This window comes from Schistocerca gregaria, chromosome 8 (genome assembly GCF_023897955.1).
Source record: "Schistocerca gregaria isolate iqSchGreg1 chromosome 8, iqSchGreg1.2, whole genome shotgun sequence".
In the NCBI taxonomy this organism is placed as follows: Eukaryota; Metazoa; Arthropoda; class Insecta; order Orthoptera; family Acrididae; genus Schistocerca; species Schistocerca gregaria.
Window position 1 is genome coordinate 115,043,015 of NC_064927.1, and position 56,617 is coordinate 115,099,631.

At 38.3% G+C, this 56,617-nt stretch overlaps 1 protein-coding gene and 1 non-coding gene across 3 annotated transcripts; both read right to left on the bottom strand.

Moving 5' to 3' along the window:
* Window positions 1-5,283: 5,283 nt before the first annotated feature.
* LOC126285298 (transport and Golgi organization 2 homolog) lies at window positions 5,284-55,889 on the bottom strand. Of its 2 annotated transcripts, XM_049984588.1 has the most exons (7): window positions 55,290-55,889; window positions 37,796-38,103; window positions 26,726-26,872; window positions 10,175-10,418; window positions 5,994-6,221; window positions 5,529-5,639; window positions 5,284-5,448 (listed from the first exon to the last, which is right to left on the bottom strand). In XM_049984588.1, exons 2-7 carry the CDS (start codon window positions 37,923-37,925, stop codon window positions 5,316-5,318), a joined length of 993 nt encoding a protein of 330 aa, XP_049840545.1. In that variant the 5' UTR covers window positions 37,926-38,103; window positions 55,290-55,889; the 3' UTR covers window positions 5,284-5,315. The 2 variants fall into 2 exon arrangements, with proteins under 2 accessions (XP_049840545.1, XP_049840546.1); XM_049984589.1 differs by lacking the exon at window positions 37,796-38,103 and having other exon boundaries at window positions 55,290-55,882.
* Window positions 55,064-55,135, bottom strand: Trnap-cgg (transfer RNA proline (anticodon CGG)). Its single transcript has one exon. It is a non-coding gene; the product is annotated as a tRNA-Pro (tRNA).
* Window positions 55,890-56,617: the final 728 nt, after the last annotated feature.

Here is a 56,617-nt window from a genome sequence, read left to right on the forward strand (position 1 = left end):
CTTTTGTTGTTGATGTTGGTGAGTGAGGTTTTGCTGGCGTTGTTTCCTTCGAATATTTGGGGGGCCAATCCAGGATGATTTTTCTTTTGAGTGTTTGATGCCTCTTGGTGATAATTTCTTCAATTTTTCCGACGAGCAGTTTTTCCCCATGTTGTTAACGTGCAATCCATGTAATGTGTGGAATCTGCGCCCAATATTATTAACATTTACGAGTTCTACATTTCTGAAATGTCTGCAAAGTAATGAAATTTGTTGGTTGGCATTGATTATTTCTTTATTTACGCATGACCAAGAAGGTAAGTCATGCCGATGTGGAATGTTCAGCACTAAAACATTTGTGTGTGTCAACTGTCCTAAGCACCTTTTTAGTTCTTGTTTTGCTTTGTGGGTATCGTTTTTATATACGTCATTTGACCCACCAATTAGCACAACAAAGTCTTCAGAGGATAAGTCAGTAACGTCTGTGGATCGCACATGATTGCAAACTTCCGACATAGAAGCACCAGGCTTTATGTAAGCGATTGTTTGTAAACTGGACTGACCGCTCAGAAGGCGAGCAAATCCATGACCATGACTGTCTGCCATCAAAACTACTTTTCTTCGTTTAGGGTTCTCTGCCTGTTTGGTCCACCGTCGTTATGGCCAAACAATTTAGTATCAGTGCTGGACAAATAATTGATATTTGTGTCACGCAAGTGTTCGGGTCTTTCATTTCCTTTCATAACAGTAGTTGAGTTGTTAGGCATTCTTTTGGATGTATCACTCCGTGTATTTGTATTTTCATATTCAGCTCGGAAGTTAGTTTTATCACATGCACAATGATTCTTAGATTTAAATTTAATAGTTGTAGCTTTGTACTTAACTAAGAATGGAGGCAATTCAACAGATGATTTTGTTAACAAGTTAGTGTCTTTATGTGAGACAGTCTGTAAGTATAAGTATAGGATACTAATCTGTGGAGATTTCAATTTGAATTTTCAGTAGTCCACTATCTATAACTCATATGTAAATAATTTATTAAATTATTTTGGTCTTTACATTACAACCACTGAAACAACAAGGCCACATTATAAAGGTACTAGTACCTGTCTTGACAATAAAGTTGTATCAAATGAGTTAATGCATCTCAAGTCAGAGGTAATTAAGACGTGAGTATCTGACCACTGGCCACTACTTCTTAGAACAGATATAACAAGAAATTGTAACACCGACTCAGTGCACATGGCAGGAAAGAAAGTATGTGTGGTCAATTTTGATAATCTAAATATGTTTCAGTTTCATATTGATAAAAGTAATTGGTTGCAGGTTTATCGAGAACATGCAATAGATAGAAAGGTGGAAGAACTCATATCTATTCTTTCTGTATATGCTAAGATGTCCTTTCCCATTAAGTTACTAAATAACAAAAAGGCACTTAGAGTCAATAAGGTCAAGGATGAAAAGGTGTTGAAGATCAAGAGGGAATGTGATCAATATTATGACTGGTATAGAAGCACATGTTCTCAAGTATTTAGACACATGCTCACAGTGAAAAAGAAAAGATTAAGACAGTCCTTAAAGGAAGCTAGGTGTAAAAAAATGGAGATATAATACTAACATCTGAAAATAAGACATGTGCAATGTGTAATATCATTAACAGTCAGTGCAACAGGAAAATGACTTCACAGGCTGAAAGCAGTAATCTGAATGCTGCACAGTTAAACACATTCTTCACTGAGAAGGTGCAAGAAATAATAAAGGTGACTGGCACTTCCAATATAGCCACTGACCATAAATACTACCTGAGAAACACCACAAAGCTTGAAAGTACATTTAGCTTTAAACTGGTCAAGGTACAGGATGTTACTAATATACCGAGAAAAATGAAAAACAGTTTTAGTAATGATGTTTATGGTTTAAGTGCAGCCATGTTAAAGTGTGATTCAGTTCAACTGCCAGAATTGATAACACATGTAGTAAATACATGTATTTTGTAGGCTCAGTTCCCAAAGGCACTAAAGTTTGTTAAAGTCACTCCGATACACAAAAAAGCCAGCCTCTCAAGGTGTGATAATTTTAGGCCCGTTTCAATTGTGCCAATCTTGTCTAAAGTGATAGAAGCTATATTAAATAATCAAATAGTAAAATACTTTGAAGAAAACAAAATCTTACTGATAGTCAATTTGGCTTTAGATCAGGGTTAGGAACTGCTAAATCTGCCTTATCACTTTTAACATAGTGTGTGAAGCAACTAGAAAGCAAGCTAGTGGTTCAGAATAAACTATTTGATTTATCAAAAGCTTTCGACACTGTGTCTCATGAAATCTTACTGAACAAACTGCAATTCTATGGCTTTACAGGAAGTGCTCTGGAATTGATAAAATCTTATCTAAGTAATAGAGTGCAGAAGGTGGTTTTTAATGGTGCAGAATCTGATTACTTACCTGTGGGCATGGGTGGTCTCGCAAGGTTCTGTACTTGGCCCAATTCTATTTATTATTTATATAAATGACTTACCGTGTAACATAGTTGGTCCGTCAACTAGGACTTACTTATTTGCAGTCTGTATAACTGCAGAAACAGCACAGAAGGTGAAATATGAAGCAGACCAGTGCACTGTCAAAGTTGAAAATTGGTGTAAAGCTAATTCGGTTTGTGTCAACCGAAAAAAAATACAAGACCCGTATGTATCGTGGAATAATAACACTGAACTTGAGCAGAGCTCAAATGTTGTTAATTTCCTTGGAATCTCAATTGATTCAAAATTATCCTGGGGTAGCCATATAGAAAAAGTGGGAAGCAGCATTAGCAAAGGAATATTTGCTCTAAGGAAGCTGCGTCTTTGTCTAAACATGCCAGTACTTAAAGTGGTTTATTTTGCTTTAATACACAGTCACATTTCCTATGGTACAATACTGTGAGGACATGAAAGCAAGGCAGCTAATGTCTTCAAACTACAAAAGAAGGCAATAAGACTGATATGTAGCTTGGCACCCAGAGCTCACTGTAGGCCAAGCATTAAAAAATACAGATTATGACCCTGCCATCAATATTTATACTACATGTGTAATGCATATTAAGGAAAACTATCCGAGTAATCAACAGTATGACATGCAACATAATTATAACACAAGAAACAAGCAGGACCTAGTTTCTTTCCGATGTAACTATAAAAAAACACAAAAGAGCTTCTTATACAAGTCCATAAAAAAATTTAATACCATACCCCAACATATCATGTATCTTCCAATTCAACAATTAAAAAAAAAAGTAAAATGATTTCTTCTTGCGCTCAGCTTTTATGAAACTAATGAATTTCTAAGGGAGGCAAATAATATGGTATGACTACACTTTGTGATCAGTTTTTATATGCTTCTATATAAGAGTAAGTCTGTAATTGGCTAAATTTACTATGCAATATCAATTTGTACCAGACGTTTCTCTGTTTTGTTTTTGTGTGAAGGTACCACAATTATTTGTGTAATATTTATATTGTGTAATATTTTTCTTGTTTTTGTAATTATTTGTGTAATATTTATACTATGTAATATTGACTTTTGTAATGCCTCAGATGATCTCTGAAGTCTCTACAACAATAAAAATCAATCAATCAATCAATCATCCTTTCTGAAATGACACTGTCTCAGACAAACAGTGAAACACTGTTGCAAACATTGAATGCTGTGGTTGTTGTCGGTGGGGATAGGTCTCATGATAGAACTTTGCTGCCTGTCACAATTTGCCTTTCTCTAAATAAACACCATGTGCTAAAAATTGAGATAATTAACCATAACATTTGAGTTTTTCCTAAACATGAAGTTAAAAATGTAACAGCTCATTCATTTGTTCATTAACTAAATAAATTCTATAGTTTCATACACCTGTAAATATGGTTTGTATGCTGTGCAAAATTCATCAAAGAATCTCTCTTACTTTTGAAGAAAAGTGTACCTATAGCAACAAATGCAACCAATAGTAAGTGAAAAAATTTTGACATTTCACATATAAAAATATATATATATTGTTACATTTTTGAACTTCCACTGCTATGAGCGTGAATCCTGAATCCTTCCTGGTCGTGTTGGCAAAGTTTTATGAATTTATTTGTAAAAATATAGACAGTGGAAATTAAAATGTCGTGTGGTACCTCTCCTGCTCCAAGTACCTCCTTTAACTGAATTTCATTAGTAGTTAAACTTTTTATAGCTGCTGGCAGATTATGGAAAATGTGTATTCTTGAATAAATGCCACATTTCTGAACCAAAGTAAGTGACTTTACATCTTTGTGGAGATTATTCTTGTTCCTAGTTTAGATTCCATGAACTGACCTGTTGGTTTGAAAACTGCAGGCTGTCCTTGGGTTTACACCACAAATAATTTGTTACACATATCAGAACTTAGAAAACTTTTAGCTCAGAATTATCAGTTAACCTTAAAACTGATCCAAGTGGCATTATGGAATAAAAGTAGACAAAGTATGTTATCTTGTTTATTTTTGTGACATATATTTCTGACAACATCTGCATTGCAAATAAAAGCTTGTTTAGGTGCTTCAGCACTTCAGTAGTACACACCTCCCAATATAATGTATTTTCAAGTTCTAATTTGAAGAATTTAACACTGTCAACCTCTTCTATATGCTTTTCATCATCATATTTTAGACATAAGCTGTACGTGTTGTGCAGGGGAGGGGATTGGGAGGAGGGGAGCAAAACACCGTTACAACATGTGGACTGGATATATTGTGTTCTACAACAAACTCCTGTTGTCACCCTGTTTTCTGCACCCCATTCTCACCCCTTTTCCCCACATAAGCATATGCGCCATCAGTTTATCACTTTCCACTAACAGCCATTTAGTTAGATTTGTAGGTCTGTAGACCATCAACAGCACTTTCCTCAGCAGGTCCCCTCTGCTCTGGCTCGTCTTCCCCTCGTAATTTCACCCCTCATACCCATTATACACAACTAGCTCTTCCCACACAAGGACAACTGTCTCTGGTGTCATATTCTTTGCTTCACACTGCTATCTGTCCCTTTCCGCCTAGTCATTGTATGTATTCTGAAGAATAATACAAGCTTTAAAGCTGAGCAATGTTGTTCAATTTCTTTTTTATGTGACTATCAAGAATGTCTCTGCACTACAGTGAGTAGTTGTGTTTATCCATTCCATTGTTAATTTTATGCCCAAAGTTTCGAATTTTTGTATTAGTTTCTATTATAAAATTAGACTTTTTATTAACACTATTTGTAATTTCTTCCATAAATATGAGACACAGTTATGAGAAATGATTGAGAAGGGCTGTACAATAATAAAAGTATCTATTTATTTCATATTTACTGCAACTGTACTTGACATGTTAGATGATTGTATTCCCAAACAGGATTGGTAGCCTCAATAGGGCATTTCATTGACCACTCGTAAAAGTCAGTATGCCCTTCATCATCCATAAGAATTATACTGTGTGCTCTGAAATATATCAAACACACATTAAAGCCAACAGAAATAATGAAATATTAGAACCATAGTGAATATAATTTATATGTTACCTTGTTCCATATGAACGGTTCATATTCTTTACGAATACTGAGCTTAGTGGCAATAGAAATTCTGGTGTCACTTGAGGGGCACTTTCAGTGAGTACAGGGTCAGGAAAATGACTGAAATAAGTGAGAAACACGTATATACATGATACATTTCTTAAGAAAATATATTATCAGAAATCATTAGTTACACACACTGTCATGTGAATTTGCATGTACAAACAAAGTAAAATCCATTCTTGCACTCTCATTGCCTATAATTATGTTATTTCTTTATATTCAGAGACTGACTGGCACATTGTTGAGTTAATGAATGAACAATGAAGAAGATTAGTTGTATTCTATTCTACTAACAACAGCTTTAGTTAGCTTTTCTGAACGGTAAGCATTTATTCTTGTTTTGTCATGTTGCTTTTGCAACAAACTTTAACAAATTTATTGGAGAAAGGGCTTTGAAGCTTTTTAACATACCTTTCCTTCCACTGTAGAAAAATGTGCAGTTCATTTATTAGGGAATCCTTGTTTGTTATATCACCATAGTTCTGGACAATTTGTTTAAATCTTTCGGTGCCTGCTGTCACTTTGAGGAATGGAGTATTGAACTCACTGTTACTGATTCCAAAGCAGTTTTCAGTTATTTTAATGGGTTCACCTTGACTACCAACATTTGAATACACATACATGTCAGCATCATTTTTCCTGGAAGTAAATATGTCTTAATGAGCAAAAAAGTCAGAAAAACATTATGTAATTTATTTTCCTGTGCACTTAATGATGACACTGTAATGACAGTAATGGAGATAATACATAGGGTAATACAAAATTTACAAATCCTACACTTCACAGTGAAATTGTTATACATGTTCACTCATGCATAGCACTTTATTAATTCAGTAGGTTTATGAAAATTTTGAAACCAAAGACTATTCTGAAACAAATGGGTGGGAAGTGTAAAATCACCATATATAATTGGTTATTGCAAGTATTAATGATATGTCACTGTTAAATATAGCAGAAGAGTTTGCATTGTAACCTGTAAAGACATTTTAGCTAAACTGTCAGCTGTGAAATTGAAATAGGAGGATTTCTAAGCAAACAGTAACCCCACCCCCAAATCTTTAAAGAATCAAACTCCCATGTATGAAACATACAAATATCTCATTACATTATAAATGAGTAAATATGTTAAACAGAAAAGGTTTGAAAATATCTTTACAGTAGTTGGAAGTTGCTAGGTACTTTCATTATCAATCACTGGATGAGTATAGTCTGCACCATCTGTGGTTCATAATAAGGAAAGCTAGTTTTTCGTGTATCTCAATGTTTGACATATCTCATGAACTATAGGTCATATAATTATATAATTTTCCAGTTATATTCCTAAGAGTATGTGGATATTGTCTGTAAAATGTGTATGAGTAGGGTTAGTAGTATAGAAGTAATAAATTAAAACATCATGCCTGATGCTGAAGTTCTACTGGACAGTGAAAATGTAGCAAGTGATATACTTTTTCCCTTTCATTATTTTGTAGAGAGTGTCAGCAAGAAAAGGTTTCAAAAATGTTTGAAACCATCTGGAAAGTTTGTTAGAAATTGTTGACTGCTCTCATTCTCAAATACTGGATGAATATAGTCTGGGTAATTTGCATGCTGTGAGTTATCCTGACTCAAGACTTATATATAGTTTCTAACATAAATACTTGATTTATTGTGCTAAATGTTTAATGTCAGATTATATCACCTAATGACTGGATTATGATTTCATTTTCAATTTTTAAATTCAATCAATAATTACATTAAATAATGAAAATCAAATTTTTGTTGCTCCTGGAAACCGTTAGATCAACAACCTGCAGTTGGGACTCAGTGACTGTTTTAGCTATTTGGTGATATACAGGGTGGTGAGGAGGTATCTAGGCACCATTAAATGGCTGTTAAGTTTTTAATATTGATGTAATAGTATTAGGAATAGCACAAACATACATAACATTAAATAGGATAGTGATTTTTCATGCTGCATAATACTGACAATGGTCACAAGAGGTGGTACACTCAACAACAAAGATGGCCAATTGCCTTACAGTTAGAGAACAAGCAAAGACTACTTCATTCTATGAGATGTGGAATTTGATGATTACTGTGTAGAGATGGTGACATATGGTGAAGGGAAGGAATGCCACAATTCATCTAGAGACAATAAAGAACTCAATTGAAGCTAAAGACCACAGGTTCAGTAAATGATGCAGTAAGAACATGTTGTCCATCCATGTCTCACTGTCCTGAGAATGTGGTGATTGTGCAAAAAAAGGCTCAACTGTAGCCCAGGGAAATCAGCTCACAAGGAAGCTCATGAGAAAAGACTCACTAGGCATACTGTGTATCAGGTGTTGCATAAAGAATTAAACCTATGAGCGTGGAAACCCTGTTATGTGTGGCAGCTGACTGAAGACTGCAATCATAAAGCGGAGTATAGGGAGTTGGTGTTGGGTTGGGATGAAAATTAGCCTTAATTGTTTCACTACATCCTCTAGAGAAATGAGGCCATACTGCACTTGAAAGATTTTGCCAATCAGCACAGTTGCAGTTACTGAATGGCACCGCATTCTGGAGTTGTGGTGGAGAAGATGCATTATTATCCAAAAGTGACATGTGGTGTGGAGTAACGGCTACAAACGTCATTGGCCCATATCTCCAGCATTACTCAATGAACATGGAATGCTATCTTCAGATGCTTCAGGGTTATGTTTGGCTATGGTATAGGAAAATACTGATCACACTGTCTTCGTATAAGATGTCATGCAGAACAGTTGGACAAGAATTTTCCAGGATGTTGGCTGGGGGGGGGGGGGGGGGGGGGGGGTGGATCTCATGAATAGACTGCAAGAAGTACAGACCTGACTGCCTATGACTCTTTTTATAAGGCTGGGCAAAAGAAGTGGTCTACTGGATGAAACCTCACACAATGGACAAGTAGGAAGCTCAAATTCAGGAAGTACTTACCAACTTCTACACAAGTTCCTCCAGCAAGCTGTGGATTGTATTCCAGGCCATTTGAGGAGATTGGTCAACACAGGTGCCTAATGGACTTCTAACACATTCAATCATATTCCATATAACAATGTACATACTGTGTTAATTTCAAATAAATAACTCCACAAAGATATATTTCAATACCTTGCTACTTCCCGCCCACCCTGTAGATTGACATGTACACATCAAAGGAGGATTTAGTGTAATTCATGGCTTTAAGTGATTCCATTTGACATTAGTGGATGCTTTCCCTATTGTGGTAATGATTTTTAATAGGTTAAACAATTCATACAAGGAAAACTAGTGACAATGCACAGTCCTCAAAAAAGCTAAGATGAAGATGACCCTTTGACATGGTCGAAACTTGTAATCTAGGAAATAAAACTTGCTTTCTATGAGTATAGCAATCAAGAGCATCTCTAAATGAGAATAATGTTGCACATCACAATAAAGTTTAATATAAGGTGTTCTGGCGAATACTAAGGCTTATTACATAATATCGCAATAGGCTCATGTGCCGTATTTCATGTTCTGGCAAACAAGGCACATTTCAAATGTACCTCCTGCTGATTATAACACACATCTTAAAGTGCTGTGTAATTAACAAGGCAGACCTGAGCAACCTTCAAGCATGCAAAACGAAGTTTCTGTGACCAGCCTTGCAGAAGACTACTGGTAAATGAAATAAAATTAGGAACGAAGACATCAGAGGGCAGATGCAAGCAGATCTGTTAATGACTGGGAGACGGCACTGCAGGTGCAAGTGGTTTGGACATGTGAAGAGGATGAAGGGTAACCACCCTCCAAAACAATACTTGGATAGAAAACTACTGTTCTGCTAACTTACATTACCCATAGATGAGTAGCATTTCTACTTTCTCTTCGTTGGTGTACATTCTACTCACACAACTCTTCAACTGACGATGGTTGATGAAATGACAGGTGTGCATTCTGCTTCTGTTTCCATTTGTCCTCTATGAACATCAGAATGTGGCTGTGTTCCATTACCCTGAGTACCTGCACTAAGCGCTGGGAGTGTCAACATCCATGTTGTGTTATGTGATTAATAACATTTTGTTTCAGTAAATGGTACACTGTGATACATTTTTGAATAGGTCTTTAGGAGAGGAAATGAATTACCAAATAAAAAATACAGGTTGCTATTAAAAAGTCATACCACCTTTCATATCTTTGTAAAAAATGATGCTACAACAAAGGCAATCATGCTGATTGATGTCCCCCTGATGGCTAAAGATCATTTGCTTGAAACATTTCATAATTTTCATCTGGACAAACAGTGATTTAGGGTGTTCAAGATAAGTGGGACACACTGTATACCTGCACCCCAGCAACCAATATGTAAGACACATATACGTGTGTGTATTTGTGTGTGTGTGTGTGTGTGTGTGTGTGTGTGTGAGAGAGAGAGAGAGAGAGAGAGAGAGAGAGAGAGAGAGAGAGAGATTCAGTACTGTAGGTAATGACAACTTACCTTCTAACTTAACAGAGTACCTCACACTTCTGACTACATCTCACCCTATAATATTATTTCTGTCATAATTAGTACTTCAGCTTGAATTCCCACACTTGTATGAGTTTAAATATGCTAGTTGCACATTTACCTCAAGTGTAATGTGAGAAGATTGAAAGGGCGATAATTTGCACCATTCCCTGCCACTTCTTGCAGATATTTGCTGCAGGAAACATTATTACGCACAAAATTGGCAACAAGACTACCTCTTCCTAATAAATGTGGGGGATGCTCGCCGCCTGGCATCATGATATTGAGTAACGCACCAAGTTTTCCATTCTTTGCTGAAAGAGCAAGCCATGTGCCTCCCTCTTTACCGGGTTCCAAGTCACGACCTATTGGACAAAAGAAGCAATCATCAAATTAATACAACTGATCTGCATGTATGTTGACATTAACCGTCACATATAGGAAACATACTCTTCAAGGAAACAATGTTATGCGAAGGAAATTTACTACTTACTGTATAGTGAAGATGCTGAGTCGTATATAGGCACAACATAAAGACTCTCACAATTATAGCTTTCAGCCATTAAGGCCTTCATCAACAATAGACATACGCGCGCGCACACACACACACACACACACACACACACACACACACACACACACACTCTGTGTTGTTTCAGTTACCTGCAGTTGGGTGTGTGAGTGAGTGAGTGTGTGTGTGTGTGTGTGTGTGTGTGTGTGTGTGTGTGTGTGTGTGTGGGTGCGTGCTATTGTTGATGAAGGCTTTAACAGCTGAAAGCTATAATTCTGAGAGTCTTTTTGTTGTGCCTATCTGCGACTTGGCATCTCCACTATATAGTGAGTAGCAACTTTCCTTCTCATAATATTGCTACATTCCATCCTGGATTTTCCATTGTTTAATCTTGAAGGAAAGGCACTTTGGCTGGATTCATTCTTCTAAAACTGATAACCATAGACAGAGTTTATTACTAGATGTGGCAGCAGCTATTAAAGATATAGCTGACTTTTGAGTCATGTAGCCTTACAGAAAATATTGTTTCTTTACAAACTTTCTGCTAGTTTCAGAAAAGGCTGATAAATGAAATTATTGACATGGAGTAAGATATGATAAGATGAGATCCTATGGGTAAAACATCAATGTTTAGACTGGTTAATATGACTGTGAGATGGATTTAACAAAAACACATAAAACAAATTTGTTCTATCAACTATACTTGATTATTGAAGAAAAATTCTACATTTCCGAAGCTTTGATACTCATCTTCAGTTGAGAATGATACATAGCATCTGTGCAGTATCCTACATGAAACTTCAATTGCAAACTTGTATGAAACTGTCTCAGTGACAAGAACATAAGATCATAGGAAGATTAACACCAGGTAAAATAAATCAACTAGGAGAAAGCTGACCAGCTGACATGTTGTGATAAAGTGATGAGGCCAGTACACACTAAAACAGTTACAAGTAAGGATGTAAAATATTTAGATTTACCCAGGTATCTAAAATCCTGTTTAATAGAACATCGTCTAGTTGTTAATATGGAATGTTCAAAGCCTGACAAATAAACACACCAAAATAGAGAACGAAATTAAGGCTACTGAAGTTGGACATAATTATTCTCTCAGAAACAAAAAAGAAGCGACAAGGGAATGAGAAATTTGGAAATTTCATCCATTATTTATTTTTATTACATATAATAAACTTGCATATTATCATTTCTGACATGAACAATCATTTGAGACCCTAGTTTCCCTGCATAGCTGCATTCGTTACTTTAAAATAATTAAAACTATTTTTGTGGTAATGTATTAAGTTTGAACATGTTTAAAGTAACCCCATTTTATGGTACATCATCTTTTCAAAAAATTTGGGGAACGATGTCAGCAGTGTAACAGGTTGGCTATTATTGACATCTCTCTTATCACCTTTCTGAAAGAAGTCTCTCTGGAAAAATGACTTGAGTTAGTGATGCATTACATATTTCAGATAAGACTGGGCTTATTACATGGGAACAAGTTTTTAGCACTCCATTGGAAAACCGGATAAGCTTTTATTTTTGAGAGTACATCCAATTTTCGTAGTTTCAGAAGAAGTTGGTAATCCATTCGTGTGACTGAACTTTGTTAAAGTTACATTTTTAAGATACTGATTTTGTTCTTGAGCATTTTGTCTCTATGCTTTCCCCTATATTTAAGAAATGATTATTAAATGTATTTGCTATGAGTCATTCATCATTTATAGCCCTTCCATTCAGTTCAGTAGTGATTTTGTCTTGTTTTGTGGCTGATTGTCCTGTCTCATTTCACTGCATTCCATATACCCTTAAGTCTCTTGTTGAAAGTACTGACTTATGACATTAGGTGCATATTCTTTGCATTTTTAATGAACATTCTTGGTGATCTTGAGTGTACAACTCTTATTGGATCCCTATTTGTTGTTGCCAAAAGATACATTTCCCTTTCACAAGATACTTTAATTCCTCTAGAGATCCATGGTTTTTTACATGGCTGTTTAGTGTCCTTTTTGATCAGCCTATGTGGAAAGCTATTTGCAAATGATGATATAATTTTATCATGGAATAGATTAACTTTCATGTTAGCATTTGGTTCATTATAAATTACATCCCATGTCATGTCTATTCTTAAAAATGTTTGTCCTGGAGTCATAAACTATTCTAATATCCAGTGAGGAGTATCCATACTGTGAGGCGCTATGTTATTTATCCTAACTAACTGTGTATCATGATCGGATACAGTATATATTACTGGATAAACAATTAAGTAGGTGAACAAAATGTTTGCAAGGTGTACCAGTGGCTGCTTGACCATGGAATAGTCAGGTGCTTTCTTTGTATGATAAATTTCTGCCACTATCACCTCCCTGAAACTGCAGTTGAACAGACCCCTCTCACCAATGCAACTGCCGGGCTGCAACACCAGAGGTCCATGAGTTATGAAGTGGACACCCAAGGTAGAACAGAGAGTCTGTAGCCTCCAGGTGAGCTTAAGTTAGGCAGTGCTCCTCACTCATCCTGTGCCTCAATGCTCACCTGGTTATAATTGTTTATGAGAGTCAGTTAACAATCAGTGCAGCACTCCACCAGCAGGTAGACCAACACTGGCAAACACTCAAATCTTTCCCTAAATAGTTGCAAACCGCCCATTGGAGTGCACACAATAGAGAGCTGTTGCAATTTATGAGGCAGTCAGATACTTCTGACGGCAAATTGAAGCTCAACCAATGTCTACATTTGCAGACAAGAAACCAATTACTTCCACATTCAAAAACATTAGTGATAACTATTCACCTTGATAGTTCCAGCATACTTAGTTCATAAGCCAGTTCACAACAGTCATTCACCATGTAAAAGGCGCGCTGCCAAGATTACGTAAGTTGGTCGGCGGATTGCGTCAGCCGCCTTTGTGGCGTGACATGCTGTTGCCTCCTTGAGCCCCCCGGTTCTAGATGTACCCATGTCCGATTCTAAGCTACGCTACAGATCAGTTTGCAAAATAAAAATTTATTTATGGAAATATACAGTACAATCACCAACAAATTTTACATATTCACATACACCTTTACCTTTAACCCAAATGAATACAGATTCATTAACAGATATTTTCCTCCTATTACGAGTATACAATGACAAGGAAGAAGGAGAAACATATGCAGATTTACCAAAATCCTTATTAGCCAATTCCGAAATATGGTAAGTGCGAAAGGGAATAATGTCTCTGTCAACAAAACTTTCAAGTCCAGCAACACTTCTGGCTGATTACTTCTCTCATATCTGTGGTGTGATGCAGACTATAGACTACAGAGGGCTGGCTATAAAGCAGGTCTTGGATCCACAGTTATGACAGCTGTTGAATGACCCATCTACAGGACTACACGTACAGTTAAAGCTGTGGTTTGGCATCTCTTGGAACAAACCAGCCCATACATTTTGTAGAAATTCCACAAGACAGCCTACAACAACATCCACAACTTATCTTATGCAGGGACCAGCACTGTGTTTGTTGTAACAGTGACCAGAGCGGTCACAGGGTCGAAGCGACGGAAAACGCGGTGGTACCCGCTGAACTGCCCGCGAACAACAACACAACAGGAGAGGGCGGATACGACCAACAAAGGCCAGAACAAACAACAACAAGATTGAAACAATGGAGTCACAAGAAAACCTAACAACCATGTCCACTCATACACAGAACAAGAAAGTAAATAAGCTGTCTAAGGCAAGGCAATGTGTCCAGAGATGTACGCAAGGTTAGACGGGCTGGCTGAGTGAGAGGCAGGCGCTTAAGTACTGTATCGGCGGTGCTGCTATTGGCCACTGGAACCACGTGTTCCAGTGTGGCATCCTCACACTAAATGCCGACACAGCTTACAGCGCGATGGTGAAGCAGAGACCTCTAGGGGTCTTTTACATCCATGACGTCTGGCAGAGATTCAAATTCCATGGCACATGGTACCAGAGTGTTCAGGTTGCTTATACATCATTGGTGTGGTCTACCATGAAGAAGTATGTGCAGGTGTGAGCACATTTCTGCATTCCATGCCAACACAGGAAAGTGGGTTGTCATGTAGATGCTAATATAAGCAGATTTGAGGGAGTACAACTAGATTAGGCTATTTTGCGTCCATCTCTACCCTCCACCTTTGGATGACTACAGGTGTTTGTTCACAGCCATGGACAGATGTACATAGCAGGGAGAGGCCCCTATTGCTGATATATTGGCTGAAATTAATACAAAAATGTGTATTTGTAAATGGATTGTGCATTTCAGGTGCCCTCTCCACATTACAACTGATAGTGGTTGCTAGTGCGAATTCAACCTGCTCCAAGAACTAACCAAACTGTGCAGCTTTCAACAACACCACACAAATAGCTAGTACCCCACTAGTAATGGTATGGTAGAGCAGTTGCACAGAACTTTAAAGCATTGCTAATGTCTCACCAATAAAAATGGAGAGAGGCAGTAGTTCTCTTAGGCTTCCGAACGGTGTTCAAACCTGACATTGGTGCACCCAAGCCAAAATGGTTTATGCTGAGCCTCTATACATTCTGGTGGACTACTTAGTGCCAGGACCACTACCTGCCACATCAAAGTTCCCTCAGTTAGTGCAGCAGTTAAATTACCACTGCACTAGTATCTGCTGCCTGCCCACTTCTCGCCATAGCTACCATCAGGTGTTTGTACACAAAGATTTGCAAAGTTGTTCACACATAATCCTGTGTACAAATGCAGTCAGCTCACCCCTAAAGAAACTGTACATTGGTCCTTTCCCAGTGCTCAATAGAAGGATCACATGTCAAACATTTGATACAATGGAATGTCCTTGAAAGTCTCCAGTGAACATACCAAACTGGTGTGGATTTTATCCTCACTTAAACTAGAAACCATGAACAGTCCTGAGTCACTGGACTACACTTCCTGGACACTGACCAAACACCCCACCCCCCTCCCTCCCCACAGTCTGTGTATACCATACAAGAAGTGGTCGTCAGATCAAGTTTAAATATCAAGATGTTCTGGGTGCTCTACACTATAGGTAGATCTGAGTTTGGGTGGGTGGAGGTGAGTGGGAGCCTGAAACATATTTTTTTATCTTTGCCATAACCTCTAATTTCAGTTCTTTTCATTACCTTCTTGGCTGCCTTCTTGACTACACTTTTTTGTATGTTTTCATAGTTGAATAAAAAGGTGATTCTGTAGTTTAAAAGATATACACTATTATTTATGTGGAGTGCCTATCTAGTCACAATACAAATGGTTAACATATATATAGAAATGATCACATAGATTTTGCTTACCATGTACACATCACATCATTCGTTTTGTTATACAGATTACCTAGGCCGCAAATTAGATTCTATGTCGTAAGTCATAGTTTGGTTTGTCCACAGTCACATTTATAATGAAAGATCATAGTGAGTTTTTGAAGGCAGCCACAAATCACACTATTTTTTATTGACCAGTTTTGCTCTTCAAATGAACAAGAGCATCATTAGAATATACAGTTTAAAGTTTTCCGACAGCATTAAAGATTGTGTTTAAAGTTTGCTGACAGCTCTAAGGATTAAACTGGCTGTACTGTAATACTTAAAATTACATTTAAATTATATTTAAAGTACAGTAATAAATGATGACACTGACAGCGCTGCATGCATAAGTAATCTAAGTATTGACTGGTAAATGCAAATATTTCATGCATTACAAAGTATTGTCCACAAGAAGTTAAGTCAAATGGCTCTGATCACTATGCGACTTAACGTCTGAGGTCATCAGTCGCCTAGAACTTAGAACTAATTAAACCTAACTAACCTAAGGACATCACACACATCCAAGCCCGAGGCAGGATTCGAACCTGCGACCGTAGCGGTCGCTCGCTTCCAGACTGTAGTGCCTAGAAACGCATGGCCACTCCGGCCAGCAGTTACGTCACTTAAATCAAAAATACCTCTAATAACTTTCTTCCACAAGAGGAAAACTTCTTTTACCCCAGCAGTCATGCAGTTTTGTTTGTTTAAGTAAACTAAATTACAAATATTTAAGGATAAGTACAATCAAGCTAAAAAACAATTTCAGGAACAGTTCTCAAATTTAAGAAAACAGATCCTAGATAAGGAAATAACTCAGTCATCAAATATAGGGAAGACTTCATGGAATATAAAAAAAAAAAAAAAAAAAAAAAAAAAAAAAAAAAAAATCAAATGTGTGTGAAAATCTTATGGGACTTAACTGCTAAGGTCATCATTCCCTAAGCTTACACAGTACTTCACCTAAATTATCCTAATGACAAACACACACACCCATGCCCGAGGGAGGACTTGAACCTCCGCCAGGACCAGCCGCACAGTCCATGACTGCAGCGCCCTAGACCGCTCAGCTAATCCCGTGCGGCTAGATATCCCAAAGCCACCCCTAAGTTAGATGCTCAAATTGACAGAATCCAACATGAAGGAAACCATATTAATGATCCAGATAAAATCTGCCATATATTTAATGAATATTTTATATCTTCGGCTATGAATCCAGTTAATAACACAGGTCTGACTTGGATGGTAAAGTCTTACGCTAGGCTGGAAACTGCTTTTTAATTTAAGGAAGTGAATGTGGAGGAAATAGGAAAAATAATAAATAACTTAAAGAATAAGACCTCATCTGGCTGGGATGGACTGAATAGTATTATAATTAAAAATGCAATAAGGAATTAGTTGGAAGAATTACTCATATGATCAATAGTGGTATCAGGGAGCACACATTTCCAAATATATTGAAGAAAAGTACAGTTAAACCTGTGCATAAAAAAGGATCGAAAGAAGAGCTATCAAACTTCAGGCCCATATCACTAATACCAGTTTTCAGTAAAATATCTGAAATTGTTTTGTTGATACAACTTATTGATTATTTCACAAAGAATAATTTACTAGTAGAAACACATCATGGCTTCAGAAAGCATCAAAGTACCATTATGGCAATTACCGAATTTCTCCACAAGGTGTATCATGCCCTGGATGAGGGAATGCAGACAGCAGGGATATTTCTAGACCTTACTAAAGCATTTGACTCAGTAAACCATGAGCTACTACTAAGCAAACTGGAAACTTACAATATAAATGCTACATCCATACAACTACTGATCACTTTTCTAACCAGTCGTAAGCAGTGTACAAAGCTGATTTATGAAATTAATGGTCAGATCAAACATTTCCAATCCAACTATGAAACAGTAAAACAAGGTGTACCTAAGGGCTCCATATTGGGCCCTTTCCTTTTTCTGTTCTACATTAATGGTTTATAGGCACCCCTGTACTCCCAACTAGTAAGTTATGCAGATGACACCGCACTTTTGTTCTTTTGCAAACAAACTAATGACTTGACATTGGCTGCAACTGATGGCTTAAGTCAAATAACTACTTACTTCCATGATCAAGGTCTAAAAGTAAATATTAGCAAATCCCAGCTATTACCATTTAAACTTGGTAATTCATACCAAACCTGTAGTGATCATATAAGTAGCATCAAAAAAGTAGATACTGACAAATGTAAATTTTTGGGGATATACCTAGACGAAAATCTAAGATGGGTAGAACATATCAATGTTGTATGCAATAAAATCAGCAGTTCACTGCACTTAATTAGCAAACTATCAAAATTAGTCTCTGAACAAACATTAAAAACTGCCTATTATGGGACAATATTTGCATATATTAATTATGGAATAGAGGTATGGAGATGTGCTGCTGATAGCCAGGTGAACAGAATCCTAACATTGCAGAAAACAGCAATCAGGACCATGCATCAACTAGGATACAGAGATTCATGTAGGGAAACCTTTGCACAACATAAATATCTAACAGTATACTCCTCGAATCTGTACAGATTAATAACATTCTTTGTGGACCATAAAAATAATGAAGCTAAGTGATCTCATGTGCATACCCACAACACAAGACAAAAAGATTGCTTCTTCAGAAACAGAACTAAACTAAAGACAACAGATCATAGTCCTCGGATAAATGGCCAGATATGGTTTAACAAACTGCCAAGTACTATAAGGTGCCACAGAGGTAAGGTATTCAAAAGGGAATTAAAATCATTCTTAACTCTCAAATGTTTGTACTCACTGGTAAGAGGTAAAGTATTCTAAAGGGAATTAAAATCATTCTCAACTCTCAAATGTCTCTACTCACTGAATGATTACTGATATAAAAATGTAGCTATTCTTATATGTAGGCCTAACTCTTCTATCTGTACAGTGTACTATTCCGAGGTGATTTTAATATATATTAATTTTGTAACAACATGTTGTAAATTCAGATACCTATACTATGTAACAACTATATGTTGCATTAGAAAGTACTGTACCATATATTGCCAAGTGTGTCACCCTTAAGTGGCTTCTTGTAAATGTGAATTGCAAATTCCTACTGTTTGTACAAAAATTGTATAAAAATGCTATGACATTGCAAAATTTGTCAGTTGGTAACTATATGCAAAAAAAGACAATAAATAAATAAAATAAATATTCCAGATTCTTAATTCATTATTTCTTCTTGTATGTCAAATTGTGGATAGTAACTAAACGACTCTCAGTATTTTCTGATCAGATATTTCCTCTGGTGCCACGTATTTCATAGCTTCCTGTGGCTTAGTAACAATGATTTTTTTTTTACATTGTTGTTAATGTTGAGAGACATCTGCCTTTACATAAATGTCCTCTGAGAACATTGTAATAAAAGACGGAAAATATTCGTTTCAGTAAACATAGGTCAAGGAGTGCACATGAGGCTTTTTTAGGCTAAACAATAGTTCGATGTACTCTGATGAACACTCACCATTCGAAACACAGCAAGGGAGGTCAGATCATGTTCAGAGTATGGGCACTTTACTGTCAAAATTTTATCACTAAATTGACAAAGTATTCATAACAAAGTTCCTGAATTTAGTACACTCCAGGAAAGTTGTAGTGCGCAAATTATTTTTGGGACTGAGAGATAACTGAAATCTAAAGTGGAAAACTCTGAGATATTTAGTGAGCCATGGAACATATATCAGAGAGACAGATTAGAAGCCGTAGAAGAGAGACTGTTCATTGCTACTGACAAAATTATTTTCTCCACTGAGGTCAAAGTTGAGCATGACAGTGAAGTTGTCTAGATTGTATATAACAGACCTAGGTGAAACCAAGTTATTTGTTGAATGTTTTTACTAGAGTCATTCAAAGAAAGTCTATGGTCAGTAGCATGTAAACAACCACATCATACAATATAGTTGGAGATGAATTTAACCTACTGAGTATAAACTATAGATTCATTGCTGGGGCTACAGAAAGATAGTTGTTCAAAATACTTTTGAACACATTTTCTGAAAACTGCCTTGAGTAGTTAGTTTGGCAGCCCATATGCAATGGAAATCTCTCATACTTTGTAGCTACAAATAGTTCCGACCTTATCAATACCATCAGTATAGAAACTGGTATTAGCGATCATGATGTCATTATGGTAACTATGGTTATAAAAGTTAATAAATCAAATAAGCAGTCTATGAGAGTGTTTCTGCTAGAAAGAGCAGATAATCAGTTTTTAGCATCTCACTTAGACAGTGACTTGACATCACTTACTTCCAGTAAGATAGATGTAGAGGAATTATGGGCAAAGCTTAGAAGATTGTAAATCATGGTGTTGTGACTCGCCGATCTTTCAAAGTACCGCTGTGCAGTTATGCACGAACTCTACATGTGGCACTGTCTGCCAGCCATGCAGCAGCAGCGCCACCTAAGCGGCCAGCCAGCCAGCGGCCACTAGACTCTGACTCAGTTATGATTTGAATGTTAAAGGGTACACACGTCTTACATGGTTTGGAGAATTATGTGCTTAGTAAGTGGATTAAAGGCTGAGGAAACAGAGGCTGTCGCAGCCATGGTTCAAAAGAGAATGCACATATGATGACAAGTAAAGACCAGTAGAGATTTGTGGACCAGGCTGGTGTGGCAGTTGAAGATAGCAAAATGAAAGCAGAAGTTTTAAACTTCACATACAAGAAATTGTTCATCCAGGAGAATCATACAGACATACCATCGTTTGACCACTGAACATGTCCTGGATGGATGACATAATTATAAGCATCCATCACCAGGTCCAGATGAAATCCCAATTCGGTTTTTCAAAGAGTACTCTACAGTGCTGGCCCCTTACATAGCTCGCATTTGCTGCAGATCTCTCACCCAGTGCAAAGTCCCAAGTGACTGGAAAAAGTGCAAATGACTCATGTATATGAGAAGGGCAAAGGAATGGACCCACAGAATTACAGACCAATATCTCTGACATCCTTCAAATATAATACATTTTCTTGAGACTGAGAATCTTACATCCATGAATCAGCTTGTTTTTGAAAGCATCACTCATGCAAAACTCAGTTTTCCCTTTTCTCACATGATATACTTAGAACTATGGATGAAGGGCAACAGGCAGAGTCCATATTTCTAGATTTCTGGAAAGCATTTGACATGGTGCCCCATTGCAGACTGTTAAAGGTGGTAGGAGAATATGTGAGTGCCTCAAAGATTTCTTAAGTGATATAATCCAGCATGTTGTCCATGATGATGAGTGCTTATCAGAGACAAAGGTATTGTCTCGAATGCTCCAGGGAAGGGTGATAGGACCGCTGTTATTCTCTATATACATAAATAATTTGGCAGACAGGGAGGGCAACAATCTGCAGTTGTTTGCTGATGATGTTGTGCTAAACAGTAAGACATCTAAGTTCAGTTACTGTAGGAAAATACAAGATAACTTAGACAAAATTTCTAGTTGGTGTGAAGAATGCAGACAGCTCCAAATGTAGAAAAATGTAAGTTAATGTGGATGAGTAGGAAAAATGAACCCATAATGTTCAGATGCAGTGTTAGTAGTGTCCTGCTTGACACGGTCACATCGTTTAAATATCTGAGCATAATGTTGCAAAGTGATATGAAATGGAATAAGCATGTGAGGATTGTGGTATGGAAGGAAAATGGTTGACTTTGGTTTACTGGGAGAATTCTAGAAAAATGTGGTTTGCCTGTAAAGGAGACAGCACGTAGGATGCTAGTCGGTCTGTTCTTGAGTAATGTTTAAGTGTTTGGGATCCGTACAAGCCAGGCTGCTAGATTTGTTACTGTTAGGTTCAAACAGCACACAAGTGTAGGGACGTGCTTTGTGAACTCAAACGGGAATCCCTGGAGGGAAGATGACAGTCTTCTAATTTAAAGAACTGGCATTTGAAACTGACTGCAGAATGATTCTACTGCCTCCAAAATACATTGTGCAAAAGGACCATGAGGTTAAGATACGAGAAATTAAGGCTCATATGGACACATACACACAGTCATTTTTCATTTTCTCTATTTGCGAGTAGAACAGGAAAGGAAATGACTAGTAGTGGTATGGGGTACCCTCTGCCACACACCTTATGGTGGATTGCAGAGTATCTATGTAAATACAGATGTAATAACAATGTAGGAAAAGACAGATTGCTACTTACCATTAATAATACACGTCAAGTTGCAGACAGGCACAATTAAAATACACTCATATAAAGCTTTTGACCACAGGCTTCATCAGTGAAAGAGAGACACATACCTGTATTCACACAAGAAAGCACACCTTATGCACACACATCCACCAACTCCAGCATCTTTGGCCGAAATGTGTGATGTAGATGTAGAGAACAGGTGTTGCTCATTAGCTGTATCTGCAACTTGGTGTAAACTGACAACATCAAATACTGACTGTTTACCGAGCGAGGTGGCGCAGTGGTTAGCACACTGGACTCGCATTCGGGAGGACGACGGTTCAATCCCGTCTCCAGCCATCCTGATTTAGGTTTCCGTGATTTCCCTAAATCGTTTCAGGAAAATGCCGGGATGGTTCCTTTGAAAGGGCACGGCCGATTTCCTTCCCAATCCTTCCCTAACCCGAGCTTGCACTCCATCTCTAATGACCTCGTTGTCGAAGGGACGTTAAACACTACTCACCACCATCACCACCACTGACTGTTTAGCTTTGAAAAACAGGATTTTTCATTAGCATTCTAGAAAGATACAGTCTTTCTTGTTATGGCAAAAGAAAAAATTTCTCTGATCAAAATCAATTCTTCAGTGCTGTTTGCTTAAAGCTCTTCTGAAAAAGTAAGGCCACTGTTTCTCCTACATATTCTCATGTTGCAGGGTTTCCGATTATACTGATGTGAAGGTCGATGGCAGCATATCGTGACCTGACACAAATGCAGGATGCTTTTCAAATGGTACCCCTGGGATTTGCAGTGTGATGATAGAGGCTAGGAAAGAAGGGCGGTTGTAGGAATCTGGAACATTCCATAATAATTAGTACTGGAATACTTTAGTAAATAACTTTTACTTGACTTTGTCCTGCTACTGCACTCCAGGAACATAACTAATAACAACTATCTTTCTTGAATACAAATGACTCATTAACAAACATTAACTGGATTATACAAAAAGCAAGGTAACACAATTCTGATACTATTTGCACAATACATGCACAAAGTAGAGTCTGCGAACCTAGTGAGCTGAAGGCTATTCTAATCTGACTTCGTTCACAACCTGTAGCTGACTCGGACAGTGCGATCTGCAAATCTCTGTCGATGCCATATGGCGGTGCAGCAAGTGCCAGTGAGTCCAGAGAGGTTGCAAGTGCTGGACCACTATTGATTATCGCAACCTCTAGGCGTAGTGTCTAACACTGACACCACATATAGTCTTGCAGCAGTCAAGGAATAAGCCATTATTTCATATATGCATATAAACTAGCCTAATCCGGCTTTCCAATCTCGCATGCATTGGACTATCAGCTATGTATCATGCCACATATTTTACATTTCTGGCGGTTACTTTCTCCTTGGTGCAAATCTAAGTTAGTGCTCATCTGCTTAGAGCAAAATTCACTTTGAACAGCAGTTGTATCTACATAGTTGCACAGCAACATATATTCTGCAAACAACTGTGATGTACATGCCAGCACAGTAGCACAGTACAGCATGTTAGGTATTCTTCCCATGCCAGTCACATTTGAAGTCCAGGAAGATTGATGGCCTGAATGTATCACTGTACACTATAATTAGTGTAACTTTGTCTTCGGAGTACCTACATAAGCAATATATAGGGAGCTGAAGGATGTGTCTAGATCCTTCACTTAATTCTTGTTCTCAAAACCTTGTAAGTATAATTCTCAAAGTAATTGATGTCTACCTTCAGCCATCTACCAATTCAAGTTTTGCAGCACTTCTGTGATGCTTTTGCATGAAACACACAAACTGGTGACCATTCATTCTGGCTTTCCTTGTATACTTTCAATATATTTTGTTAGGCCTGTTTGGCAGTAGTGCCACATATTTGATCAGTATTCTAAGATTAAATGCACAAGTGATTTGTAAGCAATGTCTTTTCTACACTAACTACAGTTTTGCAGTGTACTGCCGATGCAATGAAGTCTGCCTTACCTGCAACTAACCTGCCATCATTCCATTTCATGTACCTGCAAGTTCTTACATCCAAGTATTTGTGTGAGTTGACTGACTCCAGTTTTGACTTATTGTTGTTATAGGATACAATCTTTCTGCCTTGTGTGAAGAGCACAGTTTTACATTTCTGTGCTTTCAAAGCTAGTTGGCAATATTTATATCACTTTGAAATCTTATCAGGATTTGACTGGGTATATGTTCAGTTTTTTCAGATGGTACTTCATTATATATAACTGCTTTATCTACAATATATCTAAGGTAACTATTAATTTTGTCTGCCATGTCAGGGTATGGGTCCTAACACATCTCCCTGGGATATGTATGAAGATGTTTGTACTTCTGTCTATGACTCTTCATCCAAGAAAACATGCTGCACCCTCCCTGGCAAGAAATCTTCAATCCAGTCACAAATTTTGTTTGGTACCTCATATAATAGTACTTTTGTTAACAAACATTACTGAGATATTGAGTCAAATGCTTTTAGGAAGTCAGGAAATACTTCATCCACCTGTTTGCCTTGATACATGATTTTCAGTATGATTTACAAGAAAAGCACAACTTAGATTTCACATGATGTTGTTTTCAGAATCCGTGCTGTCTGGCATGATAGAGATAATTCTGTTCAAGATATTTTATTATAAATGAGTTCAAAATTTTTTCTGGGATTGTACAACAGCTGAACATCAAATACACGGAGCAACAGTTTTGTAGATCACTTCTGCTACACTTTTTGTGATCAGTGTTCCCTTCCAATCACTGCGCAGCTGTTGACTGTGCGTAGAATCTATAAGGGTTCTATTGTGCCCTGGAGCCTTGTTCAGTTTTGTCAATTTAAGCTATTATTTTCCTTAGTGAAGGAGCATTTAACAACAAAGCTCAGCATTTCTACTTTTCCTTTGCTACCCTCAGTTTCAGTTCCTATGTCATCCAAGAGTGTCTGAACCCTAACTCTGGTGTCATTGGCAGCCTTTATACACAACAAGAATTTCTTTTGGTTTTGTGAAAGTTCTTTCAACAATATTCTCCTACTGTACTCATTGAAGTCTTATTCATTTGACAGCCTATCACATTTCATTCAGCATTCCTCTATTTATTACACTCTGCTTTACCTAACATGTATTATGCTGTAGTCACTGCTTCTTTAAAAGTTTCTACACAGTGGCAATATGTCACAAAGGATTCCTCCCACCATAAACTGTTTTACTAGGTATGTACCTATCCAGTGCATGGTCAGCTATTCTGCCTCTACATGTTCTTGACCAGAGGTAATTGTTTTGAGTTTTTCTTCAAGATATGACATGGCTGCCTCTTTATATAGCTAACTGATAATGTAAATCTGCCTACTCATTTTAGCTTAATTTTGTACTTTGGTATCATTGTTGCTACAACTGCCCCATGATCACTGATTCCAGTTTCAATACAGACATCCTCAAAGATGCAAGGTCTTGTTGTGTGTTATAAGATTCAGTTGATTTCCATGATGAATACACCTCTGAACTATTTGCTCTAAATAATTTTAAAAGAAAGCATTTAGTATTATTTCCCAAGAAAGTCCTATCACACACACCACCTACAAAACAATAATTATCCCAGTTGATTTTGGGCATTTAAAGATTCCTCTAATAATGACAGTATAATTGGGGAGTTCAGGGTTTCTCTAAAGTTTTCAATTGCTGGTGGTTTACAGAAAAACCCAATAATAAGTTTTTGGATACCATTGGAGTTATTAGTCTTTTAATTGCATCGAGTCTTGTCCAAAAAGAAGAGAACATTGCAATAAGCCAATAACAAACAATTACTATGAAACTTCCTGGCAGATAAAAACTGCGTACCGGACTGAGACTCAAACTTGGGACCCTTGTCTTTTGCAGGCAAGTGCTCTACCGACTAAACTACCCGAGCATGACTCATGACCCTGCTTCACAAGTTTATTTCCACCAGTACTTTATTACTTAACTTCCAATCTTCACAAAGCTCTCACGTGAAACCTGAAAGACAAGCACTCTTGGAAGAAAGGATAATGTAGAGACATGGCCAGACCACCAAGAAGTTTCATATCAATGCACGCTCCACTGCAAAAGGAAAATCTCATTCTGGAAACATCCCCCAGGCTGCAGCTAAGCCATGTCTCCAAAACATCCTTTCTCCCAGGAGTGGTAGTCTTACAAGTTTTGCAGGAAAACATCTGTGAAGTTTAAAAGATAGAAGACAAGGTCTGGCAGAAGTAAAGCTATGAGGACAGATCATGAATCATGCTTCGGTAGCCCAGTTGATAGAGCACTGGCTGGCAAAAGGCAAAGGTCCTGAGTTTGAGTCTTAGTCCAGCACACATGAGAACAATTATTATATTTTCTTACAGATAGTAACTGGTAATGGCCATATGATCACAAAGTTATTGTGGTTCTTTTACTTTGATTTAATAATTGTTAAGTCACAATACTTATTACTGATTGCATTGACAAAGCCATAATATTGTAATGGAGAATGCTACAGTTTCTTTTATCTTGCTCTAATTATTCAGCACCATGCAGATCATTGCCGAGATATGAAACAACAATTCCAATCCTCAAATAATGCCTGAAGCTGTGGATAAATATAGTTTCCAGAACTTATATTCAAAATACACTTTTATAAAACCATATTACCTCCTATTACAGTCTCATCTTCTTTCCAGAAGTGAATAGGCAGAGCTGGGCGTATGTAGTACTCATCACGGTTTGCAGCCAGTATAAGGCGAAAACGGCCAGCTGTTGAGGAGGTCTGAGTGTGAAGGAATAAAATGCACATTATCCCTATAAAAAGTCATAAAAGGTCATTTATTACGGTGATGTGTGCTGGAAATGAAGATTATTAATATTTTAAATAATTACACATAAAGTTAAAATAAAACATGAAGTGCCACGCTATCAATTTTCTAATTCTGGTATTAACTTTCATTCAGTGAGTTATTGTCATGAATCATCTCCTCTTACCCAGCTTCAGTGGAGAACAATTCACCAGTTTTATCTATTTAAGGAGATCATTTAATTTATGATATGGCTTCATTCTGATCCTCGCGCTTCTAGGTCTTGGGTAATTTGTTTGATCAATACCTTCACTTCTGTTCTTACTCACAATGGACTCTTACAGTTGTTTTTCATGTGATAACGCATATCAGATTCATGTCATTTAATATGCCACACGTGCCTCCCTATGTTATTTCCAATGATGAGCATTTCAGGAAGTCAACTACTCTAAACCAGGTACAGGCATAGAGAATTCAGAGTGTCCGACAGGGGACTGATGAGTGCCTTAATTCATTTATAACTGGGTTTGCTTCAATGGCTACTGTTCAATTCAGTAGTCGAACAATGTGAATCACAAAAAATGGGGATGTTGGCTCGACTATCTGGATCAAAAGAACATTTCTCAAGAGCAGTCAACTTCTAATGATAAAAATGTAATAGGATACATGCCTATCAAAATATATTTATTGTGATTAAAAGAAAAGGTGGGGCTTTTGACAAAGACATTGTCTTTCTATATTTAAAAAGCTCTAGAATGTGTAACTACGAAACAGTTACACAGATGCAAACAAATGGGGAGGTACTCTGTTGTGATGGACTGACATAACTCTCTTATCTCAGGAGAAAGTGTAATCTGTTGCCAGTATCAGATGCATATTGGTATGAAAGAATTGTTGAAAGTGGTGCTACAATATAGTTAGCCAGAGCAATATAGCAGTGGAAGTATATATGTATGTAAGCATAACTGTGCAATATATGTATGTAAGCATAACTGTGCAAGTTATCTCAGAAAAAGAACACATCTAAAAGGTTAGCAACATTTTATTATGTGCCTTAACAGGCACTCAACTACTTCCAATCTTTCCATTATTCATATTTCACCAATGACTTCCCACTGCCGCACCATATTTAAGTTAGTAGAGAGAAACAAGCAAGTTTTTAGCATAGGTCTATCTGCATCCTATATAGGCTGAGTAATGGCTTACTGGGTTATGGAGGGGAGTGTGGGGGTGAGAATTGTAGAGAGAGATATGATGGCTTGTCTACAGTAAGCAGGTTAAGTGAATGTAGGTTGCAATGTTTTTGCAATGATGAAGAGACTTATACAGGATACATTAACGTGGAGGGCTGCATCAAACCAGTCCAAGGGCTGAAGACCATAGAAACAAAACAACACTATTTTGAACCCTATTCAAATATGTCAATGCTTTAATAAATTTCTCTTAAATGCAGCAAAATCTAATGTAGATGTGATTACTTATTAAAGTAGAGTAAATTTCTTTGGTCGGGACCAGAATAATGACTCCCTTGTAACTTTCAGTAAAGTCTCAACCAAAGATGTAAAAGAGCTATTATGTCCTTAAAAAACAAAAATGTCACAGAGTGGGATGAAATACCCATCAATGTGATTACATTTGTGTATGATAAAATAGCACACCCTCTGTCTTAAATAACTATTCAGTCATTTGAGCATGACGACTTCCCTCGTATACTTAAATATACACAGGTCAGACCGCTACACTAAACACTATCAAGGGAGAAAATGGAAAATTATCTTCCTGTCTCTGTCCTCCCAGTGCTATCCAATGTATTTGAAAATGTAGCTGTAGTCCAGATAACAAATTTTATCAGGAAACATGATGTTACTCTCAAAAAATATATAGGTTCCGAAAAGAGAAAAGCACCATGAACGCAATTAATGCATTCATTGAAAAAATTAGCTCATCACTGGACAAAAGCAATAAAGTTACAGATTATCTTCTGCAACCTTACAAAGGCATTCGATTCAGTACTGCTTTGGTTACTGCATCAGACAAAATACTCTGCAGTGGCTCAGGTCTTACCTGACAAACAGCAAGCAAAGGGTAATCATATTAGGTATTATGAATCTCTGTCAGAGATAATTTTACAGGAGTCCCGCAAGGCTCAATATTAGGACCAAACTAGTTTCTCTTTTACACAAGTAATCAGCCAGTCACATTTGCTGATGGTGTTTCAGTACTTATTGAAATAGAAAATGTGACAGAAATTCTGATGGTGTAATAACACTCTGAACAACTTAGATACATAGCTTCAACAAAATGGTCATAAACTTAACATTTTGAAGACTCTGTTTACTCAGTTTAAAGCCAAACAATCAAAAATCAGAGACATCAGTATCATGAATAAAAATCAAGTTATGGAAGAAGTTCAGTCCATCAAATGTTTGGGACTAAACCTGAACAAAAATCTAAGCTTTCAAACACACATAGATTATTTAGCTACTAAATTAAATAATATTGTTCCTATAATGGACATGCTACCTGGTGTAACAGACATAAACAGCCAGAAAGTGATATACCACAGTCACTTTGAAACCTTAATTAGATATGGTTAAATATTTGGGGGAAATTCAACCCACATGTTACAAATCCTGCCACTTCAAAATATAATTGTTATAAAAATGTGTGTTGCCCCTCCAGAACATCTTTTAACCCGTTATTCAAGAACCTAATAATATTACCTATCTCTGCAGTGTACATATTTGAGATTATCCGCTTTTTACACAGTAACCTTGAGCTAACTGAAGAAAACAATTCAAACATATGTGAAACACTAGACACAAATAAAATTTCATTCTTCTAAAACATTGCTTAAAAGTCTACCAATGGGCACCCTAGTGAATGGACATAGAAATCTACAATAAACTCACGGGTTGAGATGTACTGGGTATGGAAATTGGTTCATTTAGAAGAAAACTACATGACTTCCTTGTTGAAAAATGCTACTACTCAGTTGAGGAATTTAGGAATGATGAGATGATTCATTTGAACAGTGTGACCATTTGATATCATAGTGTTGTGTATGTATACAATAATGTCTGGAAAATTTAGACACTAAGTACTGGTACATCATAAGAAAACCAGTTTAATAGTATTATTGTGTATGTATTTGTATTTGTATAAACATGTGCTGGTAAAGATAATGTTAAAGAATTATGTAATTCCAGAATGAGATTTTCACTCTGCAGCGGAGTGTGCGCTGATATGAAACTTCCTGGCAGATTAAAACTGTGTGCCGGCCCGATACTCGAAATCAGGACCTTTGCCTTTCGCGGGCAAGTGCTCTACCAACTGAGTTACCCAAGCACGACTCACGCCCCGTCCTCACAGCTTTACTTCTGCCAGTATCTTGTCTCCTACCTTCCAAACTTTACAGAAGCTCTGCTGCGAACCTTGCAGAACTAGCACTCCTGAAAGAAAGGATATTGCGGAGGCATGGCTCAGCCACAGCCTGGGGGATGTTTCCATAATGAGATTTTCACTCTGCGAAAGGCAAAGGTCCCGAGTTCGAGTCTCGGTCTGGCACACAGTTTTAATCTGCCAGGAAGTTTCAATTATGTAATTATTTATATCATAAGGTAACAATTAACATGTCTCCTGCACAACATGATCAGATGATCTGTGAAATGTATGTTATGAGATGAATAAAACATAAATGCAATGCAGACTGGAGAAAGACAAATCTTTATTTATAGCATTTGAATATTTAGAAAAAGCTTTTAACAATACAATACAGTCTTGAAATTCTGAAGTTATCTACAACTAGTACAAAAACCAGCTACAGATGTGACATGAAATGGAAGCAGTTGTTGGGAAGTGAGTGAGACAGGACTGTAGAGTGTAACCTTTATATTATTCAGTGTGTACATAGAGCAAGTAGCAAAGTACTGATTGACTGTTTGTTATTTAGTTTTGTTTGATTAAATTATGCAATGAGCGTATACTTGTAATATAGGACAAGCCAATTTAATGTCGTAAAGTCTCTAGCATACATATGCAATATAAAACATTAAATTGGCAACTGATAACTACATTGCCTACATTTTTCTCTTGATTTATACACTGGCTGGCACAAAAAATGCAACATTTCAGTTTCTTACAAATTTATTTTAATATTTTTATTTTAATTCTACTCACTTTTACGACACTTACCTACTATTTGATGGTAAAATACTGTGTTATGGCCTCATCTAGGTGTCTGTGTTCTTTGAGTCTTCTTCAGATGGCTCCATCTCTAACACTGACCCTCTTCAACTTGGTGGAGTTTATTTTATGCTTCAGTGGCGGAGGGTGGAGTTGATTTTGTGCTTCAGTGATGGAGTGACAGTTGTGGAGAACGTTAAATTGGAAGAAGTAATCATCTCTAGCCAATGTTTATTTATTTATTTATTTATTGTATTTTTTTGCATGGAGACACCAACTGGTGTTTTTTGCAATATATATAGGCTTTTGTCTGTATATGTGTGGATGGATATGTGTGTGTGTGCCAGTGTATACCTAGCCTTTTTTTCCCCTAAGGTAAGTCTTTCTGCTCCTGGGATTGGAATGCTCCTTACCCTCTCCCTTAAAACCCACATCCTTTCATCTTTCCCTCTCCTTCCCTCTTTCCTGATGAAGCAACCGGCGATTGCGAAAGCTCAAAATTTTGTGTGTGTGTGTTTTTTTATTGTGGCTATCTACCGGCACTTTCCCGCTTGGTAAGTCATGGAATCTTTGTTTTTAATATATTTTTCCCATGTGGAATGTTTCTTTCTTATTCCAAGACTTACCAAGCGGGAAAGTGCCGGTAGACAGGCACAATAAAATAACACACACACAAAATTTCTAGCTTTCGCAACCAACGGTTGATTCTTCAGGAAAGAGGGAAGGAGAGGGAAAGACGAAAGGATGTGGGTTTTAAGGGAGAGGGTAAAGAGTCATTCCAATCCCGGGAGTGGAAAGACTTACCTTAGGGGGAAAAAAGGATAGGTATATACTCGGACACACACACACACGCGCGAGTATATACCTATCCTTTTTTCCCCCTAAGGTAAGTCTTTCCACTCCCGGGATTGGAATGACTCTTTACCCTCTCCCTTAAAACCCACATCCTTTCGTCTTTCCCTCTCCTTCCCTCTTTCCTGAAGAAGCAACTGCTGGTTGCGAAAGCTAGAAATTTTGTGTGTGTGTGTGTGTGTGTGTGTGTGTATATAAAATTAAAAACAAAGATTCCAAGACTTACCAAGCGGGAAAGTGGCGGTAGATAGGCACAATAAATAAAATGCACAAACACACACACAGAATTTTGAGCTTTCGCAACCAGCGGCTGCTTCGTCAGGAAAGAGGGAAGGAAAAGGAAAGATGAAAGGATGTGGGTTTTAAGGGAGAGGGTAAGGAGTCATTCCAATCCCGGGAGCGGAAAGACTTACCTTAAGGGGAAAAAAGGACAGGAGTACACTTGCACACACACACATATCCATCCGCACATACACAGACAGAAGCAGACATTTGTAAAGGCAAAGAGTTCGGGCAGAGATGTAAGTCGAGGTGGAAGTGTGGAGGCAAAGATGATGTTGAATGACAGGTGAGGTATGAGTGGCGGCAACTTGAAATTAGCGGAGATTGAGGCCTGGTGGATAACAAGAAGAGAGGATATATTGAAGGGCAAGTTCCCATCTCCGGAGTTCGGATAGGTTGGTGTTGGTGGGAAGTATCCAGACAACTCGGACGGTGTAACACTGTGCCAAGATGTGCTGGCCGTGCACCAAGGCATGTTTAGCCACAGGGTGATCCTCATTACCAACAAACACTGTCTGCCTGTGTCCATTCATGCGAATGGACAGTTTGTTACTGGTCATTCCCACATAGAAAGCGTCACAGTGTAGGCAGGTCAGTTGGTAAACCACGTGGGTGCTTTCACACGTGGCTCTGCCTTTGATCGTGTACACCTTCCAGGTTACAGGACTGTAGTAGGTGGTGGTGGGAGGGTGCATAGGACAGGTTTTACACCGGGGGTGTTTGCAAGGGTAGAAGCCAGAGGGTAGGGAAGGTGGTTTGGGGATTTCATAGGGATGAACCAAGAGGTTACGAAGGTTAGGTGGACGGTGGAAAGACACTCTTGGTGGAGTGGGGAGGATTTCATGAAGGATGGATCTCATTTTGGGGCAGGCTTTTAGGAAGTCGTATCCCTGCTGGAGAGCCACATTCAGAGTCTGATCCAGTCCTGGGAAGTATCCTGTCACAAGTGGGGCACTTTTGGGGTTCTTCTGTGAGAGGTTCTGGGTTTGAGGGGATGAGGAAGTGGCTCTGGTTATCTGCTTCTGTACCAGGTCGGGAGGGTAGTTGCAGGATGTGAAAGCTGCTTTTCAGGTGTTGGTGTAATGGTCCAGGGATTCAGGACTGGAGCAGATTCGTTTGCCACGAAGGCCCAGGCTATAGGGAAGGGACCGTTTGATATGGAATGGGTGGCAGCTGTCATAATGGAGGTACTGTTGCTTGTTGGTGGGTTTGATATGGACGGGTGTGTGAAGCTGGCCATTGGACAGATGGAAGTCAACGTCAAGGAAAGTGCATGGGATTTGGAGTAGGACCAGGTGAATCTGATGGAACCAAAGGAGTTGAGATTGGAGAGGAAATTCTGGAGTTGTTCTTCACTGTGAGTCCAGATCATGAAGATGTCATCAATAAATCTGTACCAAACTTTGGGTTGGCACGCTTGGGTAACCAAGAAGGCTTCCTCTAAGCGACCCATAAACAGATTGGCATACGAGGGGGCCATCCTGGTACCCATGGCTGTTCCCTTTAATTGTTGGTATGTCTGGCCTTCAAAAGTGAAGAAGTTGTGGGTCAGGATGAAGCTGGCTAAGGTGACGAGGAAAGAGGTTTTAGGTAGGGTGGCAGGTGATCGGCGTGAAAGGAAGTGCTCCATTGCAGCAAGGCCCTAGATGTGCGGGATATTTGTGTATAGGGAAGTGGCATCAATGGTTACAAGGATGGTTTCTTGGGGTAACAGACTGGGTACAGATTCCAGGCGTTCGAGAAAGTGGTTGGTGTCTTTGGTGAAGGATGGGAGACTGCATATAATGGGTTGAAGGTGTTGATCTACGTAGGCAGAGATACGTTCTGTGGGGGCTTGGTAACCAGTTACAATGGGGCGGCCAGGATGTTTGGGTTTGTGAATTTTAGGAAGTAGGTAGAAGGTAGGAGTGCGAGGTGTCCGTGGGGTCAGGAGTTTGATGGAGTCAGGTGAAAGGTTTTGTAGGGGGCCTAAGGTTCTGAAGGTTCCTTGAAGCTCCGACTGGACATCAGGAATGGGATTACCTTGGCAAACTTTGTATGTAGAGTTGTCTGAAAGCTGACGCAGTCCCTCAGCCACATACTCCCGACGATCAAGTACCACGGTCGTGGAACCCTTGTCAGCCGGAAGAATGATGATGGATCGGTCAGCTTTCAGATCACGGATAGCCTGGGCTTCGGCTGTGGTCATGTTGGGAGTAGGATTAAAGTTTTTCAAGAAAGATTGAGAGACAAGGCTGGAAGTGAGAAATTCCTGGAAGGTTTGGAGAGGGTGATTTTGAGGAAGAGGAGGTGGGTACTGCTGTGATGTAGGACGGAACTGTTCCAGGCAGGGTTCAATTTGGATAGTGTCTTGGGGAGTTGGATCATTAGGAGTGGGATCAGGATTATTTTTCTTCGTGGCAAAGTGATATTTCCAGCAGAGACTATGAGTGTAGGACAGTAAATCTTTGACAAGGGCAGTTTGGTTGAACCTGGGAGTGGGGCTGAAGGTGAGGCCTTTGGATAGGGCAGAGGTTTTGGATTGGGAGAGAGGTTTGGAGGAAAGGTTAACTACTGAATTGGGGTGTTGTGGTTCCAGATTGTGTTGACTAGAATTTTGAGGTGTTGGAGGGAGTGGAGCTGGAAGTGGGAGATTGAGTAGATGGGAGGGACTGGGTCTGTGTGCAATGAGAGGAGGTTGAGGTTTGTTGGAAAGGTTGTGGAGGGTGAGTGAGTTGCCTTTCCGGAGGTGGGAAACCAGGAGATTGGATAGTTTTTTGAGGTGGAAGGTGGCATGCTGTTCTAATTTGCGGTTGGCCTGTAGGAGGATGCTATGAACAGCCGGTGTGGATGTGGGAGAGGAAAGATTGAGGACTTTGATTTGGGATAGTAATAGCACACTTTCTTTCTTGTATTATAGGCACGCATATCAGAGCACTTTGTTGCTTTGTTTTGAGTGTCACAAAAAATATAATTAATTTGTAAAGATACAGTGAGGTATTTATGATGAACAAAGATTTTGCCTGCATGAATCTCTATACCCTAATCCATGGATAATTCTGATTGCTCTTTTCTGTAGGGTTAATATTCTGTCCATAGTATGTCGGCAGCACAACCCCATATCTCTATCCTGTAATTAATCTGTACAAAAATGGTTCCATAATAAATTGTTTTTAATGTCTGATGTGGGACTACTTTTGATAACTGGCTGATTACATGTAATGAACTGCTGATTTTATTACTTAAAAATTTGATATGGTTTACCCATCTTAGATTTTCATTTAGGTGAATACCTAGAAATCTGCAGCCTTCTGTGTCCACTACTTCAATTCCACCTATGTTACTGATAGAGGTTTGGTTTGAGTTTGTAAGTTTAAATGGCAATAACTGAGATTTACTGATATTAACTTTCAAACCTTGATCTTGGAAATAAGTAGTTATTTGATGTCGTCCCTCAGTTGCTACCAATGTTAACTCATCATTTTGTTTACCAAGAAATAACAGTGAGGTATCGTCTGCATAGGTTACCAATTGGGAGTTGAAAGGTTGCTGTATACCATTTATGTACACTAGGAAAAGAAAAGGGCCCAAAATTGAGCCCTGGGGTACACCTTGTGTGACTGTTGCATATTTGGACTAGAAATTAATGATCTGATTATTGATTTTGTAAGTCCGCTTTGTACACTGCTTGCGGTTAAATAAATATGTAGCCAGCAATTGCATGGATGCAGCATTTACATTGTATGACTCAAGTTTACTTAAAAGTAACTCATGGTTTACCGAGTCAAAGGCTTTAGTAAGGTCTAGAAATATGTCAGCTGTTTGCATTCCTTGATCGAGGGCACCATACGTTTTGTAAGAAATTCTGTAATTGCTCTGATAGTACTATGATCTTTTCAGAATCCATGTTGTGTCTCTGTTAGGAACTTATTTTTCAAGAAATAGTCACTAAGTTGTGTCATCAGCACAACTTCAAATACTTTGCTGAAGACAGTTATTAATGATATGGGCCTGAAATTTGAAACCTCTTTCTTGGATCCTTTTTTATGCACTGGTTTAACTGTGCTCCATTTCAATACATTTGGAAATGTATGTTCTCTGATACTGCAGTTTACCATGTGGGTGATTATTTTAACTAATTCCTTATTACATTTTTTAATCACAATACTACTCAAACCATCCCATCCAGATGAGAACTTATTCTTTAGGTTATTTATTATCCTGCCTATTTCTGTTTCACTTACTTGTTTGAATTCAAAAGGTGGCTCTTCAAAGGGGCAGAGCTTTACCTCACTACTCACAATTGTGTTATTAACTGGACTAACAGCTGCAGATATTAAGTATTTATTGAGAACATTGCAGACTTTATTAGGATCTTTAATTGTGTTTCCTTCATGTCTTATATTTGCAATTTCAGTTTCTGTCTTCGGTGTGGCTTTGCAAAATTGATTTACAATTCTCCATGAGGTCTTCGCTATATTGTCTGATTGAGCTATTTCACTGCTGTATATCTGTTTTCTTAGATTTGAAAGCTCTTTCTTAAAGATTTTATTGGCTTCATTGTACTTGGCCTTAAAAACCTGCAGGTTTGTTGACTTGTGTAGCACATCGAGGTCCTGGATGTTTTACTTGAGTTTTATCATATTTGCTGCAAGTATCAGTCTGTTAGTTTTTGCACTTTGGTTATGGGTGAACACTCTTTGTATTTTCTTATCAGGGCAGCATCTGTCAAAGTGTTTTAGCATAGTATCATAGAATCTGGCCCATTTGTTTTCAGATCCTTCAGTCTGGTAAACCAGATCCCAATCCTCTATTGCTAATTTATTTCTTAGGGCAAGGATGTTACCCGCTTTTAGGATTCTTTTATTTTTGATAACTTTTGTCATTTTTGGGATGCTTGTGTTTACATACTCTACAAGGTGGCATTTGTGGTCGGAATAGTGAAAATCCACATTCCAGCACCTAACACTGTCTTTAATATGTTTACATAGTATAACGTAATCAATTTTGCTAGATGCGGACTTTGTTACCCTGGTATCACTATTTACTACATTTATGAGATTATATGGGCTAAGAGTATCTATTAACCTCATATTACACAAACTGGAAGATTTTGCCTCAATATTCAGATCACCAAGTATAGTTAGGTCACTGGGACCACAACGTCCCACTACTCTACTAAATATGTCCATGAAGCTAACTACATCAGCCTTTGATGGATGATAAATCCCAATAACTTTATGTTTTCTCATAACCTCTCTACACTCTTTGGTGTGACTTCAATGCCTGTCACTTCAATCAAGCCTTATTTGTTGTACTGGTCTAGATAGTTTATTTTCTTGTACTCAAGATTCTCACTAATGTAAACTGCCACACTACCACCCTTATGTTTCTGTCTACAATAACTATTTGCTAAGGAGTAGCCCTCTAGTTTACAGTAAATAATTTCGTCAGATTTTAATCCATGCTCAGTTAACACTACTATATGAGGTGACTGTCCATTTACAAAAACCTGTAATATATTAAGCTTATTTCTAAGGTACTGTATGTTTAGGTGCATGAGCCTTAGTGGTATTTTTAACTGTTCACTCTGATTATCTTCCTTTAAAATGCACTGAGTTGGTTCACTTACACAAGTTATGGATGCAGGTGTTAAAAGTGTTCCTGTTCTTTGGCGATCTTGCATTTCTCGATCTACTACCCAACCTGGCTTCTGTCTGTCTAGTTGCCAAGGCAGCTGTTGAGGTGCCTTCATGCTTCATACAGTCCGAGAAGTTGCCGAACTGCCTGGTGTTGCAGTAACTGGAGTTGCTCTTATCAGGCCCATACCAGGGTTCCTGGCATAGCCTCCAGTTTCTCTGGATCTCCTTCAGTTCTAGATACTATGGAAGGTGTAGCTCTTGACATTTCTGTTACATAAAGTATGCCGTGACCATCTTCCTGCCAAAGCAATTATTTCTACAGGAGCTTCAGTGTTTTAACAGAACGTCTACCCCAGAAAACTGATTACAATAGTCACAGAAAGAGCCTACAAAAACATGTGATCAAAACAGGAACAATACAAGATACAACAATAAGTGCTACAAAAGTGGGAAATCATTATTGCCTTACATCAAGTGATATGTTTTTCAGATTGCACAGGAAAGAATTATTAAGGCTAGTGCAATAAACAATTGATACTTCATTGGTTGCTCACAAACGAATTATTTATTATGTGTTGCTTTTTCATGCCAGTCAGTTTATTCAGGTCTTAAAGTTATTTACATACTCCATCACTCAGATGGCTACAGAACAGAAAGTAGAAAGATATGTCATTATGCATACAGTATATTCAGGTGATTACAGTACATACAGCTAATAATTATTTACATGTATATTCTTCTACACTATAAAGTTATTTTTCCAATAAATGGTACTTAAGAAGTTTCTGAAATGTCTTTTCACACATACTGTCCAGTACACTTACAATAAGACACTGTATCAGTTTTACTCCTGAGTATCAAGTACTTTCTTAACAGCTCTGTGTGGTATGCTTTTCAGCTGTCCTTTATTTCTTTTGTCATATGAATGAACATTTGCATTTTTTATAGTATAGTATTGCCTTTGATTAATGAAATTATTGTTCTGTATATGTGCATGGATGGAAAGCAGTTTTGCACACATCTGTTTGTTTGTTTTTTATTCAGCATGGTCATAATTATTTTTGTATTAGTGTTTCTCCAGACAGTAATTCCATATTGTAAGTATGGGCCAAAAATATCTTATAAGTTGTTTGATATAATGATGCGCAAGTTGTTTTATAATAAATATTACAGTGCTTAATTTACAATAAACATTATCTACCTGTTGTCCACATTGGACCTTACTGTCAAATGTAATCCCCAGAAAATTACAGAGGTAACTTCTTCCAGTCTTGTTTCACCTATGAATATATCTATGCGATCTCCCTTTTCTCTATTTGTGAACTCGGTGAACACTATTTATTTATTTCTCATATGGTTTTTAAGCAAAATATTAAATTTAATATAAACAATAGCATATGTAATTGACAAACAGATATCTCAATTTTTACTAAAGTCAACTGTGTCATTCTTTACTGTCAGGATAGACCCTGATGGGACATTCTGCAAGTATGTGATGAATGGTTTACCTGGCTGCTACACAAACAGGTTTTGGAGATGCATCCTTACCCTACCTTGAAGAGAATCCATACTTCTGCTATGATTGATGCATATTCTGTTCAACATTGTTCTTGTTCTATATGACAGGTAAAGGCTGAGGGTTTCTTTCTTATATAAGGCAAGACTTGGCAATGTGAAAAGCAAACCTCTGTGCATTCAGACCGTTAAGTTGAACTGAGATATTTTTGTGAATGGTTTTCTTGACTGAAGCCAGTTTCTTTCTAGGATAACCACATCTTGATGACTAGGGAGTTGTGGGCTGCCTTGTATGTATTTACACTCATGAAGCTGCTCTTCATTGAAGTCCAAGGGGCAGAATGTGGCTCAATGTGGACAACTATTCAGTGGGGGTTGATTTTAGTGCCCTACTCATAATTCTCATTGTGTTGTTAAGCTGTCCATTGAGACTTTGTGTGCATGCATTATTGAGCCATACAGGAGTGCCGTATCCACAGAAGAGTAGACTAGTCCAAGTGCTGAAGGGCAGAGAGATTCAGTAGCTGAGCTCCAGGTTGTTCTGCATAGCTTACCTAGAATGTTTTTCCTAGTTCATATCTTCACATAGTATTTTCTAGATGCTTCTTATAGGGCAGTGTCGATTCCAGTGTAACTCCTAGATATTTTGGGTGCTGATTATGGTGCAGTAATTTGTCACCAAACTAGATATGGAGCTGCCTGCCTATTTACTACTGTGTTGCACAAATGTACAAGTCATCTCTGTCTTTGTGGGGTTTGATTTCAATCTCCATTTCCAAAAGTATGTTCCCATTATTACAAGACCAGATGTTAAGATGGCTTTCGTTTCTTCAAAATTTCGATGTCCCCCTGTCATCACCTAGTCAACAGCATAACCAAATCCATGAACTTGTTCATTTTAGATTTTTAATTAAGTTATACCATATGATACTGTGTTATTTGTTGAAATAAATATGTTTCTTTCCAATGTTTCCAGATTTTTTCTGCATTTGCTAATGTCATCTCATCAGCATACACAATTTTCTATCCTTTCATTTATCTCAATATTATTTATAAAGAGGCTGAACAAAAGTAGATCAGGTTTTAATCCTTGAGATACATCATACTTAATATCTCTGATTTTGGATCCTGTAGTCACACACTTCTTTCTGTTACCAATGTGTGGTTTTATCCATTGTGCTGTGTGATGATGTTTACCATAGCTTTAAAATTTTTAAGTTAGCAGTGTATGGCTGATTGTGTCAACAACTTTAGACAAATCCAAAAACATAGCAGTCAGTGAATTTCTTTTGCCTTCTATATCTATAATAGATTCTGTTAGGGTTGAGATTTTTCTTTTTGGAAACCATGTTATGTCAGTATCGGAATAGTGTGTTTCTCTAGGAATGTAATGAACATACAGTGCATAAGAATCTCTAGTATTTTTGAGAAACCATATATTAATATGCTGGTCTGTAGTTACGTATTTGGATCATCTTTATCACTTTCTTGTGTATTGACACTACTTTGAATATTTTTAATTTTTCTGGAAATAATTATTCTCTGAATTTGTTAATTCAGAGAAGAATATAGTTCAATTATTTCTTCACTTACATACTTCATTAAATAATTTGATATTTCATCATCTCCCCTCTCCATGTAACACCACATTATCATGGTACTGGCCACATGAGTGAAGAGATGTGTGTATTCACATGAAACTGAGAGCTATGGTGACGTGAAAATAGCTATTGGCCAGGTCTCTCAAGCCAAAGGTCTCATCAGATGAACCTTACAAAACATGTCCCACAATGCCCCATTTCTTCCCACATACTTTCCAGAGACCTTACCTCCACCATCTTAGGTGTCTTGCCCATATGTCCAATGTGATCTGTGCCAAGTGGTGCGTGGCACATAGCAAAATGTGTTGAGAATGAAGCCGCAGGGATACCAGACGATCTCTCTGAGTAACTAGTCTTATACCGGTATAGAGCTCCGCTGGGGTTGGCCTGATGTATCTCCAGTTCTTGTGGGACCAAAACAGAGAATAGAGAAACAAATTTAAAAACTGAGGGACTTAATGGTGCCTCACATACTAAAACATTGGATGCTGAAGCAATGGAAGCTGTTTCTGCTGTTTCCCTGTCCAGGAAGTGCAGAATGTCATTGACAAGTTGGGCCAGATCAAGATCACAGCCTTGTCAAAGGCACAGAGGAGGAAACTTCTAGGAGAACAGAGAGAAAGGAAGGCAAAAAATTACTTTCAAAAAATTAATGGAAGTAATTAAAAAGTCTTCAATCTAAGATTGCAATAAAACACTGTCTTAGGGTGAAGGGGGTAAAAAGCCCCTCCCTTTTTCAAGTCATGGAATAAGAGGATGAGTCTATTACTTCCACTTCCCATGAAAAACAGACCCAGAAAAAGCCAAAGCAGGAAATAGGGAAGCAGACCCATAGTACTACACTCTCAACTTTTAGGATAATTCAGCAATGATGTCCATTTGTTAACGTCACCCTGCAGCAGGAGGAGCTAGTTTGAAAAGATTATGTAAGACAGAAGGCGAGACCCCAAACTCATGAGGGACTACATGAAAAAAGGTGCACCAAGCTTTGTCTGTGAAGGGAATAAGAGCAGCTGTCTGACTGAAGGAGACAGATATCTGTGGGAGAAGGCAAAGCTGCTGATCAAGATAGCCAAGGAACTTCTCAGGGCTATGAAGATATCAATATTTCTACCTAAACTGCGTAAGCATGTACCTCCAAAGACCCTTTTTGAGAAAATATGAGTGCAGGGACCAGAAAGTTTCCACAAATGACTGGAGGATAATTAACTGGAAGGTTGCATCTGACACCTAAACAATTGTGGGAGATGATGATGTGAAATCCCTGAAGGCAATACAAGTTCAGGGCTTAAAGCAGAATTTAGGGTCCTTGCAGGTTACTGTTAAGGTGCTTAAGCTCATCAGAATTGACAATGGGGCAAGCTGCCAGCTAGAAGAGCTGCAGAGAAACCTGCAACACACTAAGGTGGCAACTGACACATTGGGCCACCTTCTGAGAAGACAGGAGATAGATGTAACCCTGATCCAAGAATACAGTTTATATATATTCCATGAACCATGGACTTTTCCGTTGGTGGGGAGGCTTGCGTGCCTCAATGATACAGATAGCCGTACCGTAGGTGCAACCACAACGAAGGGGTATCTGTTGAGAGGAATGTGTGGTTCCTGAAGAGGGGCAGCAGCGTTTTCAGTAGTTGCAGGGGCTACAGTCTAGATGACTGACTGATCTGGCCCTGTAACACTAACCAAAACGGCCTTGCTGTTGTGGTATTGCGAACGACTGAAAGCAAGGGGAAACTACAGCCATAATTTTTCCCGAGGGCATGCAGTTTTACGGTATGATTAAATGATGATGGCATCCTCTTGGGTAAAATATTCCGGAGGTAAAATAGTCCCCCATTTGGATCTCCAGGCAAGGACTACTCAAGAGGACGTCGTTATCAAGAGAAAGAAAACTGGCATTCTATGGATCGGAGTGGGAAATGTCAGATCCCTTAATCGGGCAGGTAGGTTAGAAAATTTAAAAAGGGAAATGGATACGTTAAAGTTAGATATAGTGGGAATTAGTGTAGTTTGGTGGCAGGAGGAACAAGACGTTTGGTCAGGTGAATACAGAGTTATAAATACAAAATCAAATAGGGGTAATGCTGGAGTAGGTTTAATAATGAATAAAAAATAGGAGTGTCGGTAAGCTACTAAGAACAGCATAGCTAAAGCATTATTGTGGCCAAGATAGACACGGAGCCCGCACCTGCTACAGTAGTACAAGTTTATATGCCAACTAGCTCTGCACATGATGAAGGAATTGATGAAATGTATGATGAGATAAAAGAAAGAAGGTAGTGAAGGGAGACGAAAATTTAATAGTCTTGGGTGACTGGAATTCGACAGTAGGAAAAGGAAGAGAAGGAAACGTAGTAGGTGAATATGGATTGGGGATAAGAAATGATAAAGGAAGCCGCCTGGTAGAATTTTGCACAGAGCACAACTTAATCATAGCTAACACTTGGTTCAAGAATCATGAAAGAAGGTTGTATACATGGAAGAACCCTGGAGATACTAAAAGGTATGAGATAGATTATATAATGGTATGACAGAGATTTAGGAACCAGATTTTAAATTGTAAGACATTTCCAGGGGCAGATGTGGACTCTGACCACAATCTATTGGTTATGAACTGTAGATTAAAACTGAAGAAACTGCAAAAAGGTGGGAATTTAAGGAGATGGGACCTAGATAAACTGAAAGAACCAGAGGTTATACAGAGTTTCAGGGAGAGCATAAGCGAAAAATTGACAGGAATCAAGGAAAAAATACAGTAGAAGAAGAACAGGTAACTTTGAGGAATGAAATAGTGAAGGCAGCAAAGGATCAAGTAGGTAAAAAGATGAGGGCTAGTAGAAATCCTTGGGTAACAGAAAAGATACTGAATTTAATTGATGAAAGGCGAAAATACAAAAATGTAGTGAATGAAGCAGGCAAAAAGGAATACAAACATATCAAAAATGAAATCAGCAGGAAGTGCAAAATGGCTAAGCAGGGATGGCTAGAGGAAAAATATAAGGATGTAGAGGGGTAAGATAGATACTGCCTACAGGAAAATTAAATAGACCTTTGGAGAAAAGAGAACCACTTGCATGAATATCAAGAGCTCAGTTGGAAACCCAGTTCTAAGCAAAGAAGGGAAAGCAGAAAGGTGGAAGGAGTATATAGAGGGTCTATACAGGGGCGATGTTCTTGAGGACAATATTATGGAATTGGAAGAGGATGTACATGAAGATGAAATACACTCCTGGAAATGGAAAAAAGAACACATTGACACCGGTGTGTCAGACCCACCATACTTGCTCCGGACACTGCGAGAGGGCTGTACAAGCAATGATCACACGCACGGCACAGCGGACACACCAGGAACCGCGGTGTTGGCCGTCAAATGGCGCTAGCTGCGCAGCATTTGTGCACCGCCGCCGTCAGTGTCAGCCAGTTTGCCGTGGCATACGGAGCTCCATCGCAGACTTTAACACTGGTAGCATGCCGCGACAGCGTGGACGTGAACCGTATGTGCAGTTGACGGACTTTGAGCGAGGGCGTATAGTGGGCATGTGGGAGGCCGGGTGGACGTACCGCCGAATTGCTCAACACGTGGGGCGTGAGGTCTCCACAGTACATCGACGTTGTCGCCAGTGGTTGGCGGAAGGTGCACGTGCCCGTCGACCTGGGACCGGACCGCAGCAATGCACGGATGCACGCCAAGACCGTAGGATCCTACGCAGTGCCGTAGGGGACTGCACCGCCACTTCCCAGCAAATTAGGGACACTGTTGCTCCTGGGGTATCGGCGAGGACCATTCGCAACCGTCTCCATGAAGCTGGGCTACGGTCCCGCACACCGTTAGGCCGTCTTCCGCTCACGCCCCAACATCGTGCAGCCCGCCTCCAGTGGTGTCGCGACAGGCATGAATGGAGGGACGAATGGAGACGTGTCGTCTTCAGCAATGAGAGTCGCTTCTGCCTTGGTGCCAATGATGGTCGTATGCGTGTTTGGCGCCGTGCAGGTGAGCGCCACAATCAGGACCGCATACGACCGAGGCACACAGGGCCAACATCCAGCATCATGGTGTGGGGAGCGATCTCCTACACTGGCCGTACACCTCTGGTGATCGTCGAGGGGACACTGAATAGTGCACGGTACATCCAAACCGTCATCGAACCCATCATTCTACCATTCCTAGACCGGCAAGGGAACTGTTCCAACAGGACAATGCATGTCCGCATGTATCCCGTGCCACCCAACGTGCTCTAGAAGGTGTAAGTCAACTACCCTGGCCAGCAAGATCTCCGGATCTGTCCCCCATTGAGCATGTTTGGGACTGGATGAAGCGTCGTCTCACGCGGTCTGCATGTCCAGCACGAACGCTGGTCCAACTGAGGCGCCAGGTGGAAATGACATGGCAAGCCGTTCCACAGGACTACATCCAGCATCTCTACGATCGTCTGCATGGGAGAATAGCAGCCTGCATTGCTGCGAAAGGTGGACATACACTGTACTAGTGCCGACATTGTGCATGCTCTGTTGCCTGTGTCTATGTGCCTGTGGTTCTGTCAGTGTGATCATGTGATGTATCTGACCCCAGGAATGTGTCAATGAAGTTTCCCCTTCCTGGGACAATGAATTCACGGTGTTCTTATTTCAATTTCCAGGAGTGTAGGAGATATGAAACTGTGTGAAGAGTTTGACAGAGAACTGTAAGACCTAAGTCGAAACAAGGCCCCGAGAGTAGACAACATTCCATTAGAACTACTGACAGCCTTGGGAGAACCAGGCCTAACAAAACTCTACCATCTGGTGAGCAAGATGTATGAGACAGGCGAAATTCCCTCAGACTTCAAGAAGAATATAGTAATTCCAATCCCAAAGAAAGCAGGTGTTGACAGATGTGAAAATTACGAAACTGTCAGTTTAATAAGTCACAGCTGCAAAATACTAACGTGAATTCTTTACAGACGAATGGAGAAACTGGTAGAAGCTGACCTCGGGGAAGATCAGTTTGGATTCCATAGAAATGTTGGAACACATGAGGCAGTACTGACACTAGGACTTATCTTAGAAGAAAGATTAAGGAAAGGCAAACCTACATTTCTAGCATTGGAGACCCGGAAAAAGTTTTTGACAATGTTGACTGGAATACCCTCTTTCAAATTCTGAAGGTGGCAGGGGTAAAATACAGGGAGCGAAAGGCTATTAACAATTTCTACAGAAACCAGATGGCAATTATAAGAGCCGAGGGACATGAAAGGGAAGCAGTGGTTGGGAAGGGAGTGAGACGGGGTTGTAGCCTCTCCCAGATGCTATTCAATCTGAATATTGAGCAAGCAGTAAAGGAAACAAAAGAAAAGTTTGGAGTAGGTATTAAAATCCACAGAGAAGAAATAAAAACTTTGAGGTTTGCTGATGACATTGTAATTCTGTCAGAGACAGCAAAGGACTTGGAAGAGCAGTTGAACGGAATGGACAGTGTCTTGAAAGGAGGGTGTAAGATGAACATCAACAAAAGCAAAACAAGGATAATGGAATGTAGTCGAATTAAGTCTGGCGATGCTGAGGGAATTAGATTAGGAAATGAGACACTTAAAGTAGTAAAGGAGTTTTGCTATTTGGGGAGCAAAATAACTGATGATGGTTGAAGTAGAGAGGATATAAAATGTAGACTGGCAATGGTAAGGAAAGCGTGTCTGCAAAGGAGAAATTTGTTAACATTGAGTATTGATTTAAGTGTCAGGAAGTTGTTTCCGAAAGTATTTGTATCGAGTGTAGCCATGTATGGAAGTGAAACATGGACAATAAGTAGTTTAGACAAGAAGAGAATAGAAGCTTTCGAAATGTGGTGCTACAGAAGAATGCTGAAGATTAGATGGGTAGATCACATAATTAATGAGGAGGTATTGATTAGAATTGGGGAGAAGAGGAGTTTGTGTCACAACTTGACTAGAAGAAGGGATCGGTTGGTAAGACATGTTCTGAGGCATCAAGGGATCACCAATTTGGTACTGGAGGGTAGCATGGAGGGTAAAAATCATAGAGGGAGACCAAGAGATGAATACACTAAGCAGATTCAAAAGGATGTAGCCTGCAATAGGTACTGGGAGATGAAGAAGCTTGCACAGGATAGAGTAGCATGGAGAGCTGCATCAAACCAATCTCAGGACTGAAGACCTCAACAACAACAACAATAATAACAGAAAGGGAACATGTCAGATCTCAGAGGAACTGGAGGTAAGCTCATTTATACTAGAAATCTAAAAACAAAAAACAGAACTTGTACTTACGTTAAGAATTAAATTTCATAAATGATAATGTCCTTATGTTCCAGTAACTTAATGCCCATCAGGACAGAAAAGCATGAGGAAGGGAAGGGAGCATGAGAGGAACTGTGCATGCTTCAGCTTACCTTCCTTTGGAGAACAGTACTAATCCTTCCCAGGAAGTGAGGGGACTGGTAGACAAATGATCACAGCTGAATGAACAACTTCTGATTAGTTGTAATGTCAGTGGCCACAACCTGGTGTGGGGAAGCAGTGACATCAAGTGCAGAAGTGAGTACCAACTTGAATACCTATTGGAGAGCAATCCCAAGATCTTGAATAAGGATAAGGAACTTACTTTCAATAACAGAAAAAGGGAAGAAGTAATTATATAACTTTTGGACCCATGTTAATGGACAGTTATGTAACATAATGGCATGTGGCGATGGACCTGTCCTTACCTGATTTCATGTATATTAAGTTTGAGGTTGAAATAGTTGCTAAGCAGACTATGCCCCAAAAGGAATCCTAGTAGCACAGACTGAGACTCATATAGGAAAGTCCTAATCTTGTGCTTATCTGAAGGTAAAGCTCCAAAGAATCCAGTAGAGTCAGAGGAAATAGCAGATGAAATTATGTCTGCCAACATGACCTCGTACCTGTTCAGTCACCAGGAAGTGCACAAACAGGAATGCACCCTAGTGGAATAATAATCTTGAATTGCAAATGAAGCAGACAAGAAGACTGTTCAACTCTGCAATAAGGAAAGGACAATTAGCAAACTATTGCGAGACCCCTGCCAAATACAATCTCACTATTAAGCAAGCAAAGCAATCATCCTGGACGGTATTCTGTAAGGAGGAAGAAGGTAAAGCTGTCTGAACCAGACCACACAAAATCCTCCCAAGAATACCAATAAATCCAATGGGTGCACTAAGGAAGGAGAATGGTGAGCTTATAAGGACAGTATGTGAGACACTGGATGTTGTACTCAAGATTCACTTCCTTCTGTGCATTCTGGAAGATGCCACAGATGAAGTTTCAGTCCATGGAAGGAGCTGCTTATGGATAAGCAATAGGAGAACTGGGACTCTCCCAGAGAATATGTTGACTTGAAGAAAATGCAATAGTCAATGGTAATGTTTCAGCCACTCAAGTCACCAGGCCCAGATGGAGCTATTCTGCCTCTACAAGCAGGAGAGGGATTGATCAGACTCCTATACAGACTGGTTAGAGTCATTCTAACAGCAGAAATCATTCCTAATACTCGAAGGACAATGAAGCTTGTTTTCATTCCAGAACGAAGGAGACTCAATTGCATCGAGGTTAAAGATATGAGAACTATCAGTCTTCCCGCCTTTTGTGTAAATACATAAGAAGAACTAGTTACTGTGCATGCTACTCATGACAGGTTAATTGAGATTCCTCTACATTAAAACTAACATGCATATCAACCAAGTGAATCATGTGAAACAGCATTCACCAACTTTTTGGGAATGTAGAGAAAGATCTACAGTTCCAGTAAATTGCTCTCTGCATTTTTCTGGATACTAAGGGGGCCTTTAAGAATTTTACTTTTGAACCCAAAGTCATAGCAGCAGAAAAGCATGGCATTAAGACCAGTATATGATAGTGGATTGAGACAATGCTGAGCAGGAAAAAGCCATCATGATGGATGTGAAAATAGTGGGTGTCCACAAGGTTGAGTTTTGTCTCCACTACTGCACCTAATGGTGAATGAACTCATTAAAGAGTTAAATGCTAGGCATTGCTTTTGAGAAGGATAAACAGATGATTTAGTCACAGTAATACTTGGAAAATTTGCGAGCATTGTTAGAACAAGGCACTCTGAACCTTAGGCAAAACTTGTGTAGGGAAAAGGGTCTAGGGGCTAGTCCCAGGAAAGATGTTGTAGTACCATTTACAAGGAAGCATGACCAGAACATGTACAGGAATCTTAAGCTCTTTGATAAAATTCTGCTGGTAGAGAGGGTAATGAAGTGCCTAGGGGTAACTCTGGATGCAAAACTGACATGGATCTTTCATGTCAAAAATATGAGTTCCAAGGCAAAAAGGTGCTCTCATGTCCACTAGAAGAGCCTATGGTAAAAACTGGGGTCTAAGACCCAGGAGGATGTACTGGATAAAACAGCTTTGTAAGAAGAACTATGATCATTTATGGGGCCACATGGTGAAATAATGTACAACTGTAATGTAAAGTAAATATTATCACAGAAAGCTAACATTTTAGGAATAAGTGGTGTCTCAAAGAAGTTTTTATAGTCATACCTCAAAGACAGAAGCAGAAAGTAGTATTGTGTATTTTTATTTTATTTTACATGTCTAGTTCTGTAGGACCAAGCTGAGGAGTAAATCTCCAAGGTCACGAAACATGTCAGTACATTAAATTATGACATAAAAGTAATAACAGATAAAATAAAACGTTTATGAACCCAAAAAAAGACAAGCCATAAATTTATGTAAACACAATCAGCAATATAACACAGGAATCAGCTTAATTTTTCAAGGAACTCCTCGACAGAATTGAAGGACTGACCCATGAAGAAACTCTTTAGTTTTGATTTGAAAGCACGTGGATTACTGCTAAGATCTTTGAATTCTTGTGGTAGCTTATTGAAAATGGATGCAGCTCTCTACTGCACATCTTTCTGCACAAGAGACAAGGAAGTGCGATCCAAATGCAGATTGGATTTCTGCCTAGTATTAACTGAAAGCTGCTAATTCTTGGGAATAAGCTGATAATGTTAATAAGAAACGACAGTAAATAATGTATATATCAAGAGGCCAATGTCGGAATACCCTGTGCAGGTGATTTTTATAGTGGTCTGCCTTCATCAGAATGGAAAATTATGAAGTGTGGAGTGCCACAAGTATCCATTCTTGGTCATTTACTGTTCCTAATATTTATAAATGACCTACCATAATGTAAAAAGCTGCAGTGCAATTTTATCATTTTTGCAAATGACACCAACATTTTGATTGTTTTTCGCACACATGAAACATTTTCAAGGAACTGATAACAATATTCTCATTGATTTATTAAAATGGCTTAGTGTCAATGGACTCTTGTTAAACTTTAATAAAACTAACTATATTCATTTTGCTGCAACTGCCAAAACTGAAGAAGAGATAATTGTTAAGTGTGTGACAATGACAATAGAAAGAGTTGAAACTTTTAAGTTCCAGACTGACTGCAAAGGAAACTGATCTCATCACATAATAAATCTTCACAAGACACTCGCCTCATTGATTTTTGCCATAAGTGTAATCTCCGAGGGTGGGAAATTAAACACTATGAAAGCTGCATACTATAGATACTTCCATTCTCTAATGACATATTGAATTGTATTTCGGGGAAATGAATCATTAGCAAAGAAAATATTCTTACTACTATTTTTCAATATATATTTTCACTTCTGTATTTCATCAGTAAAAATACTTATGTGTATAAAAGAAATAATGACTATTATGAATACAATAAAAAGAGGAAGCATGATCTACACAATGACTGAAAAAATCTGACAGTGGTGCAAAAGGGTGAGCAGTACACTTGCACAAGAATTTATAAGGCTCTACCTCCAGATATTACATGTAAGTTTTATAAAAAGTGCACATTTAGGTGGCTTCCGAGGCAATTTCTTCTGGAAAGGTCATTTTACAGTTTGGATGAGTTCCTTAGTCACAATGAAACAAATCTTCTAGAACTATAAAATATATGTATGGTTTAAGATAATGTAAGTGTTGGGTTCAAATAAATGATATGAATATAATAGAGGGAAACATTCCACGTGGGAAGAATATATCTAAAAACAAAGATGATGTGACTTACCAAACAAAAGCGCTGGCAGGTCGATAAACACACAAACAAACACAAACATACACACAAAATTCAAGCTTTCGCAACCAACAGTTGCTTCGTCAGGAAAGAGGGAAGGAGAGGGAAAGACAAAAGGATGTGGGTTTTAAGGGAGAGGGTAAGGAGTCATTCCAATCCCAGGAGCAGAAAGACTTACCTTAGGGGGAAAAAGGGACAGGTATACACTCACACACACACATATCCATCCACACATACACATGTCTGCTTGTGTCTGTGTATGTGCGGATGGATATGTATGTGTGTGTGTGTAACTATTGGAAGCAGGGATCAGTGGAAGAATGAACCATAAGGGAAAAACAATTGGTTTACTGATAGGCTGAAAACAGATGAAGCTGCTGGGGCTGGGAGATATGGAGTACTAGAGTGTGCAGTCTTTCTATGGAAGCTGGTTGGGATATTCGAGATGGATGTATTCTTTATCAGGGGGTGCCCAGAGTAGAAATTACATATGTGCTACAAGGATTATTGCACCTACATTTATTCAGACAGCCAAGCAGGTCTGAAACCTCTATCAACTCTGCAAAAAGATCAAATATCATCACAGAATGCCATGAGTATCTTGTGTGGCTGGGGGGAAGCAACAGGGTAAACATGCGATGGGTCCCTGGTTTCCCAGAAATTAGTGGTAATTAATAAGCATATAGGCTGGCCAGGGCAGGGTCAGATGACTCTATTTGTTCAACTGGAATCTGTCATAACTATCATTAAGGTGATGAAGAAATCTAAATTACACAGCAGGATCAGAAAGTAGCACAAATAATATTGGACTAAGATCCAAAAACAAAATCATGGCAGGCTAACAATTCCAAAAACATGTTTTAAGAGAAGTTTTGCAATCCTAGACCTGGATAAGAGACAGGGGATAATGTAGGCAAAACCCTACTAGTATATGCATATTTTGCATTTTTCCACTCCCATCTTATCTATGGGACTCTTCTATGAGTAAATGCCCCAGCTCAAAAATTGTATTCAAGTGGCGCAAAAAAAAAAAAAAAAAAAAAAAAAAAATTCTAATGTACAGCAACATTTACTCCAAGAGAATCTTGTAAAGATCACTTCAAAGTGCTCAGTATTATGACAGTTCCCAAACTCTATACATACAGTTGCCTTCTCAGTGTTAAAGAGAATTTAAAAAACTTTAACCTGAGGATGTCCATACAGAAACACAACACAAGAAGTGGACAGTCAATTGATTGTCCTACATTAGTGTAGATTAGGTGTGCTGCAACCACAAATATCTAGGACCCAGATTATTCAATAGAATCCCAAGAGTTGCCCATTCTGTTCCATTCGTTACATTTAAGATTCTTCAAGCAGAGTGATTTAAGAAGAAAGCACACTGCTCCACAACAAAATATAAGGAATCAGAATTGACTGACATAAAGTCTGACTTCTGTCATACTAAGTTGAATAGAATAGAATATTTTTATTAGCCTTTCAGTATTTTTCATACAATTGGCTTCATCAAAGTTTACAGAGGGTTTTAGTTTCAGTATGATACTCAAATAGTTACAGAAAGGGGAGAAAGGAACTAAAGAACTTTTTTTCAGCATTATGTAAAATAATGTTTTATACAATAATTAAATACACACATAAGAAAAGAATCACAGTAAATAACTAGCTTATATAATATCAAAACATTTTCTTCATAACTTAGGTAAAATATATATTTTGATGATTAGTTTCTAAGAATTCTTCAGTTGTATAGAATTCCTTGTTTTTTAGCCAGGTTTGCGATGTATTCTTATATTTATTTAGTGGTACTGTACGAGCTGAGCATGCTAACTTATTGAAAAATGTTATGCTTAAGTACTTATAGTTATTATGGACTATAGCAAGTCTTGTGGAAGGCAAGTTCAGCAGATGACTATTTCTTGTACTGTGTGCGTGCACATCACATCTCATGTTCAATTTTTTCAGATTTTCTATGGCATTTATTAAACAGTTATATATGTACATGCTTGGCACTGTCATTACACCAAGAGATTTAAAATAATTTCTGCAGGACTCTCTGGGTGATAACCCTTCCATGCACCTGATTGCTTTCTTCTGCCATCTGAAAAATACATTCGGCCCCTGTGGAGTTACCCCAAAGCAATATTCCATATTGCAATTGGGAATCAAAAAAAGCATAGTATGAGTGGAGTAGCAATTTTCCATCTATTACTATGGCATTCTCAATTTTCATTGATTTAATAATATTTATATTACTTTTAGTCTGTCGTTCAGTGTTGGATATGTACCATGCTGTTTTACTGTTATGGTTTTAATTTGTTATGGCTCTCTTTATTGAACTGGCCTTTGTGTCTCTTATTAATTGCCTATACGTCTTCCAATACTGCTTTTACGTCTTCATATTCCATGTTTGTCCAAACTTTTTCTAGAGTTTGCTTCCCCCCACCACCACCAGTTGCTTATGGTTGCTCACCATTACCCAGCTTTTCTGACAGATCATTCTGAGGAAGATTGCAGGGAAAATGCATTATTGTGTTAAGAAATGATGTATCATACATCTCACCTATGTTGTGCATTCACATTGTTTCAGTCTAACATTTTTTTGCCAGTATTGTTTTTAAAATGTTCATGTTTTGCAGATTGATAATCTTGACTTCTCTCCTGCATTGCTTTATTTGTGTTTTAGGGCTAGATATAACACACTAATCCACGAGTGCTAGAGATTGCTGTATGGCCTGGCTTTGACCAGTTTCATGAGCTGTGGAATTACAGATTTTTTTTTTTTTTTTTTGCTGAGTGGTGGGGAACTGCACTGTGTGTGTGTGTGTGTGTGTGTGTGTGTGTGTGTGTGAGAGAGAGAGAGAGAGAGAGAGAGAGAGAGAGAGAGAGAGAGAGAGAGATGGCTCAGTTATTACATTCAACAATTGACCATCTGGTTCTGCTGTTGAGACATTGGGGTAATCCAGTTTTTTACAGTGCGAGGATTACAATATTACAGTTAAAACTGCACCAGCTTGTTCTGTTGCTGGGTCAGACTGATCTTCCTCGTTTATGGAATGTAATGGTTCAGTTACATCTTGCTGGTCTTTTAAATTTGTAGGGGGTTTTTCCTCTTCAGTACTGTGATATTTCCGTTACTCTGTTCTGTATTCTAGTCATTAGTGTAAGCTGTAGTTCCCTGCACAGTTTAATTCCTTCTTTTTTTGTTTTTCCCCATTTCATGGAAACAAATGAAAATTTTGAAAAAGTAAAGTAATAACTTTAAGGTTTACTGATGACATTGTAATTCAATCAAGATTTCAATGGATTTGGAAGATGGTTGTATACATGGATGCTCATATCTCCTTCGGTGTATATTATTTTATTTGACTCACTGAAGCACAGTTCAAAGTCTCAGCAACATCTCTCCAATATTACTGTATCAGTACATGAATTAAAACACATATATTATGTACCATATTTTGCTTCTATAGCGTCTATATATAGCGAAAGGCATTAAAGAATCACTTGACTGTATGGACCTCTTGGATCCATGATCTTGTGTCAGTGCCTTTCGCCACAGAATTAACAACTTTAAAGACTTCAGTTGTAGTAAGTGATTAACACAATAGCTCCATAATTTATAAACTTAGTCCCTTTAAGTTTACACTCTGTTGTGGCATGTGGATAGTAGTCTTAATAAGATAAATCCAGTGAAGGTAATGTCACACAAATGTTAGAATGTGTTGAGTAACGGGGGAGAAACATAAAAGTAGTAGGGCTGTCAACAGAGCAATTTTTAAAGAATTAACCCTGTTAATTTTCACAATAAGCGCGTTGTCAACTGCGTGGCACTAATTTCCAACGACTAAACAATCTTTCATAAAAAGTGCCGACAGACACAGCGAGAGGAATCCACTTGTTTCTAGTTTAAATGGTCTGTTATCTATTACTTTTAATTGTAAATTGTTTATATATTTTACTTATAATTGTATTAGATGGTCAGACAGATGCCGGATTTACAGTATTCCGTAAAATGTTTGCTATGGGAAAAACAAAATACGATTCGGGCCTGTCCGGGATTTGAACCCGGGACCTCTCGCACCCGAAGCGAGAATCATACCCCTAGACCAACAGGCCACGTTTTGATAAGGGGGCACCATGTGGTAAATACCGGTATTGCTAACATCTTATATACCGGTATTGCTAACATCTTATATGTACTTCCTGGTATATATAGAATATTTCGAGTAATGATTGTTTTTCATTGAGGATATGGGGTGATCAAAATTACCTGTTATAAACGGAGTAACAAGTGCTCTGTAGGAATCGGAGACTGGCTAATACCTCACTGTTTACTTTTGTCAACTTGGCGTTGTGTAAGTTTACGAGAGCATTGTCTCACTGAATGTAGATAGCATAGCAGAGACTTTAGATTATTGTCTTACGTCGGCACTACACCTTCATTAAGTGTGATTGTGGTAACAACTCTTCTCTGAGTCTCAGCAGGCTGTAAAGTTGTACGGATCGCAAAATCCGCGACATGTCCTGCCAATACGAGTTATCCCCTGTATTAGTTTTGAATTCGTAATAACTATCGTCGTTCCCGTTTTTTTTTTCTTTTTTACCTGTAATCACAGTGACAACGAGGACAACGTATTGTTACGGAAGATTTTATCTTCTATATGTTCTTATTTTGTTTTGCCATTTATTTTTACTAACTGTTTTATTTGGAAATATATGTTACACTACCAATATAAAAGAAAATGACGGTTGATCATCACTGAAGGAAGGTGGGGGAGGGGGCGTAACAAACATAGGCAATTTCTATGTATCTTGGGCACATCTCGCTGCGAATACCTTATTAGCCGATAACATGACTCCTCTTATTCAGTTCCGTTGAATTCAATTTATTATCATCTTTTTTATCACATAAATCATACAGGAATTTTCATAGAGAGAGAGCAGTTTGTACTTCTAACAGTTAAAGGAAATTACATTGTTTATTTTTTTAATTACGCTTGACATATCTGCAAAAATTTGTTGTCTTCCTTATACATATAGGTTAAACAACAATATTTAATAGGAATAAATCAAGTGATAAAACCTATCTGTTTCGATGACAGTGATGTTCATAAACACTATAGTAACCTTTACCTAACAATAGTTTCTTTTTTTTAAAATTTATGTAGTTTTTATTTTTGGGGCAGCACATTGAACATTATTTTTGGAGGTACATCACGGTTGGTGCAAAGCTTTTGAATGAATGTCTTGTTGAAAATCTTGTCTGTTAACGTTTTCATAGTTATGTACTTCACTGTTTAGAGTAGATAATTGTTGATGTGACTTAAAAAAACATAGATTCATAAATGAATAAACCAGCAAGGGTCCAAATTTTTAATTCCTTAAAGAGTTCCCTGCATGGCTTTATCTGGGCAAAACCCCTGAGAATTCAAATGGCTCTCTTTTGGAGCTTAAAACACTTTTATGTACCTGCTGTATTTTGCCAGAATATAATACCATACCTTATACAGCTCTGTATATAAAAGCAGTAGGCACATAACACTGTTTCAAAATTGGTGTATTCTGTAAGTTTTCTTGACACACTCTTAATTTACTTGC

Bases quoted from the DNA above. Each gene is read 5' to 3' on its own strand.
- LOC126285298 (XM_049984588.1), bottom strand. From the start codon at position 37,925: ATGAAGCATGAAGGCACCTCAACAGCTGCCTTGGCAACTAGACAGACA. The intron at 26,873-37,795 runs GTAAGTGAACCA...GACTTTTTATAG, and splicing joins CACCTGCATCCATAACTTGT to GGATAATGTGCATTTTATTC. The intron at 6,222-10,174 runs GTAAATGTGCAA...ATTTACTTCCAG, and splicing joins CTTCTCACATTACACTTGAG to GAAAAATGATGCTGACATGT.